The sequence below is a fragment of the Mytilus edulis genome, chromosome 1 (assembly GCF_963676685.1).
Source record: "Mytilus edulis chromosome 1, xbMytEdul2.2, whole genome shotgun sequence".
In the NCBI taxonomy this organism is placed as follows: Eukaryota; Metazoa; Mollusca; class Bivalvia; order Mytilida; family Mytilidae; genus Mytilus; species Mytilus edulis.
Window position 1 is genome coordinate 92429065 of NC_092344.1, and position 72089 is coordinate 92501153.

Here is a 72089-nt window from a genome sequence, read left to right on the forward strand (position 1 = left end):
TCGTAAACCTGTGTTGGTACAGTCAAACCTGTAGGTATAAAGGCCACCCTTAGCACCAGAAAAAACATGACCTTATAAAAGAGGTGACTTTTGATTTGAGGTTCAAAATACAGAAACAATACTACAGCAGGAAAAGCAGAAGGTGACCTGCCAAGACAGGTTTTCTCTTAAAAGAGGTGACCTTTATAACAGATTTCACTGTATTTTAATATGATATTTATTCAGAGCACACTCGGTCTTCCTATTTGCTAACAAAATGAGAAATCCCCATAATGTTTTGAAAAAAAGATAGATAAAAAAGAACGAAGTCAAAGACGAATTCTTTTTCAAATGAGTACAAGAAAAAGTCGAATTGCCCACAATAAGTTTGAAATGCCTGTTGGAATACAAATTCACCAATGTAGAAACCAGTTTCTGATTAAAAAAAAATATATAAAAAAACAAATTATCAAAAATTCATTAAGGTAAAAATTTGGTTGAGTGAGTTTCAAAAAAGGCAATAGTAGTATACCGGTGTTCAAAAGTCAGAAATCGATTGAAAGAAAACAAATCCGAGTTAAAAATTAAACTAAAACCGATTGTAACACATCAACTATAAGAGGAAAACAAAGGAACAACAGGAACACTGGAATGCAACAAAAAAACAAACGCCAAAAAGACATAGAAAAGAACAACTGCCATAATCCTGACTTGGTACAGGACATTTTAAGAATTTCCCACGGGGATTACCAACATGTACATTTTTGTCATTGCATATAGTGAATATTGAGTTCAGCTCAAATTAAACCCTTGATTTTACATAGATGAAGACACTAATAACTATTCTACGATCGAGTTCAACGTTTGGTGTTCATACCATATCTTCATTTGTTGGCTTAATAAGATTGTTTAATTGAATAACAATTGAAAGCTGGATTTATTCTCTTTGTAATCAATAAAAATGGTATTAAATGAATACAAAAAAACTGAATATGCGATCTGTTGATATTAAGATTATTCCCGATTCGGGACATTATTTATTTTGATTAAACACTTTATACACTTTAAAGTATAATGTAGTCAACAAATCAGAAATCATAATAAAACTGACCCAATAAAATCTATCACAGTTGATAATTCATTATTACAATTTGATTGATAATTTATTTGATAACCGCCGCTTACAGACTTGGCTTGCGAAACAGAAATAACGATATTTTTAAATCAGTGCCTATGGACTTTCTTTTGGACAAGCATAAAACAACACTGTTGGACTTTTTGAAATCAAGTTTTCTGCTTTGTCGTTATTTTCTCCAATATTATGCACTTTTGTCTCGATTAGCACATGTGGCCTAGATCACTGATAATGCTCGACACTAAATAAATATCTCTTGCTTTATCTGCTCTGTTTACTAATTCATTGTATCATGAATAATTTGAATTACTTGGGATTGGATGTGTGGAAATTAAAGGCTCTTTTATGTAGCCAGTGTCTTGTTGCTGCACACACAAATTAACTGATTCTGTAACACTATCATTATCAAAGTGTGAAGGTGAAATTTGACAATTTTCTAAAATATCCCTCTCTCTTTGATTTGATAATTTTTCATCTTTTCTGTCTTCCATAGATAAGTCAATCGTATTGTGAGGCGAATACATACACTCTTCTGAACAGTCACTTGTGTCTTGTGTGTGATCAATGTTTGAATCAGCAGCAAACGATTCCGGTGATGTATGTTGAGGATCCGAATAATTACTTGTGCCATGTATTACCAACTTTCCATTCGGATTTAACGTTTCCAAATCTCCGGCAGAATAACAATTCACATTCAAACAGCTACTTGGTTCTGATCGGTGCCTATGTAAACAATTATGTTCTAATAAAATGTCCTCAACAACGTATGAGTCTATATCCGAAGTGGAAAATGCACATTGTTTCGTAGGTAATAACGACAAGTTATCACATACATCAGTTTGCAGAGAAGACGTTGTTACATTTGAACAATTATGTGCATCTTTTAAAGAGGGATATTCTAAAATTGTCTCCGATACGCCTGAATTCCCTTTTGTTAGTAAGATACGATGAGATGCTGGAGGATAGACTGGTTGAATTTGCTGTGCATCCACGTATGATTCTATTGACTTATCTGAAGTTGCTTGGGAACACAAGGTTTCACCAGAAGCACCAAATGAGGTAGAAGCTGACATATTAGCTTCGGGTGTGTCTTTCTGAGTAACCTGTAAATACAATGACTTTGATATGGTGGTCGGGTACGTAGTGGATGAGTCACTCAATAGTGATCCTTGTACCTGATTACAAGATATAAATCCATTAAAGACAACATCAGAAATGAGTGGCACACCAGAGAAACCATTATCGCCATGACGCACTCGTCCCTGTATAAAAAAAAAATGAAATAAATGGAAGAAAATTTAAATATTATAAATTTATATTTTGAAATTCTCTGTTTTATCATTCACAATGCTATTATCTTATTGTTACTTTATTCTGTAATGTTTTTATCCAGATACATGTAAGTTATTCTACTGTTTGGAAACACTTTTCTGTAAAAACTGTTACACATATACTATTAGAAACAAAACAAAGAGAAAACAATGTATTTTATCTCAGAGAGGTATAGTTTTTACAATAATCTAGTACAGAGTATGGTTCCCAAATGTGTTGACGATACATGTTAAAGTTACAAGGTTCGATGCTTATAAAACGTAAACACTAATCATATGGTTGTATTATAAATGCTAATGGTTTTAACCACTGTCAAAACTGAAATTCGGTAATAAAGGAATATATGTATATTCAGATTATAATTTTTATGGTCTATTTCATTGTCATAATAAAATAAACAATAAACAATATTTTAAAATATATCTCATTACGGAAACGTATATATATTTAATGCAACGTAGATGGCTTACATTCAACATTACACGGTTGTTGCTTGACACAACAGTGGTAGTTTCTATATCTGTTAGACCTTTACTCCATCGTCTATATTTTATGCACAGAATTCTACAAAAAACGCAAGCAATTGTATGAATGCAGCATTTTTTTTATGGTTTTGTAGACAGGATAATGAGTACAGACAATCACTTTTGTGTATGATGTATAGTCAAATTGTAGTATTAATAAGTTATCACAACAGAAACTAGAGGTGAGTTTTGCACTGATCTGCAAACAATGTAACAAGTCATTGAAAAAGAAAAGACACAAAGACAAAACTAATTGACTTACTTTCAAATACATAATTAGTTAAACTAGAAATGGGTTTTAACACTCACGATACCATTTTATTTAAATTACAACCAACGCATAAAGTATATTGAATGACTTTTCTATTTAAAAAAGTTTGAAACAGAAGTCTAGGTAGTTTTAATAGGGAGTCGGAAGAAAAGAGATAGTGAATATTTCAATGCTTTAAAATACCCTTTCATGAACTATAATCAAAATAAAATGATAATTACCGTGCTTACAAAAGTAATGTATAGATTGATATAAATCTTCGATCGATTTATATGCCTTTAGACGTATTGAAATTACAAGTCTACCATATATTTTTAGTGGGAAATTTAGTGACAATATTATCACTCTTCAAGTCTTGCAAACACTGAGAAGTGCAAATTCAAGAAAAGAAACGGTACTAATTTTGCGCGTCTGTTTGTTTAGTGAGTATTTCTTGAAGAATACGCTTTAATGAACAAATGCACCGTTTTTGAAATATACCAATTAATTCGTCTCGGACCTATTGCTAGGGCCGAAAAGATCTTGCGTTGATATGTGCGACTTTGTTGCGTATTGAAGGCCTAATTGTAATTTTGCCATGAAGAACAGTGATAAAAAGGGACAAAAGATACCAGAGGGACAGTCAAACTCATAAATCGAAAATAAACTGACAACGCCATGGCTTAAAATTAAAAGGACAAACAGACAAACAATAGTACACATGACACAACATAGAAAACTAAAGAATAAACAACACGAACCGCACCAAAAACTAGGGGTGATCTCAGATTATACAAATTCACTGTAACATATACACCGTATGCAGGTGCTGCTGGAATGTTGCTACTTAGAAATGAAAAGTTCACAATTGGAAAGCTGAAATCATCTCTTTTGTCGTAAAGTTTTGTTTTCAATCGACCCTCATTGTCAATTTCTAGATGTAAGTCAAGATATGAGGCCGACTTAACTGTATCTGTTGTATCCTTTTTCTCTAGTTCAATGGGATAGATGCGTTCGACATAGTCACCAAATTTTCAATTATTTAGTGAAAGAACATCATCTATATAGCGGAAAGTAGAGTTAAAGGATATTACTAACTTCTTGACTTTCTTCCTAAGAAGTTCCTGTATGAAGTCAGCCTCATAATAATAAAGAAACAAGTCGGCAAGAAGAGGGGCACAATTCGTTCCCATTGGAATGCCGATAGTCTGTTGAAAAACACGTCCTCCGAACGTAACAAATATGTTGTCAATCAAGAAACCAAGCATCTTGATAATGTCAGTTTCGGAGAATTTTTTGTTTGAATCAGAGTGATCCATCACAAAGTAGGATTTATCCCTTCCTAAGACAAGATACTTGTAACTTGGTTGGCCATTCTTTTTAATGAAACAAAGCAATACCAACTCTTTCAATTTGTCTTTAAGAATTGGTTTTTGACCACTACGTTTAGATATTATCGCAAAGAACTAATACATCCTACAACCGAGTATTACATCAAATCCTTGGCTATTATGTATTTAACGCTTATACATGTACTTGTTTTATCCTACTATACTTCGTTCTTGATTTTACCTTTTGACACTTTTTTTTCGAGCTTCACCAATGAGTCTTTTAGAGACAGACGCAAAGCGCGTCTGGTGTACAACATTGAAGTCTTGGTATCCATGATACGTTTATTTACAATCACTTGACCGTTGCTACTGATTTTGTAGGTTTACCATCCGAGGTTACCACCTTTCAATTCATTACTACCTTTTTTGCTGACACGGATGTATCATTGATATAATCAGACTTATAAATAGACTGTTTACAAAACTTTGAATTTCGAAAAACGTTAACATTGTAACGAACTGATACTTACATTACAGCAATAGGACAGCATAACACAGCAACGGACACACTTACAATGTAGAACGCAGTTAAGTTCCTTTTCGTTATATACGCTGTTTCTGAAGAAAGTGGAGAAATTGGATAGGCATAAATTGTATGTATTTTTTTTTTTTTTTTTTTTTTTTAAATTAAACCAATTTTATTGCATCTTTGCTGTTAACTATTTACTCAATCTACAGTTTCAATTAAGTATCCCTTACATTATTTATTGAATATCTAGGGGAAATATATTCAATAAAGTATATCTATAAAGTAAGTTATATTTATTAAATACATTAGAACAATTCTACATAGTACAATTCTATACCGGAATACGGTACGTTTCTTAATCTAAACTGATTTGAAATTTTATTAAAGCTTCACTGAACCGTGAAATTGATGATGATCTTTAATACTGATAGCATGACTTTTAAGCCGACAATAGAATTCAGAAATTCTTTTGTTAATTTACTCCGTTGAATGATTATATATGTATCAAAACTCAGCACAATATCAATGAATTTTATTTTAGGAAACTTTTAAGATATTTCTTTCCTTCAATTTTTGCTTATTTAATTGGCATAAACAATATAATAATACAATATTGGATCGCTTAACTTCAGAAACACTCTCGCTCAAAAAAGAGAGGAAAAAGATACCAAAGGGACATTCAAACACATAAGTCGAACATAAACTGAAAACACCTTGACTAAAAAAAGAAATCAGCAAACAGACAAACAACAGTATACAATACACAACATAAAAAAAAACTAAAAGCTGAGCAACACGAACCCCACCAAAAACTGGTATAGACACTCATTCGTACTACCGACAAAAGTAAATATATAAAAAAAATATCGAAAAATAATTAAATGGTACTTTGGCAGGTCATTATTCGAAAAATCGAGAGTATGATAACTTGTCGTATTTCCATTAAACGTATAACGTATTGATGAATTTAAAAAAAATCATCTGCATCAATAGCACACGTTCATTAAAAGTATCTAGTTTAAACATATTTTATTGTTCAAAACAAATGGATTAGACACAAGTTTTTCAACTTAGTTCCGTCTTCTCCATAATATACATGCATATACATTATATTTATATAGCACATTACATAAATTTGTATTTTTCTAATAAGCATGAAGGCATGAAAAATAATTAAATAAATCACAACTATTGTTATTATAATATTTATACACAAAAAATAATAGAAACGGCTCAATGGATATCAAACGTTCTTATTTTGAGTAATCAAACACACCCAAACGATCGATCTAAAGGGAAACACCAACTGTTACTAGTGTGTTTATCAATGACTTTCTATAATATTTACCTGTATAAGTTGTAAAAGTAACATGCAATATTGTGAATATATATAATTGTGATACGGACATTAAATTCTGACTTTAAAAATGCGGATAAAGGGATGACAAGAACATAGATGTAATGTAAGTATCGTTTTTGTATTAACTTCAATAATTGAAATCCATTGAGGCGAAACATTATGTTAACCGTTATGAACAACAAATCGATCATTCGAACAATGCATAGTCTGTACTGTAGACTAGTAAATAAAACAATAACCAGCAAGGTTGTTATCAGAGTGAGAAACGTTGAGTTTCTTTTATATATTTATGTACAGCAGAAAATATTACAAAATTGTCTTTTGTATCTAAGTTGTCATTACCAAACAATAACAAATCAATTGTAACAGGAATGTCTATGTGGGTCAGTTCCATAAGCATAACATTTCTTTGCGATGCAAATTTATTACAATATAATAAATAGTGTTCAACACTTTCACTAGTGTACCCACATGCACAATATACATCATGTACTAAATTGGCCTTGTTTAAATCTGCGCTAAGTGCACTGCACTTGTTGCGTAGCCTTGCATGTAATATAGATAGCAGTCTATCTCCATAAAAATAGTACCTAGGAGGTTTTACATTATGAAAATACAGTTGTTGCAATTGTAACTTGAAGGAAGAGAAAGTAGGAATTTGACGAATATTCAAATCTAATTCATTCCACAATGTAATAGAAGATGGAAAAAAAGACTGTTGATAAACTGATAGACGATTCAATGGTATATTAATGTTATGTCTATTTCGCAGGTTATAATTATTAGTATCTGATACATACGGAGGAACCAATACTTGTAAATAATCCGGTGTTTGGTTATTTACAATTTTATAAAACATGGTCAGTTTTTTAACTTCCCTTCTGACACTTAATTTCTCCCATCCCGTCTCTCTATAAATAGAGTTGATACTAGCATAACATGGTAAGCCGGTAACTATACGTGCAGCTTCAATCTGAATCTTTTCTAACCTTTCGGAATTAATTTGCCCACAGTTGTCCCAGACTTCAGATGAATATTCCAAAATAGGACGAATAAAAATCATATAAATCTTTTCAAGATATTCCCTTTTTAGTCTAAATTTTAGTTTCCTCAGTACATTTACTTGTTTTGACGTCTTCTCTATCAGTTTATCAACATGTTTATTCCATTTACAGTCACTACTAAAAATAATACCTAAATGTTTATGTGTATCTACAGGAGCTATTGAGACTCCACCAAAATCAAAAGTAAGGACGTTCTGCATATTCCTAGTATTAAAAATCATGATATCTGTTTTATTAGGATTAAATTTTAGCATCCACTTTTCAGACCAATTTTGCAAATTATCTAAATCAATATTTATTAAAGTGCTGAGACTTGTAACATCGGGTGCAGTATGGCCAATAGATGTGTCATCAGCAAAAAGTCTACTGAACCCACTTAGATCATCTGCAATGTCATTTATGTAAATCAAAAATAATAATGGACCAAGTACCGACCCCTGGGGCACACCAGCTCTTAAACAGCCCAATGTGGATAGTGAATCTTTCATAACCACTCTTTGTGACCGTCCCGATAAGTAACTTTTCAACCAACATAATAAATCCCCTTTAATGCCATATTTTTCGAGCTTATATAAAAGACCTTTGATCCAAACTGTATCAAAAGCTTTACTTATGTCCACAAATGTTATACTAGTAAGTTGTTTGTCGTTTAGTGACTTTATAATATGGTTATACAACTCAATCAATTGATGGGTAGTAGAATATCCAGGAATGAATCCTGATTGAAACTTGTATAATAGCTTATGTGAAAGCAAATGATTAAAAATATTTTTAAAAACTATTTTTTCCAGAAGTTTGCTAACACAAGATAATAAAGAGACAGGTCTATAATTTGAGGGCAAAGATTTATCACCACTTTTAAATAATGAAATAACATGTGCAATTTTCCACTGGTTTGGGAATATTTTATCCCGTAATGACCTATTGAATAATAAACATAATGGTTTTGAAATTTGATTTCTGACAGCAAGTAACATTCTGTTGCTTATAATATCAGGCCCCACCGCTTTATCAACATCAAGTGTGGAAATCATATCGTGCACGTCTTGTTCACTAACTACAATCGATGACAGGAAATCAGCACAACGATCGTTAAAGGCCGGTAAATCCTTATCTGGATTCTCCAAATTAGCTATAGAACAGAAATATTTATTCAAAATTTCAGACTTTTCAGAGCTCTCATATGCCAAATTATAATTTTGATTCGGATCCTTCAAAGGTGGTACGTCACGAACAGGCCTGTCGCTTTTAATGTGCATATTAATAATCTTCCAATACTGTTTCGGATTCGCTTGTTTGATTTCATCTAAATTTTCATTTAAACTGGCGTAAAAGTGTTTTTTAGCCTGTTTTTTCATGTTATTTACTTTGTTTCGCTGTTGTTTAAACTTAAGTTCAGCGAAAGATGTTTTCAAGCGTAGAAATACTTTACGAAATCTGTCGCGCTTGCGCATTTCACGACGCAAGTTAGAATTATACCAAATTTTGTCATCACATCGCACTACAACTTCTCGTGTAGGTATACACTCTGATGCTATGTCAAGGAGTGAATTAGTGAAATTAGTGCAAGCAACATTCATGTTATCTGCGTCAGAAATCAAATGCTCCCAATTGGTCCTTGATACCTTTTGATTCATGAGGTCAAAATCCCCATTTTTATAATCCCAAATCTTCCGCTTATAAGTACGACTACTTGTAAATCCGCAATTAATTGTGACATATGTTCCATCGTGATCACTGATCTTTCTATCAATAGGTACCGTGTCTTTATCGACAACAGGTATCGAATCTGTCACTAAAATAGGATCAAGCAACGAAGTGTTACCTGTACGTGTATCAAAGTGCGTCGGCTTATCTATAATGTTAATGAGGCCGTTAATGAAAACAATATCTCTTATATTTGACGATATATCTGACATGAAATTTTTGTTCAGATCACCCAAACAAATTATACTATTATTTTCATCTAAGGCCCTTTTCAACATCATATCAAAATATTGCCAGAAACAAACTGAAGACTGTCGCTCTGATCTATAATTAATATTAATCAGTATTGATCGAAGTTTCGTTTTTAATTCGAACCACATACTTTCAACTTCATCATGTTCTAAATCAACACGACGAACAATATTAATTAAACTTTTATAATACATAATTATGCCCCCGCCGTTGGCATTCCGGTCTTTTCGAACTGGTGTCTCAAAACCAAATAATGATATATCGAAATCAGTAACGTTAACATCTAAATGTGATTCGGTAAAAAATACTATATCGAAATCTTCAATTATGTCAGTAATATAATTCAGTTTGTTTCTTAAGCTTCTAATATTACCGTGGAAAATTGACAATGTTTTTTCGGGCGGGTCTGGTGTGCCTCCTGGACCAGGATTACTTTCTATATCGCCACATATTAACAATAAGCTATATAACAACATATAAAATGATACAATATCAGAATATGATTTGTATTTACTTAGTATCCACAACTTACATTTCTCCAAATTTACAAATATTTCAAAAAGTACATCATTAAAACTAACAGTATGTTTAATAACTGTTTTTACACAACCAGAGCTCAGTTTGCAATAAAACAGTCCTATTGATATTCTGTGTGCAACAATATCACTACCCATTGTCGAATACAAAGTATTCAAATATTAAAAAATAGGACCGTTTTAATACATTTAAAGAATACAAACAATAGCACTTCGAATGATCAAAATTGAGTTTTTCAACGGCATTACATGCTGTAGCAATTATGTACAAATTGAGGTATAACAACGTAAAAGTTGAACACATTGAAAAAAAAGGGGGGTGGTGATTGCGAAATTGAACGAGAGAAGTTTATAATAATCTGATAAATATCATTTCTATTGACGAGATAAACAAAAGTTATATATGTATTACTGATGTTCAGATACAAAGAACAAAAACAAAAATTATTGTATTTTCAACTACTAGTATCGATAAATGAATAAGAGGCGGAGTCTAATTAGGTTTGATATTAAGGCCATATGTTATTTACTACTAATCACGCTAGAGTAAGCATGACACTTGAATGTTATTTAAACAACACAAAATAATTTGTATATAGGTTTTGAAACTGAGAACTCTACTCATACATTTACCACAGTATTTACACACTCAACAGTGTTTGTAAACAGAACCACGTGCTATGTCATATAATAACAATAACAAAACACAGGATAATACAGTTCAAAACGGCAAGAAAAATAATAATAGACACATTCGTATGAATTTGCTAAATACAACCCAATATTATACGTAATTTATCAGTACAAGAATATTAAACTTGGTGCAAACGGAATGTCTAATCCTCATCTTGGCTATCACCCTCAAGGACTTCCCCACCGAGTTTATATATGTCTTGTCTAGATTTTATCTTTTTCGGGCTGGATACATCAGTTTTCTTAACAAGTATTGTGCCGTCATGTGTCCAGAATGAATGTATCTTGTCTTTGGTACGCAGAGTATTTAGTCTGTTTATCAGATCATATCTGTGTTTAGTTAGGTTCTCAGCTATAAAAATCTTGTCGGGGTTGTTTTTAAGTTGCTTCTTATTGCTGAAGACCATGTTACGCTGACGATAAGAAAGGAATCTTACGATGATGGAGATCTTTCCGTCTTTCATTTCACCAATGGGATGGGATCGACCTATGTCGAAAATATTCAGTTTGACTTTGAGCTTTTTGTTACAAATACGTAAAACAAGATCATCTGTATCAATTGGTGTTATGACTGCACCGTTATTATCGGTTGGTACAGGAACATTATGGAACCTTAAACTTGTTCTCCTGGAATATTGCTCTTGTTCCTCTATTCTAGATTCTACCTTAACTAGCTTGGATTTTAAGGATTTTATTTCGTCGCTTTGTTTTTTCATTTCTGCCTCTTGCAGTATCAGAGCATCTTTGTTTTAGGTAATAGTGTCAATATATGGTTGGATTCTGTCATCAACAATTTCTATTATTTTGGGCTTCACTTGATCCATGATTTTTTCTGCTATCATAGGAATTATTGTATTGATGAATGCTTGGTTGTTTAATGTAGCACAAACCACTTCTGATAGTTTAAATACTGTTTCATTTTCTATGGATTTTGCAAGAATGTGTTCAACAAGTGGAATATGATTATCATCATGACTTGGGGATGTTTCCAAGTCTTTTAGCTTGGCTTGTTTTTCGACCTGTTGCGAAGAAGGAGAAGATAAGTCAGGACTACTAGCTGGTTGATCACGTTTAGCTCTAGACTTAGGTGTTGTGTTGATAAATTTATCTAACTTTGATTGTTTATCTTTGTTTACTAGGTCGGCCATGTTGCTCATTACTAAATCAACTCACTTTGATTGATGTTCAATATCTTCAAATACACACTTCCAGAAGTTGTTGATGACGGAATTCAGCATACAGATATCTCATATAATAAATGTTCAATTCAATTCATTAATAATTTGACAAGAAATACTTCATAATATAGATTTTCTCTCGTTTTTCGCTGCTCTGAAAATTTTCAAACCTCCATACTCAAGGGCACATAACTCTTCTGTGATCCAAAAGTATCTGCAGATGTTAATTGCTTATCTAAAAAGGTCAGGTACTAAACAGACAAAACAACCAAGAGCGAAAACAATCAAAATGGAAAGAATCCCAAATATTTAAGACCAGATAAATTGACCACATTTGCTGTATCATTCATCAAACTTTCCAAAGTCACACCAAAAACCATGTGTCAAAGCCAATATGTGTAAAAGCATGTTGTAACTGATACAAGTGTGAACGTTGGATTTATAACAACTCATATGAGATACCAGGTTTGAAATTTGGAACTCGAGACGCGCATTTTGTACTAGTGACACTGAAGTATAGCTGGAGAGCAAAATCAAATACAAAGTTGAAGAGCATGATACACAGAAACATTCAACATTTGATATAAAGAAAGTTATTAAAAATGAACATATCTATGGTGATTTATGTCAACACAAAAGTGCTGCCTTTTGAGCTCTGATATCCATTACTTGAGTTTTCAATTGTTCATCAGTATAATTTGAGTTTTTGATTTTGCCATTTGATTAGGGACTTTCCTTTTTTAAGTTTCCTCGGAGTTCAGTATTTTTGTGATTTTACTTTTTTTAAAAGGAAAAAATCGTATAAATGATTTATACCCTCTTTACTATGATATATATGAAGCAGGGATTCGTTCAATTGTAGAATTATCATTACATTGATAGACTTTGTTCGTAATAGCCCGAAATTTCTTTAGATGGCACCTAATGTTTATTAATACACATACATGTTGTTATCGATAAGCAGTTAGCAAAGATCTCCGCTCAGAATGGTTCTATGTGAGGTCCTGAACTTGAAGCTTTTGCTTCTTTTTGAAGGCTTTTGAAAGGCTTATAAACCTTATTAACAGTTAGAGGCGCTTATCCCTTGCTGTGGATTTATTCCAGTAAGAGTATGTACAAGTTGTCTTAAATTAATACACCATACAACTTTTCGGAACAATGTAGAGTTATCAAGCAGATATTAAATGTAAGTACTATTTTAACATAGGATTAATTAAATTGAAAATAGAAATGGAGAATGTGTCAAACAGGCATCAACAGAAATAGGCAAAAGCCACCAAGGGGTCTTAATACAAAGAAAATTCCACTCCCAGAAGTGGACTTCAGCTGGCCCCTTTACAAAAGCGTGTACCATTTCAGTGAAAATGGACGTCAAACTAAACTTCGACAAATGCAAATGAACAAAAAAAAAAAAAAACCCCACAAGACTAAAAAAGGCCAGAGACTCCTGAATTAAAGTTTGTCGATATTATTTCTGTCAAAAAAGATTCAGGAAACGAGAAAAGAAATATATATGAATTACGGTTGGTATGGAATGGATAACTAATGGTTTTATATATTTTTTTCTGAAATCACAAAACAAGTCTGACTTTTTGAAAAAAAAAGCCATCAAATTACATCTATAACAATAAACAGACTGAATCTTTTATATCAGCAAATACTGACCTTCATTTATATAACATCTCTTATGTGGAACACCCTTTCCGTGAACTGTATAAGGCGTGATGATTATACAAATGTTCATCAGTGATAGTCTCAATGATGTTTTGGTACCGTCTAATAACGTGGTTGTAAAATCTGAAGAAGAAAATAATCATTCCTTGTATGTTCTGCCTTTTCAAACAGAACTTTGGAAGTTATTTTATTTGTATTCTACAAATTTGTTTTCGAATAATATATTTTTAAACAGTCCCGCTTCTAAAAAACAAGACTGAAAAACACCTACACACAAAAAAAACCCCATTCTTTCAACTCTACTTTTTTTTTAGCTTTCCCCTACTTCATTCAAAAAATGATATTTGACATACTTGCACAAGATCCGTCTTCACATGCTGTTACTTCATAGGATTTTACTAAATTCTTGACTTCTGGTAAATTACACTTTTCAAAGTACCAATAAACTTCAAGCTGTTTCAGAGTCAAAATGGGACGAAATACAACATCTAAATTCAAATTCCAACCTGTAAAATAAGATAAAAGCTATATGACAAAGGGAATGTTGGATGCTAATACGCATGTATACGTACTCATTATACTTTCCAAGCTTACCAATAATAATAATATAACAATTTTCCTTTCTTTTTTATATGAATGTCTCATGTCTGCAAACAAGGAGACGCCTACTATGCCGGCGCACCTGTTTTTGTATTTTTGGAGTTCATGTATTTCTCTCAGTTAATATTTGCAACCTTGATGTATTTTCTTAATCGATATATAATATTTGAACGTCAGTAATACAGTGGTACCTATATTTACACCAAAATAAACTATGTTTAGTTTGATGGCGTGAACATTCAATTAAACAATTAGAATTAAAAAGTTTTCATTAGATATTGAATTTGACTTTAAACACTTGAAGTGAAAGTGTTTTTGATAAAACATTGCATAGAACAGATGAAAATAATTTTCAACAATGACTGGAATCAATGTCAAAACTTTGATTATAGACTACAATACAATATACACTGGAAAATTGTTTGTTGATTTACTTACTGTTGCCAATAAAAACACAATCTGACCATATAAATCCAGACGTTTGGTTTAAATAATGATGTGATATTCCTATTAGATACTGCACAGACTGATTGATGGCTGGAATATAGATTGTTGGATAGGTCGTATTGAATTCTATCGTTTGTGGTGACGTCTATAAAGTATATGAATTACAATTTATTTGGATGAAGAAAGTGAAAAAAATAAATATTTATGAGGACAATAAAGGGTAGATACTTATATACAATCCAACTGGAGGAATTGCATATACAACATGAAAGTAGCAGTTCAAACGGTATACATGTTAATTAGTCATATCACATGTAAATTGTAATTTGAGAGCCTCTTAACTAGATACTTGAAAATCAGACCTATCTTAATCCCGCTGCAATTGTTTGCACCTGTCTAAGTCAGGAATCTGATGTTCAGTAGTTGTCGTTTGTTGATGTGGTTCATAAGTGCTTTACGTTAATCGTTTTTTTTTAATATAGATTTGATAGTTGTTTTTCCTGTTTGGTTGGTTATCCTGTATAGTTGGGTTTACACTAGTAATGTTTTGGGCCGTTTATAGGTTGCTGTTCGGTGTGAGCCGATGCTCCGTGTTGAAGACCGTACCTTAACCTGTAATGGTTTACTTTTATAAATTGTGACTTGGATAGATAGTTGTCTCATTGGCACTTCCTATATCTATCTATTTAAATCCATAACTTACTCTTTTTTTTTAAATTTTCGTTACCAATTATTTACTCCAGAAATATGGCATTTGTTTGGCGGCCAGTTTTTATGGACTTCCCAATATTGAATTAGACTTGTAATTCGGTATTTTTGTAACACTTTTTTATATTTCAACAGAGGAGATATTCTGTGTAAAACCGACATTAACATATTTCTCAACATTTATCCTACAAAAATTATGGTTTTGGTTTGTATGTGCCGACACAATTGATATATATGTTAGGTTCATTACAAATGGTTTTGATTATATTCTGAAATCAGCCGAATTCGTTCAAATACTGCAAGTTTACAATGACATAACTTTTAAAACGGAAAATGTTCATCTAGGATGAACCTTTGTAAGCAAATTTAAAGCATCTATATTATTAAACGAGAAGACCTCATTGTGTGTGTCGCTTCTCCTCCTTTCCCAATAAATTAATCATTATGCCTCTGTGTTTTGTAGGTACCATGCATATTCGCATTGTCATCCATTGTTATGATTATTTAGATTGGGTGTTTTGGGAGAAAAGCAAAGAAAAAAGCGTTCGGATACATATATATTGTTTTCGTCATTATACTTTCAAGTCCCTCCTAAGACTTCTGATTTTAAAATTTAAAGAGGTGGTAAAGAGTTATTATCGTGCAACGTGTTTAGCCACTTTTTATTTTACGTGCAGCCGTTAAAAAAGGTTCGTTATTCACCGTGTTTCGTGAAATCGATAAAATGATCAACGTGCAAGAAATGTTTAATTGTTCGTTCATCGTAAAATGGCAATTTAATTTCGTGTTCTTCCTGGCAGATACCCCCTTGACTACCCTCTTTTAACATTAATTTTCATAATTACTCGGGGCTATTCTGTATGTATACTATAATTATAATCCTATAATATATAGATTCTCTATATAATATCGCAGTGATCGACGTGGAGAAGAAACTTGGTATTGATAGTTCATAGCAAATACACTTTATTTATATTATTTGTATGTTCATTGTTCATTGTTTACAAAAACGCGAAAATCATGGAATTTAAAAATTAGAAAAAAGGGAGAGCTAGATCTCAAAATAATTTTCCTGTTTCCATGTTTTATTCGGATGTGTCTACTTTTGTGTTTCAAATGTCTGGTTATGTAAATGTATTTCAGTTGTTTCCTGTAATTAGTTAATACTTCAGCTTTATCATGTACATCTTTTGTATATTCATTTTATTAAATTTACTGTTTGCAAAAGTATAAATTACTCTAAATTATAGGGATTTTCTGGTAACTTAACAGAAAACCCTTGCCGTTTTTGGCACAACCTTTTTGATCTTTTGGTCCTCGATGCTGTTCAACTTTGTACTCGTTTCGGCTTTCAAACTTTTGTATCTGTGCGTCACACATAGGTCTTGTGTGGACAAAATACACTTCTGGCGTATTAAAATTTTGAACTTGTTGCCTTTTGTTGGCTGTTGTTCGTGTGATTCTTTGTCAATTGTGTTCTCCAATTTATTTATATGGTAGTCCTGTGTTGTCATTTTGATGTTATATTTCATATGGCCATAAAAGTGCGAGGTTTGGCATGCCACAAAACCAGGTTCAACCCACCATTTTTTCCTTTAAAAATGCCCTGTACCAAGTCAGGAATATGGTCATGGTTATATTATAGTTCGTTTCTGTGTGTATTACATTATAACGTTGTGTCGTTTGTTTTCTCTTATTTTTGAGTGTAAATTCACATTGCGATAAGACGTGTCACGGTACTTGTCTATCCCAAATTCATGTATTTGGTTTTGATGTTATATATATTATTCTCGTGAGATTTTGTCTATGTGTGTTACATTTTAGTGTTATGTCGTTGTTCTCCTCTTATATTTAATGCGTTTCCCTCGGTTTTAGTTTGTTATCCCGATTTTGTTTTTTGTCCATGGATTTATGAGTTTTGAACAGCGGTATACTACTGTTGCCTTTATTTATGACTCAGTTTGATACCTTTTCTAAGATTCTCCAGACATATTTTTTTTTACAAAAAGTCATCCTACAACAGTTTACATACTTTCAACCAAGCTCTTAATACCCGCGATATCGCGGATGTGTTCGAGTAATTTTTATTTAAAAGAAAATAAATGACAAACTCCCTAAAACTTTTTTTGGATTTAAGTTAAAAGGACACAAATAGTGTATTCACTTAAGGGCATACGATACAGCTACAGGGGAGGTAATGACGTTGCTAACGTTAATTGATATTTTCGCGACGTCAAACTATGACTAATCAGGAAAAGATTCAGTTTTCGACTGATTTTTATCATTTGAACTTATTTAACTTGAAAACGAATTCATGAACTCCTCTTTCTTAAAATGCCATTTGGTTTGATTACGCGAGAAGATTATGTGTGCCAATTTTCATGAAAACGTAAATAGTAGTTGTTTTTTTTTAAAATTTGATAGATATACAGCAAAAAATGATGTTTTTTCTACATTCATGAACATTTGATAAATATGAGTTATTTCTGAATAAAATATGTATACATTTTTAGGATACTTATAAAATACAGAAATAACAAATTAAATCTCTATGGTCGGGTTGTTGTCTCTTTGACACATTCCCCATTTCCATTTTCAATTTTATTTAACCAAAAACAATTTTTTAAAACAAAAAAAAAGGTATGTCTTTTTTTCAAAAGGGAAAATACGGCCACTAATCCGAATTTTGAGCAAATATACAAAATTTCGACCTCATTTTATTGAAAAAGTAGTCATGAAGGTATATTTTTTTATTACACATTTGATTCAATCAGGTAAAAAATAGTCTATATGGAAATTTTTAACAAAATGTAAATACGGGATCAAAACTTATCGTATGCTCTTAATATAATAGCAGTAAAAAAAGTTGTCACGAAACAGAAACAGTGCTGACCAGAGCCTTGCATTTGGCAGTTAGTAAGTCATATTGTGTCAAATTTCTATACTATTATTGTCTATTTCAGGGTTTACTAGTCTTTTGCAATGTATGATGAAAGAGAACGTCGCCTGACAAGATCTAAAACTTAATAAATTGTATGAGATACTAATCAATTGCATTAAGAGGTTATTTATAATGTCTATACAATATATTAAATAGACTCAGACATAAATTAGTTTATTTGAACGAGGGGAATTAAAAAACTAATTAAATTTATTACATTGCTTTACCAAAAAATCCAACATTCCAGGATTTAAAAATCTTATGTGTTGAAAAAAGACACGGATGCAAACAAAAACTATAATATCATTAAAAGTCTGGACTTTCTTATCAATACCATATAAGGTTATATGATCGGTATTTGATCTAAAAAAATATTTTGTTATTATAGTGAGTATTGATCGACTGACGTTTTGCAGTAATCAGGTCGAATTCATACAAAATCATCTCAAAGACAAAACGATATAGTATCGTGCCAAATCTTTAACTTTTGGGTATTAAATTGATAGTGTCCTGTAATCCAATGATCAAATATTATCTCATATGTCATAGCGAACTTGAATTAAAGAAACATTCGAAACTAGAAAATATTTTTATCTGGCTCATTTTTTTAATAATTTAAAACTGATAAAGAATTGCTAGATTTGTGAGTAATTCGATTTTCCTGTTGTTGCTTACCATTTGTAGTAGTAAGGGGCATACTGTTTGATATTTTGGACTAAACCAAACTCCATTGAAAATTCAAAAAAAGAGTTAGCCCATAACAAAAAAGTTAGACTTAGTAATGGGAACAAAAAGTGAACTACTGTAATTTTTCTTATTTGGTACACACTTTTTTCCGAAGAAAATGGTAGGTTAGACCTAGTTTTTTTAACGTTCCACTTATATGAAAGTTGTTTATAGTGCAGTAATATTGACAACATTGGGTGAGCAACCTAAACAAACAAAACATGTCTTTTATCTATATCTATGAAAAGTTTATAGTTATAATTATATAATATTACCTTGCAGACCAAACTAAATGCCTGTTCACACCAAAATAAAGAGTATTTCACACCATGTTTATGGGTTAAGGGTAACCATGAGATGTCATACATTTGGTTACCAACTTCGACCATCACAGCGTTGTGTATTAAATCTGAAAAAAAAGAAGTTATAAATCCGTGTATAAGATTTTTTTTTTAATCTACATGACAGAAAGAAAGCATTGATAATTATTAATTTGAATTCCACGCTCATCAAAATGAAATTAGAAAATCATGCGATCGTTCAAATATTTCCAAAATTGCATTTCAAAAAGCAAAATAACAAAAATATCGAAAAATAAATTCAAAAACCCAAACATATAAAATGAATGGAAAAGAACCTCCTAACAGGTATTTCCTCATGGAGAAAATGGTGAATTAAACCTGGTTTTATATCTAGCTTAACGTCTTATTTGTATGATAGGCGCGTAACCATTTTATTGACAAAAATATTTGAGCAAACAAAACAGGCTTATAGGTAAGAATGTCAGAAATGTGAGTACTGCAGTCAACACTGTGTTATCATCTTAATCTCTTTACAAAACGGCGTGTATAAACTCTAAAGACAAATAATAAGCAAAAATGAAACAAACGAAAAAAAATGACAAGAACACAATGATGGGATTATAAATACCGAGCCACGCAAAAGGGGTATTACAAAAATTGACCAAACAGTAAAGGATAGAATCATACAAAGTCAAATAAAAAGAACACTTTAACACATAATTAACAACGTCAGTACCTATAACCTATACTTCAAGACCATCATGTATTATGAGTGAATTTGATACTGAATGTTATTTAACTAAGTACCTTCCGATGAACTTCGGTTTCGTAATTCATTCATATAAGAATTATTTATACCTCCTTTGCCTACCAATAATCTAGAATTTTGTTGCGACAATCCCATTTCGTTTTTTGACCATACCAAAATAGCAAGTTGAAAAGTATCACTTGTTTTAAAACTGACAAAAGCTTCCTCTGTTTCTTTACTTTCGATTAAACTATCATTCGCAAATATTTCAACTTTGAATAAAATGTTTTCTCCATTCCAGTTTTCGTCATTCAATGGCTGCAAAAATGAAATAAAATAGTAGAATGTGAACGCAATAAAGTTAAGATAAACAGAAGGTTTGGATCCATTAAAACGTTTAATCCCGCTGCAAATGTTTGCACCTGTCCTAAGTCAGGAATCTGATGTACAGTAGTTGTCGTTTGTTTATGTAATATATACGTGTTTCTCGTTTCTCGTTTTGTTTATATAGATTAGACCGTTGGTTTTCCCGTTTGAATGGTTTTACACTAGTAATTTTGGGGCCCTTTATAGCTTGTTGTTCGGTGTGAGCTAAGGCTCCGTGTTGAAGGCCGTACTTTAACCTATAATTGTTTACTTTTTAAATTGTTATTTGTATGGAGAGTTGTCTCATTGGCACTCACACCACATCTTCCTATATCTATGAACAATAAACACTTTTAAATATCAGTAGTTCTTATGCTGAACAGTATCCGAAAATTGAATTATGAGGTTCCTGACTCGCTCAGTAAGTTCCTGTTAAGTACCAGAAAAAAACACGATGTTTAATTTGTCTTTCACATTTGTAATAACGATATCAGAAATCGACTTCAAACCCGTTTGAAATATTGCTAGATCCCTAATTTCTTGATTTATATTGTTTGTAAATTTGATTAAGAACTTTCCGTTTTTAAATTTTACTCGGAGTTCAGTATTTTTGTGAATTTACTTTTTTCTTATTTTTTTTGTTTGAGAGATGAAAACTTTTCAAGGTGCACAATTTATCCTCGCATATAAATGTATATCTCTCAGATAAGGAAAAGCAACTAAAACTGTAGTAATCTCATTCTGTGCTTTCGAAAACCATCTTACAGGCATACATATGATAATATCATATAAAACTGATTATTTAAATATACCATCCAGTATACTGTTATGGTTCGTTCGCTTGACGACATATTAGTTCGAACGGAATTATATCCATCATAAATCAATGGTGGTGTAGATGGCACTATAAGAAAAATAAATAATGTTTTTAAAAGTTCTCGTTTATATCCACGTTAAACGATTATATTATAAACAAACAATTCTAATATTTAAAAAAAAAATAATAGAAATACAATAAAATAATTTAAGTTCATCATTATTTGAAAATGAATACTTTGTAAATAGTTCACAACTTTCGAAAAAAAAAATAGAAAAAGAGATAATTCATAGTGTCCTGTAGCCGTCAATAAATTATACAACATAATTACATTTCGTTTCCACGTGTACAACTACACAGACAGATGTACGGCGACATTATTAAAAACAGGAACATGATATTGTTGTAAAGAGTTGAAGAATTAACGACAAAATTCACTGACCGCTTTAACAATCCATTTTGGATCAATTCAATCGTTATAAATCTTGTCTAAGTTATTTGGGATAAATTATGCATTGTTTATTTCAAAGATTATATGTATTTTTTATATACGTATGGATTTACTTTATCAGTCCAACTTATATTAAGTTTCTAATACAGTTAAAAAATTTATATTTTGTAAATCATTTTTTATACAGACAATAAAATTTCCGATTTCCTATAGAAATGATAGATGATTTATGTAAAGCATTAACCTACCTACCATCTTTAGATGTCGTCAGGTAGGTATAAACCCCCTCACTCCAGAAGCCATTAACCAGAGGCTTACTGTAAATAACCATACCATACTCTGTATACTTAGATAGTCTGTTTATAGTGATGCTGATATTATTTGAAGAACATATAACGCCATATCCATTCGTTTTATAATTAGAACGTCCGTTTATAGTGAAGTAAGTATGGTTTGAAGAACAGATAATGACATATTCATTTGCAAAACATTGACTCGGTGAATATGTTACATTACATGTTATCTGGAAAAGAAAGTAAAACCGCTAAACATTTTAATTAATTAATTACACAAATTAATATTCCTTTCTTATTATGAAAATGCATACATAATTACGCGCTATTTTGATTCAAATTAATTTGATTATGATATTTGGATGCGCAAATTTTCAACAAATGTTTACATTCATATTTTGATTGAATTGAAATCCGCTACATTGCTTTGATTTTTCAAAACATATCAAGCAAAATTGTTAAAAGTATGAAGTGCCAAAAGCTACTTATTGCAAATAACATACCTCGTTATTTAATTTCGTGTGAAATGCTGACATATCATTTTTACACTCGTTCAGTTGAATGATAACGTTTGATATTGTCAGTGTTTTTGTTCTTTTATAGATATACCGGTACCTTGGAGTTCGGTATTTTTGTTATACTTACTTATAAACCAAGAAACATCTTATTCTAATTTAAAATGCACAATAATTACAAAAGATATTATACAGTTTGTAAGAGTTGGTATTGTTTTGTTAAAAAAAAAGAATGGCCAACGTAGATATAAGTATCTTGTCATAGGGAGGGATAAATCCTACTTTGTAAAGGATCACTCTGATTCAAACAAAAAATTCTCTGAAACTGACATTATCAAGATGCTTGATTTTTTGCTTGACAACATATTTGATACGTTCGGAAGACGTGTTTTTCAACAGACTTTCGGCATTCCAATGGGAACCAATTGTCCCCCTCTTCTTGTCGATTTTTTTCTTTATTATTATGAGGCTGACTTCATACAGGAACTTCTTAGGAGAAAGATAAGAAGTTAGCAATATCCTTTACCTCTACTTTCCGCTATATAGATGACGTTCTTTCACTAAATAATTCAAAATTTGGTCAAAATGTTGAACGCATCTATCCCATCGGACTAGAGATAAAGACAACAACAGATACAGTTAAGTGGGCCCCATATTATGACTTACATCTAGAAATTGACAATGAGGGTCAGTTGAAAACAAAACTTTACAACAATAGATGATTTCAGCTTTCCAATTGTGAACTTTCCATTTCTAAGAAGCAACATTCCAGCAGCACCTGCATACGGGGTATATATCTCCCAATTGATACGATATTCCCGTGCTTGCATTTCCTATCATGATTTTCTTGATAGAGGGTTGCTGCTTACAAGGAAACTATTAAACCAAAAGTTCCAAATGGTGAAGTTGAAATCATCCCTTTGTAAATTTTACGGACGCCATCACGAGTTGGTTGACCGTTTTGAAATAACCGTTTCACAAAATGATATCGGATATGTTCCTTAAGTCGTAACTACAATCTCCTTCCCTTTCATGAATGTGACCTACCGAATTATACTATTTACCGTATTTTTATAACATAAACAACACGACGGGTGCCACATGTGGAGCAGGATCTGCTTACCCTTCCGGAGCACCTGAGATCACCCCTAGTTTTTGGTGGGGTTCGTGTTGCTTATTCATTAGTTTTCTATGTTGTGTCATGTGTTCTATTGTTTGTCTGTTTGTCTTCTTTCGTTTTTAGTCAGGCGTTGTCAGTTTATTTTCTATTTATGAGTTTGACTGTCCCTCTAGTATCTTTCGTCCCTCTTTTGTCATAATTTTATAATGTGTAGATAGAATAATATTAAGATGTGTCTTCCCAATGCGATTTTTAATGTTGACAGAAACTGCCGAAGTTTTCTAACATAAGGCAAATCTCACTAAAATACATTGGTTATATTAAAAAGACGGACATAAATGAAAAAAATATCAAATATAACTTACCCTTGCTGCTAAGTTTCCACTCCTCATAATATGGACTTGAAATGACTTATTATAATATATTCTGTTATTAGGCCATTGCACAGTTGCAGACGTTGAGTTAACAGCACGAACATCAATTTGACGAATTGGACTAGGTTTAACTGAAATATAATAAGACGCAGAACAATAACATAAATAACGGGATATTAACATTTAGCTAAAGATCTCGAATCACTGCACACACCTGCCTATACATGCGTGAGATAAATTACCGACAGTTATAAAAGGACTTACGAACTTATATTATTATTATTATGTTAGCCACAATCTGGTTATATTTTCCTCAACAATGAAATGACCGTGTGCGATTTATCAATATACCCTTTTCTTGCTACGAACAAAAAGGCGAGTTCCACTGGTATAACTAGAACTGCATACCCTCCTAAATTCACCTAGACTTTTGTTTTTAAAGCAGTTCATGTAGCTTTGCTTTATATAAAAGTTCTGCGTTTTGTGCAATTTGGTGGTGGACTGTCCTTTCTATCGACAACATCTGAAGTTTTGTTTTATGGTTCTATCTGTCTTTCTGTTTTTCTTATATTTTTTTTAAATTAACCTAATGTTTTATCATAACAAAACTGACATATATGAAACGTAACGGGAAAAATTCCAACGAATACATAATTTCCCGAATTAAATCCTTTTATTGGTCCATCTATGTTTTCCATTGATGGTTACTCGATTATTGGAATTTTATTAAAGAAATATTTCCTCATGAATTCATCTACATTTTCTTGTTCGAGTTTGTTAGAGTTGATACACATTTGACCTTATTCTGACAATTATCTCGGAAACTGTAATACAATTGAAATCTGTCATGTTCAGTTATTAATGTCTATCTGTAGTTTTGGTTAGATCTGCTATGCCTGGAAGTCTCAATTTCCGATAGTATATAAAAAATGGCTTTAAATGCGACACCTTTCTGCGGGTTTTGTTTTTATAACCATCATATTTGTTCAATAAGAGATCGTATAGTTACCATTTTTTTAATTTAAATTTTAATTATATTATCATGTTTGTTTCAGCGTTAAATAAAAAGAATATGATTATGATTAAACACATTTTGGTAAATACTATTCCTTTTATTTAAGGTCATAAAATTAACCAACCTAGACTTTGAATATCAACTAGAACGCAGTGAGGTTTGTTGCTCTGATATATCTCGATGCACACGTTGTATTTTCTGTCCATGTCTATGTCTTTGTCAATAATCCATTTACAGGATTTATTCCCTAAATCTGGACAATCGTTCCGAACTGATGAACCCAAAAAGTGCCTTAAAAATGTTCGACATATTAGTTTACATGATTTACAAAATATATGAACACACATGACTTGAAAAACCGAAACGAATACGTGCGCCTTAAATATGGTGCGGTTAATGAATTCAAAATTACATAACATGAAGTTCAAATTTACTCAATTTCTTTAAAAGCTGTTGCAAAAGTCTACAATTTATTCTGAGATAAGTTTTTAAATATCTATAATTTTTTAAGATTATATCAAATATCAGTGTGATATTCTGTTTAACAGTTCAAAGTGTGAAACAAAAAAAATAAAATGAACATGACGCAAGTTGTTTATCGAACCACATGTTTAATCGCCTTTAAGACAATTTTTATCCTTTACTTTTTTTTTTTCAGTAATGATGAAAAGTATTAAAGAAATAAAGAGAAACTATACACAGTTAATATGATCAACAAACTTACAATTATAAATAATACACTTTACAACAAAAAAGTAAATTCCTTAGAACATAATTATATTAATAAATAATAATAATAAAAAAATAATCAAATGTTAAGATGTACATTTTTCAAGATACAAGTAACTGTGCAACTGTACATATCGCCGATTGCATTTTCCGAGACATAAAAACGAAGCTGTCATCAGACTGGATTATCTCGAACTAAAATCAGCCGACAGTTCTGCTTTGAAAAAAAACATAATTTCACGTCTTTGGTAGATATTAAAAAAAACTGGAAATCATGATCGCTCAATAGTGGTGAGGAGTGCCTGACCTTTCAAGCCGAACAGTCATTTGTAAAACAACTGCTGCTGGTATCCAAGATTATTAGAGATGGTCATCCATACAGGTTGTAACATGTCCAACCTGTATGAGAACAAAAAAAATTGGCGAAGATGATCTTATGATAGACAAGTTTTGATTCAGGTACCCAGTCATGATCGTGATTTTTGGTATCATACATTGCAGGTCTGGCCTGAGGAAATATTAATGGACTGTGTGATTGAAGAAACTGCGTGTACATGCTACGAAATCATACCAAAATGGTAGGAATTATAATTAAAAACAATAACTCCAATTAGACTGACAATTTTCTCGTTTGAATTGTTTTACATTGTCATATCGGGGCCTTTTATAGCTGACTATGCAGTATGGGCTTTGCTTATTGTTGAAGGCCGTACGGTGACCTATAGTTGTTAATGTTTGTGTCGTTTTGGTCTCTTGTGGACAGTTGTCTCATTGGCAATCATACCACATCTTCTTTTTTTTATATATATATTGAATTATTCGGAGATCTCGTTTGTCATGCTGATCATTTTTGTTATTTACAGTATCTATTTTTCTGCTATGTTTCTAGATAGTAGGCACAAACCAAAAATATTGGTAAATAAAAAAAATGATAAAATAATGGTAATTTGCAATGGCAATTACTCCTTAGATAGTTGTCTTATATATTTGATGTAAAAAAAAATTACTTACCTGAATATTTATACCGAGGCCCTCATCTTGTGTTAAATTAACCTACCATTTTACTGTGACGTTTGAACTGTAAAGATTGGTATTATAATCCCAACTGCAAAGGACGTATTCCTCCCAGTCATATGTAAAACAGGAAAAATTATGGATTGCAGTATCATTTCCTGTCAATGATATTTACATGTACTAGTAATGTACTAAATATTCACATCAACGTGCTCGTGTTAAAAAATACTTAACATGCATAGTACACAAATTAAGAAATAATTGTTTCAAGCTATACTTTATTGTAGTTTTAACATGGGTAGGCATCATATTCGTGATTATTTTTGCCCGAGCGATAGTGAAGCCTAAAATAACACGAATATAATGCCTACCCCTGTTACAACTACAATAAAGTATAGCTTGCATCAGTTATTTCGGTTCTGAGTAGGACCATTAATGTAATTTCTATGTCCGATGTGTTTAAGTATAAAGCGATTGTATAGGCTCTTCCGTGAACCTCCTTTTTTTGTTTTGGGAAAAAGCAAACGACTCGCAATGTGATTTTTCAGAGGGAGAAGTTTTGAACAGCCAGCATGAACGGTTGTCATATCTAGGTCAAATATGTCAATTTCAAATAGCAGACCAAGACAGCCATAATTGAAGAATTAGTAACAACATGTGCATCATTTATGAGTTTGGAAATGTTTTAAGTTAATTAAATATATTAAATGCATACCAATTTGATTAAATTCATTATTCTGCTGTATTCAATATACGCATGTGTAAACACATTTTATTGGATTTAGAGCATGGGTTTATTCACAAAGCGAAAAAAGTACGTCATATTAGAATCAGCAGTAAAGCCCAAAGTTTCATCAATTTATATTAATACAACCATCCAACTTAACACACAAGAAACGGTGTTAAATAAAGGCAACAGTAGTATATCGCTGTCAATAATCGATTCAGAATAAAAACCAAATTCGGGTTACAAACTAAAACCGAGGGAAACACATCAACTATAAAAGGAAAACAACGAAACAACAAAACACGGAAGTGTGTAAAAAACTCCAAAAACGACAATGCAATATACATAGAACGAACCATCAAAAAACCCCTGCTACATTCCTGACTTGGTACAGAAAATTGAAAGAAAAAATGGTGGATTGAACCTGGTTCTGTTGCTGCCTACGTGCTTTAAACAGTCACAAGATAATAAAACAAAAGTTATATTCAAATGACGGCGGATTTGTCCATAAAATTGTTAGTAAGATATCAGTTGTGATGATAATGGAATTAAAAGATTTGTTATTAAAGCAAATATATAGGATATATATAACACCTTTTAAAACATATTTCATTAATTAAATACATCAATTATTATAACATGGTGCTATTAACAAAATAAAAAAAAACCCATTATCAGGTATGAATGACTAACATTAAACTTTTCATTATCTAATTGTCCAAAAGTGTTTTATGTCAATATCTCACCAACCTGCACTAGCATCAAAGTCATTTCCAAGTACTATATTACAAAATAAACTAATCGTAGTTAGACAATAGTACAGGATACCTTCCATTCCATCTGCCTTTTAAAACGTCCATTCAAAGTCAACAACACTGCATAGCTTAAATCTATAAAAAATATTTTTGTAAAACATTCTTTGTGAATAACTTTTTTTGTGGCATTTGAATATAGTATAGTTTTTGATTCTACTTAATTTTGTTTCTCAACATCAACAATGACATTTTGACTGTAAAAATGTAACAATGTTATACAGATATTCAAGCTAATTAAAAGGCGTCGTTTTATAATTTGATATTGAGAATAATATAATGTTTATGATATAATTTCACCTGGTTCAACCCACCATTTTTTCTTAAAATGGTCTGTACTTATTCAGGAAAATGGTAGTTGGTATTTTATAGTTCGTTTCTGTGTGGGCTGCATTGTCGTTTTTTTTTCTTTCACTTCAGTGTTTCTGTTTGTTTTCCTCTTATAGTTGATGTGTTTCCCTAGAAATTAGTTTGTAACCCGGATTTGTTTTTCTCTATCGATTTATGACTTTTGAGCAGCGGCATACTACGGTTACCTAAATTTGAATTCAAAAGTAAAATCACAAAAAATACTGAACTCAGAGTAAAATTTCAAACGGAAAGTCCCTGATCAAATGGCAAATTCAAAAGCTCAAACCCGTCAAACAAATGAATAACAACTGTCATATTCATGACTTGGTACAGGCAATACCGTATGATTATTCTGCATTATAAAATACATTGATAAATGTGAAACACATCAATGTTTAAATCATTGGATCTAATAATTTTGCTACAGGCTTATGGTGTTCGTTTTTTTTTTATCATATGGAATACATTATGTGGGTGTTAATTTTAAGCGTGAATACCGTTAATCTGACAAATTATGTATATGCCCAGTGAGAACGAATTAAAACATAAAATCTTGAAGAGAGGATATTCTTTTGAATTAACGTAATTCTGAAAAACATCAATGTGCTTTGTTATTGAACAAGTTTCTTTTAAAGCAATTATTTCGAAACCAATTTTGAAAGCATATAATTGCAAAATTACTGTGATTGAAAACAAAATACAAAAAGTACTGTAAACAGTGTTTAGTAATTTTAAAAGACTGGCCTCGATTAACAGACATTTATCTACAATAATTGATACAAGTTTCACAGTTTTTTAGACTGGTAATTACATACACTAGACTTTTGTGTCGTTGAGTAATTTAAAAAGTTATAATAAAAAGAATAAAAAAGATTAATATTTAACACATTACAAAATGTACGGAACAACAACAATCAATTTAAGGTATATACGAGCAGTTGTAAAGATTTGGTCATCCAAAAATATACTAGGTTTTGTATAATGCAAGTATTATGTGCAGTTTAATCAAGATTATTTCCTCGTGCTAAAAATATCCGGCCATGATTGTAAAGTAAATTATCATATAGATCAATTAGACCTTCAATGAAACAAAAGTAACTACAAAAAATCACTTACAAGGTCATGTTACATTGAAATGTATGCAGACTATTTAATTTGTTTAGATATGTTTCAAACAAAACAAATTGACAGTACAATTAATTTCGCTTTATAGGTCAGGTTACAATGAAAAATGTCTTAGGTATGCGGAGTAGATTATTTTACCTAATCGCCAAGATCAGTTTCTGAAATATGTCATTGTTTTTTAAAGTGGCACTAGCTGTCAAATTCATGGTCACCGATTTGACTCAAATTCTCATATTCGATTTATAACAATGTAAAACATTTATCCAAACTACAAAAGTCCAAAAGAAACAGTTTATAAAGCATGGGGTAGCTAATATGTAGGTTCTTTTCGTGTGGATTTTAGTCCAGACGCCATCTAATTAACTATCAATTTGGCCTCAGATGACTATATAAGCGATGTAAACATAAATAAAGATATGAATAGATTAAATTAACATGTGCATTTGGATTTTTATAGGTCTGTTTGATTTTATTTTATAGATTCAACATATATGTTTCTCTTTGTTTTTAACCGTATAAGAATGATTTTATATGGATCGAATAAGTAATCAAATGGTTTACCGTAGTTTCACCTTCATTGTTGACATTCTTTTTCTTTAAAAATAACCAGTACACGTACAATGCATGCGTTGTTAATCTCTAGCTAGGGGTTAAACTGAAGTTCACATGAATACGGATTTAATGAGGTCGACTGATTCACTTGCAAGTGAATTAGAAAATATCAATGTTTCTTCGCTTAATTTGACAAAATTGAACTATTTTTGCTGCTAAAAGAGATTTATTATTTCAGTATTTCACTTTCATTATTGTTTTAACAAAATAAATCTTACCTTAGATTTTTTATATATCTCGAAGCTAGTACCCCTTTAATGCTCGGTATATTTTTGATAGAATTTCTTCAACCCTAAACAGTATATTATGTAGACCTTGAATTTGTAGTAAATGCCTTACATTTATAGCATTTGTTATAAAATGCTAAAGAACTATTGGATAATTTTAAATCTCGGTCTGTTTCTGAAATTAATTCTAACATAACTTTTTTTTTAACCCTGCACCCCACCATTCCCCATTTGAAATTAAAATTGTTTTGAATATACATTGAACGATTATATTTCTTCCTATGTGACGTTTACATTGTCTGACGCCGAACACGCTAAACAATTAACTTTGTTTTTAATTTGATAGATGATTTGTGTGCTTTTTTGTGAATGTTTGTTTGTTTTGAGATTGTAACTCAGTGATGACTGCTGCAACCATATTTTGACTATTTTACCGATTATGTCTGTTTTGTTCACGCATCGTTGTAAAAATAAGGGAATTTGATGCGACTGTCATATAAGTGAGAGGTTTAGCGCAATAAAACCAGGTTCAATCCACCATTTTCTACATTTGAAAATCTCGTTTTGAATTTTCTTTGGAGTTCAGTATTTTTGTGATTTTAATCTTTATTTTTTAAACCTTTTTCTAATAATGAAAGAATAATATAACACAATATCAATTTGATGCTTCTTAAAGGGGCACTAGCTGTCAAATTCATGGTCACTGATTTGACTCAAATTCTCATATTTGATTTATAACAATGTTACACATTTATCCAAACTATCAAAAGTCTAAAATGAATAGTTTACAGAGCATGGGGTAGACATGTAGCGATGTAAACATAAATAAAGATATGAATAGATTAAACTAACACGTACAATTGGATTTTTATAGGTCTGTTTGATTTTATTTTATAGATTAAAAATAGATGTTTCTCATTGTTTTTAACCATATAAGAATGATTTGATGTGCATCGAATTAGTAATCAAATGATTTACAGTAGTTTCACTTTCATTGTTGACATTCTTTTTCTTTAAATAACCAGTACACGTACAATGCATGCGTTGCCAATCTCTAGCTAGGGGTTAAATTGAAGTTCACATGAATTACGGAGGTCGACTCATTCACTTGCAAGTGAATTAGTAATTATCAATGTTTCTTAGCGTAATTTGACAAAATTGAAATTTTTTGGCTGCAAAAAGTGAATTGTTATTTCACTATTTCACTTTCATTATTGATTGAACAAAAAAAATCAAACTTTAGATTTTTTATATATCTCGTAGCTAGTGCCCCTTTAAGCACCAACTTTCGTATGGGAAACTTTGAAAACCAAGGCTTATTAGAACTATATTTATATGACCAAAATAAATATCTAATCCATCTACGGTCAGCTTTTATCAACAAATTTCAATTTTGAAAAGGTATATAATAAATCGTGTACAAATTTCCAAGAAATCGACAATTTTTTTCCAACTCTCTTTTAAGATGCAACGAATATTATGTTTAAAACTCAGATAAATTCGTTTTTGAATTCGAGTTTTCTAAAGAAAAAATATATTGTGTTACCTATAAAACCAAACATTTTCTACATTATCAAATGAATGTACCAAGGAAAATGACAGTTGTTATTCAATTTTTTTTATGTGTTTGAGCTTTTGATTTTGCCATTTTATTAGGGAATTTCCGTTTTTAATTTTTCTCGGATTTCGGTATTCTTGTCATTTTACTTTTTAATGGTATACACTGCATAATTCTTTTTATTTAGTTTTGTAACTTTGACATTGAATCTAGATTTCCAATAATTTCTTTGCACATTCCCCATTTCCATTCTCAATTTTATTCCAATAATGTCAATAAGAGTGGACGAATATTGTTCAACCGTGTCTGTCCCAAGGAACAAAAATTGCAAGATTATTATAGCAAGATGGAACAGTTTATGAATTGAAAATAAAGTCATCAAAGATACCAGGATTTTAGTTGTTTGCGCCAAACGCGTGCTTCGTCTACAAAAGACACATCAGTGACGCTCGAATAAAAACATTTTAAAGGCCAAATAAAGTACGAAGTTGAGCATTTACGACCAAACATTCCAAAAAAAATTGGCCAAATACAGCTAAGATAATCTATTCCTGAGGTAGAGAAGCAATCTACATTATTTAAAATCCCTTTTAGACGATCTGAGTAAGTGAATAAATATGAGCTTAATAACGAGAATCTGAACACGTTTTGAGAATAATACTAAGACAAATTATTCTACATATTTCCTCGTTCGAGTATTATGTGGCCATTGATTAGCTATGCATACTTTCTGATATTTTATTTTCGAATGCAATAAAGTTGTCCAGTTGTTGCTCGAAAAAAAGTCGAGATAGCACTATCAATGAGGTGATTGCTTTTAAAATTTACATAGATACTATTTGAATATCAATTGGTCCCTTTGTAAAAGCTGACGACAAAGAACGGTGACACTAGAAGACATGTAAATAAAGCTCTATAGAAATAAGAAAAAAAGTAATTAAGCAAGCTAACATTAGAATGAGAGAGATCATTAGGGTTGTAGAGGACTGTTTGATTACTGGCTAAAAACTCAAAAGACAATATTAGTAAATTTAATAATTATACTTATTACGGTGATATTTTCTTTTTAACTATTTTCACACACTAAAATATCCTAATCAATTTCAGTAAAGATACATATAACAACATTGACTGTATAGTTTAAGAAAGTCCTTTTGTACACTTCCAAAAAAAAACCGCAACAACAATTTGTGAATTTTCAAAAATATGATTGAGACATTGAAACATAGTCATGTTAAAATGTTGAATGACAGATAATTGAATTCATACTCCTTATAGTGGTTACTGATTAGACGTGGCCTTTCGAGTTAGCGTGTGAAATGTGGCAGAAGGAAGGCGTATTGGAATAATTAGGAATGTTGCACGTGCGAATCATGTCTGTTGGTTGAATGGGTATAAAAGACACCCAAATGCTTAATTGAATTTAATCATTAAATTATTCTCAAACATACTTAAAGATGCAAAGACTAGACACAGATACTCGGAATTCCGTACTCTGTCATCTTCATGCCAGTGATTTACAGAATGCAATCGCTAGACTTTATAAAGTAAAGAAACGGAAGGCCGCACATAACAGTGCTCCTCTGGTTGTCATATAAACAGATTTGATCCCAAAAGAGTTGTCCGTCGGAAGGACACGATAAATGGCTGACCCGTGTTAAAGAGAGAGCCTTATCTCTTGAACGTTCAAGACACCCTTGTAGATTTCGAAAAAGAGCAGGCTAATGCCGCTTCAAGGCAGCACTCGCATTTGCAAAGTGGAAAGAGAATAATATAAGTTGCAAAAGTTGTTTCCCGATCCACTATAAATAAATATGTTTAAATTAAGAGTTTTTATGTGATTCGGATAAAAGCATGCTCAGTTGCATTCAGCGCCGCAAGATTTACAAGAACTGAAGCAGGATCATGCACCAGATGTGAGAGAGTTCTGCAAATTGTTATTCGATTTATCGAGTTTTTGAAGAGACGAGTCTGTGCTGTGTTACATACTTTAAGTGGTCACAATATAAATTGACCTTAAAGGGAGATCACCTGAACGTTGAGGTATTTTGACGAGGTTAATTCTCATAAATTTTAAAGTCTGAACAACCACTGTGACAAATTTCAGTAAAATATAATGCTTAATTCTGTATGTAAGATGATGCTTTTTTTAACATGTTGCGGTTTTTTTTGGGAGAGTATGCTGTGTCATATAAACTGGTTAAGTGTCAAAATTGATATTTATTGAGAAATGATGAAATGTTCCTTTTTCTCATTGCAAATTGTGATACAGTTTTTAGTACCTTTTCAAGAACGAGCTGTGAGTTTCGACTACGATTTAAATTGAATATGACTGTCAGTTGTTCTGTCGATGTCTGGTGGTTTTATCCTGAATACTCGGGCGTCATGATTCATAATATATATAAAAGTGGCACCAACAATCAATTATCAATTAACATATAAATACCTTACATTGTTGCATCTAAACAGAAAAGGACAAAAGAGAATGAGTAACTTACAAAACGATCAAAGTTTATTCGGATGAGAAAATTGAAAACAACTTCCTCATTTTGATAATTATATTATCTTAATCATTACTGATTCGTATGTCTATTTAACTGAGAGTGATTGCTTGTCAAATTTCTACGTTTAATTAAAAAAACTTGATAGTCTGTATAGAATTTTAAAGTAAAGAGAAAAATACACTCCTTATACGTTAAGACTTAGATAATTGCTTCGAAATTTTAGAATTATAACCTTGAATACATTTTCTGTGCTTAAGACATCAAAAATGAGACTTAATCAACAAACAGCCCTAACGGATTAATAAGAAAATCGTAAATCTGTATTCACTGATTCTTTTCCTGTATTTTAGATACAAAAACTGTACAAAAAGCATATACAATGACATAACTGGGTATTCTAGAGGTCAAACTATCAGACTTTGGAAGATTCTTACAACTGGTTTATTTTTCCTGGGTCAAATAATACCTTCATATATATATATATATATATTTGATAAATGTTTTATCTTAATCAGGGGTATCTACCTACTCTGGTTTCCTAAATATTTCGTGAAATAATTTGCTGTGTTAAGAATAACACCGATTCCAGTAGCATACACAACGAAGAAGAAACTGTCCAAATGGAGGAGTTTTATCAACAACATACTTACAGAACTTGAAGAATAAATATACTAACATGCAAATAAACTCATTATAGATACCAGGATTAAATTTTGTATTTACGCCATAGGCACGTTTCGTCTACGAAAGACTCATCAGTGACGCTCGGATCCAAAAAAGTTAAAAAGTTCAAATAAAGAACGAAGTTTAAGAGCATTGAGGATCAAAATTCTTAAAAGTTTTGCAAAATACAGCTAAGGTTATTAATTTTCCATTTCATACTAATTAGGGGCCACTTCTTGAGTTTTAAATTGTAACACTTATGCAAAACCACCATTCATAAAGATAAATAAGTTCAAAACACATTGAATTTCTTTTTTCGATATACTGATGACCTTCTTTCTTGAAAAGAATATGTTAAAGGGTTCGCATACCTTTAAATACCTTAAATACCTTAAATATCCATGCGAACTTGGAAACAAAAAGACAGCTTCTGAGATTAATTCTGATGGACAAATGAAAAAAAAGGCAACAGTAGTATACCGCTGTTCGAACGTCATAAATCGATTAAGAATCCGGTTTACAAACTAAAACTGAGGTAAACACATCAACTATAAGAGGAAAACAACGACATAACAGAAACACTGAAGTGCAACAAAAAATCAAAACAACAATGCAGCACACACAGAAACGAAATTTAAGATGACAACTGCCATTTTCCTGACTTTGTACAGGACATTTGAAGAAAAAATGGTAGGTTGAACCTGGTTTTGCACCTAGCTAAACCCCACGCTTTAATGGCAATGCTAAATATAACACTAAAATGACAACTTTACATGACAGGATTACAATACAAATAAATGCAAGAACATTCAGGACAGAGAAATACACAAATAAAAATTACATTAGGACATTTCGACATGCTAAAAGGCGTAAATACAAAATTTTATCCTGGTATCTATGATGAGTTTATTTACAACCACTGGATCGATGTCACTGCTGGTCTAGTTTTAATTTCTAGAGGGTATCACCAGCCGATAAGTCAGGACTTCATTTTTTTTGTTTCAATTCATGTTCTAAGCAACAGCTTGGATAAAAGACATTCAAGGATTACCAAAATTGAACAATGAAATAGATTTCAGCAATTTGATTATCTTCCCCACAACAGTTCTTTTATAAAAGCAATAGAGTAAAATTTGCAAACAGTGTTAATAAGTTTGGAGTTGATTTAGAAAGAACTTTGATCTTTTTATTCAATACAAATATGCAATGAAATTCAATAAGCAATTAAGAAAGCTGTCAACGAATAAAGTTGACCTAGTTCAACTTTGGGTGCATTTCAATGTTGACAAATACTATAAGCTTTAAAACACTCTTCTAACAGATTATGAACGTATAGAATTTAAAGAAAAGAGAAAAATATCATGCTCATATTTTAAAACTGAAGCAATAGTGTATCGATGTTTTAGAATTTTAATTTTTACTTCATTTCCTGTGCTTAAGTCATCACAAATAAACATTATCTACGAACAGTCCTTAATGAACACCTCATAAAATTGTTAATCTGTATTCTCTGATTTTTTGTCCTATATATATTTGATACCAAACCTGCACCATAAACATATATCATGACAAAACTGGGTATCCTAGAGGTTACACTATCACCCTATGGAAGATTCTTTCAACTGTTAATTTTTTTTACTGTAGTCAAATAATATCTTCAAATATACTCTAAGTCCATCGTAAATAAATCGGCCAAAACATATTAAATATTGATTGTCGTGTTACTTTAGGCTAGCCGTTGTTGGAAAGTTTTAATAGTTATATTGAAACGAATAATTCACTTACATGAGAATTATTTCCAACCTACGCAAATATTTTTAAATATTGTTTGATTTAAAATGGAGAAAACAAAACAAAAATATGCCAATTTCAATTCATATTTAAAAAATACTTACAAAAATATTTAGGTTAATTCCACTCCTATATTTGAAATGTGTATAACGCTTTTAAAATGAAAATTCTCACTATGAAAAATGTTTTGTAAAGGTTTGACATTTCGATTAAAAAAAAATAACAACTACTATATTCGAATTAAAGGCCAAGTTTCACCCCCTCTAGGTCAATAGTAATTATAGAGTATAATTACGCTTAAATATTTTAATAAAGATATGACGTGTTATGTTAAATTTAAAGTGAAATAATATTAACAGGAAAAAGAAAACTTGTGAAATCCCATATCATTGCGTAGGCTAACTCTTCGAAATACATATGCAATAGTCTTTCTATGAACCCCGATTGATTCTGCGAACTATGTGCATTTTTCAAACGCACTTATATACACGATGAAAACAACGAAAAATATGTCAACTGCACGTTGCTGTTTATTAGTCTGAGCGCCGAAATGTACATTTTAATTTATTTCAAAGCATATATGGTCTATATGTTAAATTAAGTTTAAATTGTTTAACTGAATCCTAAAGACCTTAAAAATATTACAAAAAGAAGGATTAAAATAATATTTAAATATGTAACGGTTCAAGGTAGAATCGTATCATTTGCCTTATTAACAGATAAGACTTATTCTTACTGCGTACTTAAGTTCATTCGATATATATATTATACCAGAGTTAAATATCCCAGGTATCCATACAGGTCTATTTGTTAACCTGAATTTGTTACGTTGAAATCCGGGTCATTCATTATAATTAGGGATGTCAAAAGATCTGAAGTCTAATACTCGGATACTTGGTCATGACACTCTAGTACTCGGATGAGTCTTAAACGTCTATTGATAAGTTTATATTTCAGGTGGTATGCAGTGGTTTTTTTTTTATTGCCTTTCATTAACATATTAACGAAAGACAAACGTACTACAAACATATATTGATCTTCTCTTTTTTGTGTCAATTAAACAATGAATTACCGACCATCGTCTTTACAAATAACCTATTATAATAGCAATTGTGTACGTGTTCATGAACCAAATCCCAATAAAATCAAAAATATTTGTAGATAAAGGCCGACAAAGAAGACAAAATATGTATCATCTGTTTCTGAGGAGTTGGTATTTTTTTTATAATACGACTGTCCATTAATTTGTCAACAACAATATTGAACTTCAAAATACTTGTGCTTTTTCGTGTTGCTCGGTCTTACTTTTTTTTGTGTTTTGTTTTATCGTTTGTCTGATTTTCTTTTTGTTTTAACCAAGACGTTGTCAGTATATTTTCGACTTTTGGGTTTGAATGTCGCTCTCGTACTTTCGCCTATCTTTTATGAATTGTAAATTCAACAATTATAGGTAAGTTTCAAATACAGAGTAATTAAATTAATTTAAATGTACATCTCATAACAATCACGTTTACATAGAACAAACAAAAGTAAGTTTTTACGTCTTGTGATGAGTGAATTATTAATCCATGAAAGTGTTGATTGGTGTACAAACACCGTTAAAAATGTCACTGATCAGTTACGTAGAGTTCATCGCAGGTTACTTTGACAATTTCAAACTGTTTGACTTTTTTATTTTTGTTACACGTAGTGCACATGGAAACATTCCCTCGGCAGGAAATATAAAAATTGTCTCATTGGCACTCATGCCATCCTTATCTTCATATCTATATCTTTTAATATAATTATATACATGTATAACTTAAACTCAAATAAGTAACAGATGCTGTTCAGTTTTATTTTCCTTGGAGGACACAATTTGATAAAAGAGGGACGAAAGATACCAAAAGGACAGTCAAACTCATAAATCTAAAACAAACTCACAACGCCATGGCTAAAAATGAAAAAGACAAACAGAAAAACAATAGAACACATGACACAACATAGAAAACTAAAGGATAAACAACACGAACCCCACCAAAAACTAGGGGTGATCTCAGGTGCTCCGGAAGGGTAAGCAGATCCTGCTCCACATGTGGCACCCGTCGTGTTGCTTATGTGATTACAAATCCGGTAAATAGTCTAATTCGGTAGGTCACATTCATGAAAGGGAAGGGGATTGTAGTTACGACGTAAGGAACATATCCGATATCATTTGTGAAACGGTTATTCCATAACGGTTAACCAACTCGTGATGGCGTCCGTGAAATTTACGAAGGGATGATTTCAACTTCACCATTTGGAACTCTTGGTTTAATAGCTTCCGTGTGAGCAGAAACCCTCTATCAAGAAAATCATGATAGGAAATGCAAGCACGGGAATATCGTATCAATTGGGAGATATATACCCCGTATGCAGGTGCTGCTGGAATGTTGCTACTTAGAAATGGAAAGTTCACAATTGGAAAGCTGAAATCATCTCTTGTGTCGTAAAGTTTTGTTTTCAAACGACCCTCATTGTCAATTTCTAGATGTAAGTCAAGATATGAAGCCGAATTAACTGTATCTGTAGTATCCTTTATCTCCAATTCGATGGGATAGATGCGTTCCACATAGTCACCAAATTTTGAATTGTTTAGTGAAAGAACGTCATCTATATAGCGGAAAGTAGAGTTAAAGGATATTGCTAACTTCTTATGTTTCTTCCTAAGAAGTTCCTGCATGAAGTCAGCCTCATAATAATAAAGAAACAAGTCGGCAAGTAGAGGGGCACAGTTTGTTCCCATAGGGATGCCGACAGTCTGTTGAAAAACATGTCCTCCGAACGTTACAAATATGTTGTCAATCAAGAAATCAAGCATCTTGATAATATCGGTTTCAGAGAATTTTTTGTTTGAATCAGAGTGATTCTTTACAAAGTATGATTTATCCCTCCCTAAGACAAGATACTTGTATCTACGTTGGCCATTCTTTTTTATGAAGCAAAGTAATACCAACTCTTTCAATTTGTCTTTTAGTTTGGAATGTGGAATACTTGTGTAAAGAGTAGAAAAGTAAAATGTTTTAATACTGTTACAAGATGAAAGACAATTAGATTGTATGTACTCTAAAAGATCTTTGGAATTTTTAAGTATCCACATCTGATTCACGCCACCCCTAGAATAGGCAGTTTCACAATAACATTCACTACGAAAACTTGTTCTGCAGATGGACCATATTCATAACTGTTGCTGTAAAATACTGTCCACTTAGGAGACAATATTTAATGGCAATGGACATTATTTATTTTCTATTGCCTTCTTCTCTGACATAATAAATATAGTAAAGTTCTTAATATTTCACACTAACTAAAGTGATTTCACACTTCCTTCTTATTGTTATTCTTTCATAGTCATTATCATTTGTTGGGAATTTCTTAGAACTTAAATTTCTCTATATTCACTTCCATCCATTATTTATTTGTTTACATTTGTATATTGATCAATTTCTCATTAATCCTTCATATTTTAATTAAATATCAAGTATAATAAAACTTTGTAATGACCTTTGTATTACTTCCCTTTGAGGACACAATTTAATAGCAATTATTATGAAAAATTTTCCTGTGAGTGGACAGTATTTCATATTGTTAAAAGTAAAAAATCTGTCCTTTTGAGGGACACCATTCCATGGTAATGGACATTTTTAAATACCAAATTTCAATGAAAAAGTGTCCACGTGGACACTTTTTCACAGGACACTATTATGTCTTACAGTACAATTTAAACAAATAGTATCATCAGGATAAATATGTTTATGTTGTTAATTATTAATTTACTAGTATTACGAAGGGAATATTTCAACGGAACTAAAGTGAGTGAAAATGTAGGAGAAATATCTCAAGATGTATATCAGGTATCCGAGTACTTAAACTGTACTCGAGTACTCGGCCTTCATTGCCATCCCTTATTATAATATCAATTTGATTCGGCTTTAAATTGGACATAGGCTCATATTCACTGTCTCTGTCACCTTCGATTGGTGGCTCATTGGATATAAAGCACTTATATAAAATATGAGCTAATATCCCCTCTGAAGATCTAAAACATTTATTGTGAAACTGTACAATTACTTTTGATTTAAAGACGCTATTTGTAAGTATTTCTCATAGACTTGAATATCATCTTAAATCATGTATAATTTGCACGAAAGTGACAGCTTAGATTAATATTATTTCAACAAAAAAGCACGTCAAAAATGGTTTCAATCTTAAACAATTTCTCTTTAGATACTATTGACAAGTTTTTATAGAAATACTAGTATTGCAGAATGTATTCTGGTGACGAATCCATCAAATGAAAAATGTCACATCGATACAAAAGTATTTCATTAAGGTACATCTAAAAAAGTATTAACAAAATACCGAACTCAAATGCAAATTTTTAAGTGTGAAGTCTGTTCAACCTGGCAAGCGCTTTGCTATATAATTTACGGAACAACTACAAAGCAGCCCTCATTTTTCTGGGTTGGTACGACATATAACGAAGTAAACAAACTCATTACAGATACCAGGATCGAAATTTTGTAATTGTGACAGACGCGCATCTCGTCTACAAAAGATTAAAGAGTTCATAACTAGCTTTAACTCAAAACAGCTGTTTATAGTTCCGTTATAGTGCCTACATTGTGTGACCAACCCAAAAAGAAAAAAAAGGTTAACATGAATAAAAATGTGATACAACAGCTAAAACATACCACTTTCTTAAATATCAAAACAAAAATAAAATTAAAACAAAAAATGACACAAACAAAAGTTAAATAAAAAAAAAAAAGAAAAGACCTTAAACAAATGGCGAAACAAAAGTTTATACACATCACATGCATAAATAACAACTGTAGTATTCCTGACTTGGTACAGGCATTTTGTTAGGTACAAAATAGTAGATTGCATCGGGTTTAATAGCTATTTAAACCTCTCACTTTTGTGACAGTAGTATGAAGTTATATTATAACGGCAACGATTTGTGTACAAATCAAACAAACATAAAAGTAAAGATGCCAACAACAACAAAAAACCCACCTAAACAAGGAACGCCAAAGGCCAAAAATCTTGGATGCACATTAACAGAACAAAACAATAGACATTCGAATAAATGGAAACTACAATGTAAATGGAATGAGAAACAGCTTCAGCAACAACTAGAATATATAACTAAATATCCTGTATAAATCTGAATTTGTTAAGCAAAAGGACGAGACAATCTTATTCAAAACCCATTCTCATTATTTTGTTTAAACACCAATGCGTTTGAGTATAAGCTACAAGCCCTTGCATATTATATGAGTTAAGAAATGTATACACCATACGCGGTGCCAGATTGTACATTGCTGCTAAGGTGAGAAACATTTATAATTGCGAAATTTAAATCTTCTGTTTCGTCATAGGCCTTTGTATGACTGGAGACATATTTCTTAATATTCTTAATGTTCTTAAAATAAGATACAGAAATCAGTTTTTATGATTTATTTAATCATAGGTTCAAGAGGATTTAATAAACGGACCCAATCAGAAACGTTTTGATTGAATGAAGAAAACAATATACTTGTATGTGAAATTAAAAGATCTAGCTCGGCAAGAAGAGGGGTACACTATTGGTACCCATAGGAATATCGACCACTTGCTGAAAAATGTTATCTCCTATTTAATTCTAGGCTAAAACAAATGTTATCAATTTCTGGCAATATACTTCAACATGTTTTAGCCTTAGGTTCAGTTCTAATGAAATATGCCAAATTGTATCCCAGAGCAATGAATTTGATTTTTATGGTAATCTTTTTATGAAGAAATGCTATGTTGGTTATATTTCTTTTAGACAGTTTTTAAATCTATCATGTAGTATGTTACTTTAAAGCTTGTAACACTCAAAGTTCTCTAGAGGTTTTAAAGATCACATGTGATTAATGATACTATGCTAGTAAACAGTATCATAGTAATTCTGTAATCCCCTTTCACTCCTGGCAAACCTTTAAAGCTTGTAACAATCAAATTTCTCTAGAGGTGTTAAAGATCACATGTGATTAATGATACTCTGCTAGTAAACAGTATCATAGTAATTCTGTAATCCCCTTTCACTCCTGACAAAACGTTATATTGTTAGAGGATGCAGATGAGCCAGGGTATATCATTCATTGTACGGAGTTGACCGAAGTTTAGGTATCCAATCGAACATGGTACGTACTCATCAAATTAGTTGTTGTATAACAAAAATACCTAACTCTAAGAAAAATTCAAAATTTATTTAGAACAATTCTAATTATTCACAGAAAAACAGAAAATATTTATGACTATTCGTATCAAGCAGTTTCTATTTAAGATTAATTGATTCATCAATGCACGCCGATGAAAAACAGCACATATAATCACGTGATAACGCCTATCGTGTGTTGGAACAACCTTTGAGGCCAAATGATTGTAAAGTCAAATATATAAAATATTGGACAAGAAAACAATGTGTTTAAAGGAAAATAGAAACAAACCCCGTCTGTCTTAGGAAGGTATCTTATATGTTTCAGTACAATTGCATATGTTCTTGTCTGCAAAGTTAGTGAAACTTAAACATTTCAGTCCTGCCCGTTCCATTGCATTTGCTACTGTGGTGATGATTTCCTTTTGAACTTTCAGATTTCTTGCAGGTATTCACGTCCGATATCATCAATGCAAGAGCTAATGGACAAATTAAGATGTTGTTTTTTTTTATGAATTATCATCTTTTTAACGCAATGTCGACAAGTAAATAGTGTAGCCTTAAAAATTATCTTAAAGAAAATTTGTTCATTGAAAAAATAATATTTTATAAAAATAAACCATTGTAAAGAGCGTTCACCTGCTGAAACGCCTGGCTCCAACTAATAGAATGATTTTATAAATTAATTTTTACGTAATAAAAAATATCTACCCAATCCATGCTACCTCAGAGTAAGATTTGTCTGTTCTTTTTCAAAATTATTATTAATAATATTATACGTTTATAGAAGGATTCAAAATATCAACTTTATGTACTTGTCTCGATTTTGCTGATGTACTATGAACTTATTTACTATTATTAATATATGTGTAGTTCTATCCAATAAACACATTACAAAAAATTTTTTTTAACGCAGTATTGTAATATGTGATTTTTAATCTATTGTATGACGAGTTGACATCCTTGAAAATTCGAAATATGGAATAAAATTGAGAATGGAAATGGGGAATGTGCCAAAGAGACAACAACCCGACCACAGAGCAGACAACAGCAGAAGGTCACCAACAGGTCTTCAATGCAACGAGAAATTCTCGCACCCGGAGGCGTCCTTCAGCTGGCCCCTAAACAAATATATACTGGTTCAGTGATAATGAACACCATACTAAACTCCAAATTGTACACAATAAACTAAAAGTTAAAATGATACAAGACTAACAAAGGCCAGAGGCTCCTGACTTGGGACAGGCGCAAAAATGCGGCGGGGTTAAACATGTTTGTGAGATCTCAACCCTCCCCCTATATCTCTAGCCAATGCAGAAAAGTAAACGCATAACAATACGCACATTGAAATTCAGTTCAAGAGAAGTCCGAGTCTGATGTCAGAAGATGTAACCAAAGAAAACAAACAAAATGACAATAATACATAAATAACATCAGACTACTAGCAGTTAACTGACATGCCAGCTCCGGACCTCAATTAAACTGATTGAAAAATTATGTCTATATCATATGAATATCAGGCACAATCCTCCCCGTGAGGGTTTTAGTATCATACCATCATAACATATATGAGAAGAACATAACCCGTGTCATGCCAACAAAGACCCTATAAGTGAACTAATATTAACGCCAAAATATGCAATCTTTAATGACCTGACAACAGTATCGTAATTATATCCCTTCTTAATAAGTCTATTTAAAGGTTTTGTTAGCTTCTGAGGTGAATACTGACATTTGTGTGCTTTATAAAGAATATTTCCATAAAATATTGGATATGAAATACCTGAACGTATAAGAAGTCTGCATGTTGAGCTATATTTACGAATGATGTCCTTATACCGATGATAAAATTTAGTAAATGTTTTGACCAGTTTGTGATATCGAAAACCCTGGTGTAATAATTTTTCAGTAATACATAAATTTCTCTCGTTAAAATCTAAAACATTGTAACATACACGAGCGAATCGTACAAGTTGAGATATATAAACTCCGTAAGAAGGTGACAAGGGAACGTCACCATCTAAAAATGGATAATTAACGATAGGAAATGAGAAATCATCTCTTTTATCATAAATTTTAGTATTAAGCTTTCCGTTTATATCAAGATCGAGGAAAGGGCAGTGGTCATTGTTAGTATTAGCTTTATTTAAAGTAAGTTCAACAGGATAAATTTCTTTAATATACATACTGAAGTCGTCATTATTGAGAGCTAAAATATCATCCAAATATCTAAAAGTATTATTAAACTTGTGTATTAGATGTTGTTTCGATGGGTCTTTGCTGATTTTTGTCATAAATTGTAACTCATAGCAATACAAAAACAGGTCCGCAATAAGTGGTGCACAGTTAGTCCCCATTGGAATTCCGATAACCTGACGATATACGGAATCTCCAAAGCGGACAAAAATGTTATCTAGTAAAAATTCAAGAGCAGATATAGTATCAAAGCATGTCCAATTGACATAGTTTTTTTGTTTATTGCTACTAAAAAATTACGTAAAAGAGTTTGAACATATATATTCACATTCTGACTTTTTAAATGCCCATTCAATTAGGTGTGTGATTTTTTTCTTAATGAGAATGTGAGGCAATGTGGTATATAGGGTAGAAAAATCAAAACTTTGAACAGATTCAAAATCACCAATATAAGCATGCAATTTATTAAGTACTTCCAACGAGTTTTTGACACTCCAAAAGTAATTAATTCCACTATTTTCGAAGGCTTTATTTGAACAATTTATTATCAGGTTTTTGATTGTACAAAGTGTACTAGTAAGAAGAATAGATAATTTAGTAGTGGAACAATGGCTTGAAGACGAAATAAATCTATATTTGTAAGGTGTTTTGTGTAGTTTCGGAAGCCAATGCATAGTTGGGACTTTCATTGTTTTTGGTTCTGCTTGTAAAGCGGAAGCTAAAAGTTTATGTTTGTTACAGATGTCGTTTTCTGAAAATGGAGTCAGTTGGAATGTTGGTGAATTGGTGATTTCTTTTTGTAGAACCTCAATGTAAAATTTACGTCAAACAATAATAATATTATTAGCAGCTTTATCGGCCGGGACAAAGACAAATTCCTTGGCTAGTTCTTTTAGTTTATGTTTGATACGAGAAATAGGTTTATTGTGATTATTTTTAAGATTAAAATGTTCTTTAAATTGTTGAATACGTATATCAACAATGTTTATTACTGAATTAAAAAAAGAGTCCAAAGATTTTTTGTCAGCTTTTTAGCAGGTGTATTTTCACTGATATTAATATCTTTACACAATTGGCTATAATTAAATACAAATTTCCAGGTAGATTTCTTGTAAATATAACAAATAAGAGGGAGCTCAGTATTATCAAAATATCCAGGAATTTGTTCTTTAACAGAATGGTTGTAAAAAATACCAGCAATATTAACAAAATCAAAACCTTTATTGACATACTTTATTTTAATAAAATGTTTTTTTATGATCTTCAGGACGATCAATTTTAGGAAACAGTTTAGAATAACAATATGTCATTATAATTTGAAATTGTGTTGCAATCCTCTAAAATTTTATTTAACTTATTAATCGGTAATGAACAGAGCTTTGTTAAGAGATAATGTCTGCCGTTGTTTTTTGAAATAGAAATTAGGTCCGAAATATTGGTATGATTTGTCCTAAATTTTCTTTGATTGCGATTTTTTCTACGACCATGAGAGCGATTTTTTCGAACAGTTTTAGAAACAATATCCAAAATGTTAACAGAATTGGTTCTTGATATATTGCCAATTCCCATGATATTATCATTGAAACCGAGAGGGTAGACTGTCTGTAATTTTGTAATCCAATTTAATTCAATTATTTTCCGTGATCGTACAAACTTTGAATGAGATTCACCAGGCTGCTTATTTACTACTTCCTAAGGTTGAACTGTTAAATATTTAATAGGATGATTGTGCTTCTTCAGGTGCTGATAAATGATACTTTTGAATTTATTTTAAAACGATACAGATGTTCTTGAGTGCGTTTAGATAAATACCGTCCAGTTTCACCTACGTACTGAATAACGCATCCCAGTTTGTTTCATGTGAGTAAATAAATAAGACTGTTTGTTTTTCAAGTTATATCAGTTTCAAATTTTAAAGAAAATGTGCGACCATTAAATGTGGACCTTACCGTATTGTTGGTGGAAAGACGGGGACATGTAAGTCATTTTTTGGCATGACACTTATCGATAGAAGGGTAACCACGATTTGTATTGTTAAAAATATTAGCGATGGTTGTATTTTTAGATAAGCTATTTTGAAGATTGAGACGTGTAGATACCCTTTGAACGAGTTTAGTATTAAATATTTTTCCATTTCTAAGCTTCATATTTGTTTTTTGTTTGTGAATTATATTAGGAAGGAGCAAAGACTGGTGTCCAGAATATGAACCAGCATACAATGAATTAAGTTATCTAAAAATGATAAATCTGTTCGGCTAAAGATGTCAAACGCTATCCGTATTAATTACCCCGAAAAGATAGGGTATATCAGGGTAGCGACTGACGTCTGACTAAATAGTAGAAAGGGGCTGAATATTAAAGTACTACTTTTTGATAAATATTCCTGAAGTAATGAACTAGAGAAGTTCTCGCTCGGACACACACTCCATAATCTAGTATATTATAAGAGCATGAACCTAAAGCACGGGGATGCATAAGAAGAAAGAGTTTTGTGAAATTTGTTTTCATTTTGAATAAAGTTGTGAATAATGTGCAATTGGTGTAATCATTGAAGTACACGCAAGTTTGTCAAGTATGAATTTGATAGAAAGACTGAAGTTACATAAGAAAGGAAGAATTGTTGACCTGTACTGATTTTTCACGTTTCTGACATTGTCAATGTTCGTTATCTTTTTTGTTTTTGGCTCTGATGTTTAATACATTTGATAACAACATTACTATGAGTGTTAATGATCGAGATAGTACTCAGGTGTCTCAGTCACTTACAGTATTATTTGATTTAATTGAGGTTTCGGTTACGATTGCCAAAATTGCTAATAATTATCATAAATAAAAAAAAAGTAAAAATGGCTTTTGGGATGAATAAAATTGAACTCGGATTATGTTTGAAAAGTCGATTGGAGATCGGATAACAAAATAGAACCGTAAGTTTAAGTTCATGGTGACAAAGTTAAACATGTCATACAGGAAGTGTTTTTAAAGAAATCCTTTAACCAGTATGTCAAGTTAACCTATCCCTGAATAACTGAATACTTGTCAAATATATTTTAAACAAGAACTTGTGTTCTCACGAGCAAGTTGTTATTAAAACATCATCTATAAAAGGAGTGAATTACATACGTTTTATGTTCATTCTTTTTTAGTCTCTATATAAGACGAATCATCGAAAGTGTTAATGTGTTCTTAATGACTAATGTCAAGTTATAATTCGAGGCATAGTTCATTTAGGATTTGGCCTTGTTAGAAGAACATTTGATATTTTAATATGGCGAACTTTTTTATTGACATCACTTGATGTTCATGGATAAATACCTTCATTTCCTGACACCTCACAAGAGGTCAGACGAAACTCAACAATTACCATCTAGTGTTATGTATTAAATCATGTAAAATTTCCTTGACTAACAAACGTCACCCCCCACCTGTCATATAGTTACTGTTAAAAAACAAACTCATGTAATAGCGCGATTGTCATCGTTAATACTTATCGGTGTAAAATTTATTTATTCGATTAAAACTTATTTGATTCGATTGCCAATATTGATTCTTAGGTAACCATATCGCTGATTTGGTGTACCAAATTATAAATATGGTATCTTGGATAGGGTTATTATTCATTGAATCTATGTGTTATCATTTAAGTTTTGCCCAATTGTTAGCTTACTCATGCTTTATGAATTCTTTAATCTTCTTTATAGGTTTTCGTTTTAGCATAGAGCCGCTATTTAAATGAAACTTAAATATGTAGAACGTTTGTTCAAACTCTGATTCGAGGCACCATAACCCAAAATAAGATTACTCATCACATGAAAGCGATACGTTTTCTTTGTTTTCAAAACATCCTGCAAATATTATGGAGATGTTTGGTATAACATCATGAAATGAATAATACTAGATCTATCATGAAGTGAGTATTACTAGATCTATCATGAAGCGAGTAATACTAGATCTATAAATAGTGGTCAAAATGGGTTGTCATAGTCGTTGATTGTTTTGTACATAACTCAGACTGAAAGTTTTATCCTATGAATTGTTTTGTCATGACGTCTGCCTTTGACATCTATTGTTGAAGGCGTACGGTGGCCCTTAAATAATAACTTCTATGTCATTTTGTCTCTAGTGGTCATTTGTCTCATTGGCTATAATGCCACATGTTCTTATTTCTACATTGTGCGTTTGGCGAAACGGCCCCACACTAAACAAATTTTATCCTGCAATGTTTAACCTTGTCGCCGTCATACTTTAAGGAGTTGACATTCCATTAACGTCTGCCACAAAGACGACCTGAAAATTAACTGCTACATAAAAAAGTTAATCTAAATAAAGGCAACAGTAGTATACCGCTGTTAAAAAGTCATAAATCGATTGAGAGAAAAAAAAGGTTACAAGCGCAAACCGAGGAAAACAACGAAACAACAGAAACACTGAAGTGCAACTAAAACAAACGACAATGCAGCAAACGAACTATAAGATAGCAACTGCCATTTTCTAAATTTATCGTCAACATAGAAACATGAAGACAGTAAACTCCATTTTAAGCTGGTGTGATTGTATACGATTACAACACCATACGTGAGCAGATGTGAACCATTCAAATACTGACCCAAGAATCACTATTGGATATTATAATTGTCTACAAATATAGTCCATCATATGGAGTTTATTTCTGGTAAATTTTGTCGATGCACCCTCTTTAACCATATCATCATGCTTAATGTACAAAACAAAAAGGGAGGGAAAGAGGGGAATAGCACTGTAAAAAGTTTGATAGAGTCGTGAATCTTGGGCAAAAAAGTAATCTGGTTCAATCGAGGAGGATTAAAATGAAAAAATCAGAGCTGTCAATTTCAATAATGTTCTATATAACTTACGTCTATTGGTTTGTTAGTATCGTTGAACAAATCTTAAGACTATGTTTTTTTCTTTCATTGTCGATTATTTTCCTCAGTAGAAAAGAGTACGAATTATCTTCATGATTTTAATAATTAACCATACTTGTATGTGTTCAGTGGTATTACACTCCGCACCATCATTTTATGATATGTATATGGATGTTCAGCTGTGGTGTGTGATAAAATTTCTCTCCGGGACAATCTGTATCAATATGTCAGGACGTGTCAGTCCAACTTACTTACTTTTACATAAAATTGTGAAATAAAGGCAACAGTAGTATACCGCTGTTTGAAATTCATAAATCGATTGAGGAAAAAACAAATCCGGGTTACAAACTAAAACTGAGGGAAACATATCAAATATAAGAGGAGAACAACGACACAACAGAAACACAGCACTAAAATGTAAAAAGTTGAGTATGGACATATATTCGTAAATGGACTTTTTTTTAATAAACACGGAGTTGAAATAAATTGTTTAATTCAAAATACTTTACAACAAAACGTCTATACACAAATACAGAAAATATCGAATGGTAAACACTTGTGTTGAAACCCCACCTTAATCTTTAAAAAAAATCTCTCTCTTTAAAATAACACAATATATTTTTTTAAATTCTTTTGCTGAATCGTCGTTAGATGATCCGTAATGTATAAGATTTAGCAGTTGGATGTTTTTCTTATGTTCTTCAGGGTATGATTTTGTTGAATATATGAATTTAGTAGATGTTTCTACATTGTTACAATAAAAAGTATTTCATTTGTTGTTGGTAAATACCTTTAAATGGAAATGAAATTCACAATTGGTGAATTTATGATGGGGTAATCTCAATGATTTGTCATTTAATAGTGTGTACAATGCTTGTTGGAAATTACTATACTGACTGTCTGCAATTAAAGTTACATGTTAGTAAGTGTAAAAAATGCAATACGTTTGCATATGCACACAGAGCTTACATCAATGACATTGAATTAACTCACAATATTTTGACAATAGATCAGGACGAATACAAATGCATAGTGACATTAATTGTAGTAAATTTAAAACAATTTCAATCATGCCGACTGTAAATTAAAGAATAACCCACTTATTCTTCGTTGCTCTGATTATTCATTGTTAATTGTGACCTTGCTTGGTTCTAAACTATACCACCCATTTCCCAAAGACACCATTCAATTTATTGTAATTGGTTTCCCGTCTTTAAGAACTTTTAGACATTCTGTATGGAAATGTTGGAAAAATCATTCAATCTCCATATCTCTCAAATGATAACGTATTCTGCATTGGATCCAATCACAGAATATTGCGTGGATTATTGGACATCATTCCGTCCAGCGTAATTAGTGCAAAATAAATCCATAATTCTGCTGTCAGGTATTTAAAAGTGGTAACGCAGAATCGACGTTTTGAAGCAGATTGGAATTTCCTTTTGATGACGCCATACCAGAATCCCCGCGTGCGCTAGATGAAGTTTCCCCAGATGGTAAATGCATACTTGAATCTTTATTCAACAGCAGACAAAAATCTCCGGTTGAAGATGGAAGGTTACGGTATCTTTGAGTTAAGCTATCAGTATTTTGATTTGAATTATTCTAAAGAAAAATTAAAAAAAATCATAAATATGGATAAAGCATAAACAAATAAAAAATTGTTTTTCTGGTTTTTTTTTCTTTCTTGAAATTCATGGTAACCAAGTTCATATAAATTTCGTTCTAAAATATCAAAATTATACTGCTATATTGCAACGCTGTCCAGTTCTAAACACTACATGCCTACACTGTGGAAGTGTGTATGCATTTAAAATAAAACTGATATGCAATCACATGTTTTCGTTGAGTGTGTTCAGTTCCTTAGTTTAAAAAAGGGTAAGTAAACATTTGTGCCCATATATGTATTGAACGTAGGAGATATAATAATCCTTTGAACAAGTTAAAGTAGTCCACACCTTTGTGTTAATATATAAATAACACATGAAAAGCCAAGGTTGGCAATGCTTTTTCGAGGGGAACCACAATCTGCTCTATCATTTTCTCAGCTATGTGTTATCTAACTTATTGTTCTGAATATTCAATCATTTTTTTTCTTTTACAGATGAATTTTATTTAAAGTATTATCTATATAGTATTGTTATGATGATTGGTGTATCTTTTTTGTCTGTAGATAACTATATTTATGTTCAGATAAAATAAAATATTAAATATTTACGTTGATATGTGGTGTTTCTATTATGAATGGTCGTTTTATTGTCTTTATTGTCCTTCTAACTTTCCTGCAGAAGATAAAACAGGTTTAAAATTATAATATTCGCCTTCAACTAAATAGAAGAAATGTACCTTAAATGGATTTACATTCCATTTTTCTTTTCAAATTTTCATGTAGAGAAATTCCAATTTTCCTTTGAATATCAATCAAATCCCATTTTACACTAAAAATAAAATATATAAAATCTTCCACGAAAGATCCATGTTTTTACTTGCTTGCTTTTAAATTAATAAACACTATATTTCCGTTAATATTTTCTAATTCTATAACTAATGTGTACAGTTATGCTACGAATTTCTAACTCTTGCAAAACTGCTAGCATTAAACAAAAAAAATATATCTAAAATAAGATTCCGGTTGTACTAAGAAAACTAGGACAAATTATTTATTTTCACACATGCAAAACAAAATATGTTTTATATATGAACTTTTTTTTCCTCTGTAGCTATGTACTAGTTTATGAGAACAAAGTCAGTCATTCATTCATAAAACAGAAATATTTAGAAACAGAAAAAATATTTAAATGTGCACCTTATGATCAGCATGACTTTATCAAATGACAATACTAATACTGAAAATCCATGCTAAAGATAAGTCGCAGGAACGCGATGTCGCGGGTGAGTTTTATTAAAAAAGATATTTAGAAAAAAACATTAGTGAAAATCTGACATTTTCGTAACTGTTAAATTTCAACGATGCAAGTTCTACAACTCGAGAAAAATCGGAATGAAAAAATGTTCCCAGTTAAAAAAAAAAAGCAGGTTAATTCATTGCTTGTGATTTGTAGTTCACAAATCCTGAAGAATTCGATGAAAACGTAACGGGATAACACAACATATAAGAAACTTCTCTCATATTTTAATACTAAAGGTCCAATAACTCCTTGCCAGAAATCATGAAGATAAGTTTAATATTCTCAGTTCAAAATTTGTGTTAAAACTTTATGATAACCATTTGTCAATATGTTTAATTATATAATACAAAGAACATTTGGAGGTAGGATGGAGCCATTCGAAATCAAGTTATTACTATTTAATAATTTAAAAAAAAAACCAGGTGAATTCAATCTGGACACATAAATGCATAAAATTAATGTTTGAGGTCATTATATGATTATATGACGCAATAATAATGTTGAAATTGACGTGTTTGAAAAAAAAAAGAATATCAATCACAAAGTATCAAAATGAGTTCTACTAATTACATTACCTCACTATCATACAACATCCAAATATAGCTAAAAAGCAGAACACAGCTCCAACTGATAATAAAGCTGGTACTAATACCCCTGCAATAGACAAGTTTTATGTATACTTTATATCATTTCTGTTATTTACACTGTGATCTAATATAGATGCAATGTCATTAATCTACCAACTACTTCAGAGTTGAAGAGACATTAATATTCATCCTAATACCTGGTCTGTTTTAGAGGACAGCTGTGGTGAATGAAGCCGTTTGTTACCTGCAAAAGCTTCTCACAGTATCAGTGTACTAGGTAACTTTATTCGTACAATACCGCAAATGTATTAGTTCATACTTTCTACATTCTACTGTCACGGGACATATAAATAAAATTCTTTATCAAATAAGAAAATCTCATTAGTATTGTTGAAAAACAATAGTGTTGACAATCCGGGCATCTTAACTGAATTGATTTAATCTATGCAATTCTTGATTTAGGACCGAAGTGAAAATGTATGTTATACATGGTTGTGTGTATAATTGGTCATCTGTTGCATTAAATATGTTGCTCCCCAGAATAGTGTTCCTAACTGTATTTTGCAAAACCTTTTGAAACGTTGGGTCGTCGATGCACTTAAAATTTTTACTGAATTTGGCCTTTACATTTCATTCGAGAGTCACAGGTGAATATTTTTGACGAAACGCGCATTATGCGTAAACAACTATAAACCTGGTATATTTGATTATTTTTTTGTCTCCATTTTACATGTAAAAAATGACAGCAATACGTTGTATAGATAAAAACGAAACTTTGTAAGAGTAATTACTTGTATGATGCCATCATACAAGTTATTACTTGTACAAATATAATTGTACGAGTAATTCCCTGTACAGTTTTTGTTGAGAAAAAGATAATTACTTGTACAACTCGCTATCTTTTAGTTTTATTTATTTCTTCCTTCTATCTGCTTTTTAAGTAATAACTTCAGCAAACATGACACTTTGAGCATATTGGGTTGAACAACTAGGTGCCACTAAAATACGGACTACTGGTGCAAAGTGACAAAGTCATTGAAAGGAATAAATAAAATGAAACTCTTCTTCCAATTACTTTGATTCATTATTTTTTCAATGGAGGGAAATATTCAATTGTTCTCTGACAGTTGATTTTTAATTATAATTAATTATTTACTTGTTTTTTTTTTGTTTTTTTTTATGAAATTGCACAATTCTTAATCATTCAGACCAGTGTCAGTTGTTCTCATGAGTTCATGAAATCATCAAACTCTTTATGTCAGCGTTCTATATTTTTATGGACACGTGACTTTGAGGTGGAAGTGGTCTATCATACATAAATGAAAGTTCTAGCCAAAGAAGAAATTCCCTTCAACTAACATCATGCAGGATATGTGGAGCTCCAAAAAGTAAAAACAATGTCAGTGAGTTGGTAAGCCACTTCTGTCTTTTACGGGCGCAGTCCACAGAATTTGGTACAATGTTCCTGATAGTACATGATCAACATGGTATACCTGACAGTAACACCTTTGACTTTGACTTGACCACAAGCATTAAAGACTGTAGTAATGATATGAGGAGCGGCCTTTTTCAAAATATTCACACATATGAGTGAAAATCCGGATAATTTCTCAGCTTATATTGGCAAATTGTGTTTTTTTTAAATCCTTATAATTATTATTTGTAAGCCTCCATGGTCAATTTTAACTTCAGAGTGTGCTGTTCTAGTCAGAGGGTAAAGTTGATCAACTTTACAATAATAAATTATTTCGTCTCCTTTGCAAATGAGTTTATTAATTTAATTCCTGCTGCATTCAAAACATCATGATGCGACGAATGGCTTTGGGACGACTATGCATTAAAAAGGGCGAAGTCAGTAGTTACTGTCCCCTTTCGTATTTGAAACTCAAAACAGATAAACATTGGAATTAAAAGCTACAGTTACAATTTACTTATCTTATTTAACACTTACCTTATACTTCATGGTATTTATATGTTACATTTTATTAAAGTTACAGTGAGTTTAATCATTTGTTAACTAGACATCTCTTGATTTTATGATATGATCTGTATGGCACAGACAAATAAAGGAGGACTCGTCCAGGGTTGAAACACCATCGTTACTAGGTAATACAGGGTAATGGTATTGTCCAATAGTGGTATATCCCAATCATCCAAGGGTCTATAATCAGCCGTCAGCAGTCAGTCAGGGTCGGTGTTACGATCAGATCACACGTATAAATGATATAAATACCTGCTTATTGTATGTTCCAAACATTGGATTCACTTCTCAAGTCTTTCCAATAACTGAAACTTAGTAGAAGAATTATCTAAAGCTAAAAATGAGCTGCATCGAGAAAAGCGGAAGAGCTATAGAGCTAGATGAGCTTCGTTGATAAAGATAAAGATATAGGGGAAAGAGCAATAATGTTGCAAGCCGGTTGAGCTATCTATTTGAGATAGAAATATTGTGAGCCAGTAGAGCTACAGCCCTAGTGAGTATGTTGAGCTAGGAGCTACAGAGCTAGTGAGCAAGTGTATCTTGCTATTTATTTGACACATAGAGTCAGTAAGCCAGTTGGGCTGAATAATAATTGAGCTGGAAGAGATATATGAGCCAAGAGAGTTAAAGAGGAATTATAAACAAAAGAAAATATATACACAAGTCTCAGATCTCAGGAATCAACTCGGGTACGGACCCAGACACGTTACAATGCCATCTTAATAATTATTTTTGAAGTGCTGTCTTTTTAGAACTTAACTTGCCTCTCTTTACATTACTTAAAGTATCTCTTTCTCTTTCACTAGTGAATACTGAATTATTAGAAGATTTTACTTGATGTTTTCCATGTTTATCCTTTAAAACCCTACTAAACTGTACAAATTGGCTACCATATTTATCAAATAAAAATTTCAAAATGTTTCAAGTTTATACTGATGCACTTACAATGTATACTAAATCATTTGTTTAAAGGGAAAGTTTTGTTGTAGTCAGGAAATAGGCCAAGGTTAAATAATGATTTGTACAAGTTATTATCTTTTTCTAAATAAAAATTGGACAAGTAATTACTTGTACAATTGTATTTGTACAAGTAATAACTTGTATGATGGCATCATACAAGTAATATCCTGTACTAAATAATAACATACACACGACATATATCAATGTGTATCGCGAACTTTCAAGATGAAGAAATATATAGTATGTAAATTTACTTTTATTGCTAGATATTTGTATACATTCCTCTGTTGATGATCTTCTATCTGTATCCTTCCAATTTGGAAAAACTCTGACACACACATTATCTTTTGTTGTTTTAATGAAAGCATGCTCGGTTGTACCAGCCACTTTAACTTCTGTATAATCTAGGAAAAAGGTTTAAACGCAAGAAGTTAATACATAGATATAGGAAGATGAGACACTTCAGCATCCAAGTCACAAGTTATTTGTAAAAGTACAGGCAATGGTTGATTTCAAAGTATAAACCTTTTGAAATTGAAGAATAGTCATATTTGATTAATTCTATGAATAACCAGTCAATTTCGTAGAATTATGAAAGGTTGAAGAGTTATACAATATTACGGATGATGTCCCAACTTTAAAGATCAGAAGTAATATTCTAAATCATGGAGACTGAAACCGATAATATTCAAATGTCTGACTGTGCTACGTATTCATATAATATAAATCATTTGGATAAGATGATTAATAGTATTTGTAAGTTGAAATATAATTTTCTTATTTTCCTGTTGACCTTAGCAATAATGGTAAACAAAATTCATAATGCATTTGCTAGACAATATGTCAAAGTAACTAACATATGAATATTAACAATGAGTGCAAGTTCTTCAACTTTGTATTTATTTGGCTTTTTAACTATTTCGATCTGAGCGTCACTGATGAGTCTTATGTAGACGAAACGCGCGTCTGGCGTATAAAATTATAATCCTGGTACTTTTGATAACTATATAATTACCATCTTACGAACACTTTAATTTTGAATGTTTTAAATACAAGGATGAAAATGTATATCATATCAAACCAGAAAAATAATTGCCAAACAACAAAACATTGTTTCTTTCCTTTTGGTATAAAAATTAAAAAAAAGGACGACAAAAATGTCCCGTCTTTAGTGTGCTATAAACAGTTTCGTACTAAAAACTAGGGGTATTTCCCCAGTGAGATTTACATACTGATGGAATTCCCTGCTATTTATATACCACTAAATGAAAAAGTTGATTGTTTTTTATGTTCAATGTGAAAAACATATATTGAAGTTCAATTAAAATGCCACTTTTGTCAAGATTTAAAAAAAAAAATGTTTTTGTGACTTCCTACTATATGGGAGGCAACTCCATAAACAGCTGATTTTCACCTGTTGCAAAAAGCACTTTGATTTGTCAGGTAACATAGCTCCTTTCGGAGCAGGCGAACGTAGGCTGAAACTACATTTTCTTAAATCAGCCGGATAAGCTCTTCGAAATGCATATTATAAGAAATCTCAAATATATGCACAGGTTACCGATCCGTGTGTCCAAAGGTGGTCTGTTTTTAAGGTTTTTTAGGGGGGAAATGCCTAATTTCCAGCTGATAACTTGTACCAATTTGCATGTTTAAACAAGAGATGTTGGATTTTTTTTTTATTTATTCAGAAAGTTCATAGAATTATCTTTCCATTGATGTATAGATATCTATATATCAATGAATATCTGACTTCTGCATGATGGGTCAACTATTACATGCCCTGTTACAGAATGACGTCACGTAAAAAACTGTTGATTGCACCCTTAAAGGGACAAATATAAAATATAGTGATGTTTTAGCATAGAAATATGTTAGCGAATGGAGTAAAATAATTCCGAAAAACATTGTACGGCATGTATACATTAATTTAAAAGCATCGGTTTGGTATATTTAATGCAAATATTACAGATTTGTACATAGCAACCAGATATAAGAAAACCAGAGTCTGTGCGAATATTGAAGTTTTTTCAATTTTTGCGACGTCATGATATTTTTATTCAATCTCTCATATATTTGGAACCAAAAGTTGCATATGAAAAGTGTAGATTTTTTCTACTTTGACCTTTACTCCTGATCAGTGTAACATAAATTTTTATTCATTATAATATATATTTGGTACTTTTTGTAGTCAAAAAGGTACACATGCCATTCCTAAGAAAAACACTATTTCAATATTTTCTCAACTCAGCTATAACTTAGTTCATATAGTACTAGGGACAAAATATATTTAAAGTAACTTTATTCATGCCTATTTCATAGTTTTTATTCTATTTATTCAAAAGAAACCCAATTTTATGATTTATTTTCTTTGTAAAACTGATGAAAATGTGATACAGGAAATGTTTGGAATTTGCCAGTTTAACTGTTTGCCACTGGCCAATATGCCACTACTGCGCGACATAAAAAAAGAGCTGTAGCTTCACTATTCGTGGTCACAATCCTTAAAGTAAGACATCATTTTACTCGATATAGTGTACAGATTGAGAAAAGCTAGAAAATATAATATTTCGCATACAAAGTTTTGCCTTAAGGGTGCTATAAACAGTTTCGTACTAAAAACTAGGGGTATTTCCCCAGTGAGATTTACATACTGATGGAATTCCCTGCTATTTATATACCACTAAATGAAAAAGTTGATTGTTTTTTATGTTCAATGTGAAAAACATATATTGAAGTTCAATTAAAATGCCACTTTTGTCAAGATTTAAAAAAAAAAATGTTTTTGTGACTTTCTACTATATGGGAGGCAACTCCATAAACAGCTGATTTTCACCTGTTGCAAAAAGCACTTTGGTTTGTCAGGTAACATAGCTCCTTTCGGAGCAGGCGAACGTAGGCTGAAACTACATTTTCTTAAATCAGCCGGATAAGCTCTTCGAAATGCATATTATAAGAAATCTCAAAAATATGCACAGGTTACCGATCTGTGTGTCCAAAGGTTTTTTAGGGGGAAAATGCCTAATTTCCAGCTGATAACTTGTACCAATTTGCATGTTTAAACAAGAGATGTTGGATTTTTTTTTATTTATTCAGAAAGTTCATAGAATTATCTTTCCATTGATGTATAGATATCTATATATCAATGAATATCTGACTTCTGCATGATGGGTCAACTATTACATGCCCTGTTACAGAATGACGTCACGTAAAAAACTGTTGATTGCACCCTTATACTGTATCACTTTATAGAACCCTTAAATATAAGAAGAAAATATAGTCTGGTCGTAAAGATGTACGACATCATTCTTTCAACAGTAAGAGATAGCCTTCAGAAATAATATGATCACGTATATTTTCGAAATAAGAGGTTTTTTACTCCAAAAAAATATTACCTATGCTGAATTTGTTAAACAAAGAATTTGTGGTTATTGTCTGTTGTTTTGATTTTTGTCTTAGTTCAATCTAATCGTGAGACTTGAACATCGATATACTACTTTTGTCTAAATGATCGTTCTGACGATCCTTATTTATTTAGTACTGATACCAACCTTCACATCCTTTTCCTTCACAAAACTGAATATTATAAAAATCGATCAACTGTTTGACCTTTTCGAAATTACACTTTGGTAATCGCCATTTTACAAGGACGCCATCTTCTTTTGGATACAGTGTAACTTTTAACTGCAAATTAAATTCTGAAATGAAAAAAAAATAATATAATAATATTTATGGTAATGATGTCTCTTCAATGATGCTCAATTATCCATAAAAGCGCTTCGGACGCAAGAAATTTTTAAACTTGTTGTTTTTAATTTTTTTGTTTTTAATTTTTTTGTTTTTTTTTTTTTAAATCTTTTTTACAAAATAAAATCGAGAATTGAATGCGTTCATAACGACTTATTAACTTTTTTCCCTTCTATAACGCTATGCATTTTCTGAATAGTTGTACTATATTACATTTATATATATTATACTTCACGTTAAAATGCAAGAATTTTATTGGCCCATACGATTGAGACAATTTACTCTATCCCATATGACTGAGCGGATGACATGTTTTTAATGTCATCCTCTCGCGCAGACCGATCAAAATTCGATAATTTAAAGGACAATAATTGAATCTACAGACAATGCTCAAGTTCCACGTTTTGGCTCAGAAATTATTCATAGGCTCAATTTTTTTTATTATTAAAAAACACCTAACTTCACTTATGTTGATTTTTTAAACGTTGTTATGTACGTGACGTCATAGGAAAATACTTTAAATTCAAAATTCAACAGCAAAAGACAATTATGATAGGACATTCAGTATAATAAATTAAATAACAAATAGCTGAGAGATTGATAGAACAGATCGAAAAAAGCATTGTCAACCTTGGCTTCGCCGCTTTACTATTTTGACCTGAGCGTCACTGATAAGTATTATTTTGACGAAACACGCGTCTGGCGTATCAATTTAAAAGTCTGGTACCTTTGATAACTATAAGCATGTCGAAATGTTTTATTGTATTGTTTATTTGTGCATATCTCTGTCCTGAATGTTCATTTATTTGTACTGTAGTCCTGACATGTAATGTTGTCATTTTAATGCTATATTTAACATTGCCATAAAAGCGCGAGATTTGGCTAGCCACAAAACCATGTTCATCCCACCATTTTTTCTTGAAATGACTTGAAAGTCAGGAAAATGGCAGGTGTTATCTTGTAGTTCGTTTCTCTGTGTGTTGCATTGTCGTTTGTTTTTTTGTTACACTTCAGTGTTTCTGTTGTTTCGTTGTTTTCCCTTATACCTTACAGCGGGATATGTTCGTGGGGTGTAAATTTTCGCTTATTTTCGCCGTTTTTGGCACAACTTTTTTGATCTTTTGGTCCTTGATGCTGTTCGACTTTGTGCTTGTTTCGGCTTTCAAACTTTTGTATCTGGGCGTCACTAGTAGATCTTGTGTGGACAAAATGCACTTCTGGCGTATTAAAATTATGAAATTGTTGCCTTTTGTTGGCTGTTGTTCGTGTGTTTCTTTGTCAATTGTGTTCTCCAATTTATTTATATTGTAGTCCTGTGGTGTTGAGTTGTCATTTTAATGTTATATTTCACAGAGGGAGGTTTGGCATACCACAAAACCAAGTTCAACCCACCATTGTTTCCTTTAAAAATGTCCTGTACCAAGTCAGGAATATGGCAATTGTTATATTATAGTTCGTTTCTGTGTGTGTTATATTTTAACGTTGCGTCGTTTGTTTTCTCTTATTTTTTAGTGTAAATTCACATTGCGATAAGACGTGTCACGGTACTTGTCTATCCCAAATTAATGTATTTGGTTTTGATGTTATATTTGTTATTCTCATGGGATTTTGTCTGATGCTTGGTCCGTTTCTGTGTGTGTTATATTGTAGTGTTGTGTCGTTGTTCTCCTCTTATATTTAATGCGTTTCCCTCAGTTTTAGTTTGTTACCCCGATTTTGTTTTTTGTCCATGGATTTATGAGTTTGAACAGCGGTATACTACTGGTGCCTTTATTGAACAAAATCGCCAAATTAAATTCCGAAAAATTTAAAAGTGTACATGCAAAGGTATTGATAAAAGTTTTGAATCCGCCAAAACTAAAACGGGCAAAATATTTCGTTTACCTTATTCAAGGAAAATCGCAAAATTTTACACCCGCGAAAATAACCCGCTATACGGTAGTTGGTGTGTTTACCTCAGTTTTAGTTTGTAACCCGGATTTGTTTTCTCTCAATGGATTTATGACTTTCAAACAGCGATATACTACTGTTGTCTTTACTTGACCATGTTTTCTCGGGGTTACAATCTGCTCTATCACCCTCTCAGCTATGAAACGTAATAACCTTCACTGTTCTTAACAAACAAACAAGTTTTATAGTTATTGTATATCATGACTTTCAATTTATTTTCTCTAATTTCTTTTTAACATTGCTAACTGACGATATGTCCTTTTTTTTTTATCTTTCATACCTTTTGGTCTTGGCCCTATCTTATATTGGATTTCAAGAAAGACTTAACGCACATTGAAATCATAACTAATACCTAGGGGGTCGGTACGATACTGATGGACTTTCAGTAAATTAGGGTTCCATCCTACCAGTAGCTAGTGCTTTGGTAATTGCAGCACAATTTAATTCATATATCTAGCTATAAATATTAAGTTAACTAATTATGTAATTGTACTAACTCTACGGTTGGCACTGCACTGTCACGTTACCCTAGTGTGGTATTTTATGTTTGGCTAATAATTGCTTTATTTGTTCCGTGTATAGTTTCTTTCAGTATGCAGTTGATTACATATTTCAACTGTTTATGATTTGAACTTGTCGAGTAATCCCCTTGATGTCTTACCTTTATTAACATCGATAAAACAGTCTGACCATTTAAAGCCTGAAGACATATTGTTCCTTGACGTATACGATACACCAAATAAATATGTGGAGGAATTTGTAAGGGGTCCTGGTAAGGCAGAATAACTATGTCCATCTGCTGAGCTTATTTCTATAGAATTCGGAGTATCCTACAAAACAATAAAGGTTAATGAGTTCCTATTCAGAATTTTCATTGATATAACGAGCTTGTTCCTTTTGCTAAATTTTTTATATTTGTATAACTCGTTCAATATGATCATGTCCGCAGTGACGTTTAAGATTCTTAATATGTTTTGATTTTCAAATACTTCATTCGTGAGCATCACTGAAGACACTTTTGTCGAAATGCGCATCTGGTACAGTAAACCTGGTACCGTTAATGTTATTACTATGTATTGTCGGTTAATTTTAACATGTAGTCATGCTTTTTATACATGCAGCTTAGGGCGTCCTTCTTATTTAATCCGTTAGAGTTGTTTAAATTGATACATTAGTTTTGGAGAACATGGTTTGTCTATTACTTTAGAATGGGTTTTTACAAGCTTTCTGTAACTTCAGGTACTCTTAGATTTGTATTTTGTGTCTTTTTGTCTGTACATTAGTTATGAGTACCATATACCAATCTGATAAAGTAATGCCAATTAAACTCATAATTTTGTACGTCAATCTATCATGTGGTCTTTTAACCCGCCCATCTTTTATTTGTCTAGACAAAAGACATATCAAAGATCCAGCCTTATACTAGTTATTACCCATGTCAAAAGGCTGTAATTGTCAATGGTTGTTGTCTGTAATAATTGTTTATGGTATTTGCGATTGTTTCAGGTGTTGAAATTCTGTTGATTGTTTTCATCAAATCGGTTAACCTATACTGAAGAAACTGTTGAAATGCGATGACCGCAAGTTAGGTTTTGCTCATTGTCGAAGGCCTTACTGTGACCTGTAGTTGTTTATATCCTGGTGTCACGATGATAAATGTATCGAAGACAATGATAACCTTCTTTCTATATTAACAGTGATATAAGACCATAAAAACATCTCTAGCAGGGTGTTGAGGAATAAAGACTAAAGTCGAAACTACACAAGTTTTAATATCACCATCAAGAAACTGTCTGTGTCTCAACAAATCACAACTATTATGATTTCATGGTCTTAGATCTAAAAAATTTACAAGTTTCAAACATCGGAATACTAGTATTACCACTTTCTTATTTGACTCACCTGATCTACTTCCTTTTTTAGTTTACCAATCCTATCACTTTTCGTTAATTACCTTGATTTGTCTCATGAATTGACTAATGAAATCTTAACATTGATAAAATACTTGTGTCTGAATTTAAAAGGACATTTGTTATGCCAAAACTGAGATCTTCAAACAGATCAACTCCTTCCTTCATCACACCTAAACTTAGATCGGCTCTACATTTTAGGCATTTGCGATTGTTTCAGGTGTTGAAATTCTGTTGATTGTTTTCATCAAATCGGTTAACCTATACTGAAGAAACTGTTGAAATGCGATGACCGCAAGTTAAAATTTGGTATTCAATACTGTTCGTCCACCTGACGGTTATCATATTTTCTCACCCTCTTTCCCTAATTTGAACTATGTATTTAATTAATCTTTCTTTCGTAGAGACATTATCACTAGCAGGTTACGTTTCTTCTAAATAGTTTTTATTATTGGAACTTCCGACTCGTTTGTTAGTAAATGTGCGACTCCATATCCAATGAATGAAGAAAACAGTTTTAGAGATTCCAGTGCAGATAAAGGGTTTGTATACTCATTGTGTCATAAATGTGTAAAGATAAGTGGGTTTTTTTTCTTCATTTTCTTCAACATATAAAGTAGTTCGTAGATTTAAATGGATTGTTCGTCGGTACCTGACATTACTGTTAACTTTTTATTTAGTTTGTCAAACGTACATAAACCTAAATATATATTATATTTTAGAGCTGTATAACATAAGATAAACTATAAACCTTGCATATATCCCAGAAAGCCTGTTCACACCAAAATAAAGTGTACGATGAAATATCTATTGTCTCTGCAGACTTCCAATACAACTTTATTTGTGATTCCATGTCTTTGACAGCAACTAATTCTTCAACAAATGCAATATCTACAACAGAGTAATTGTTCTATGTTAATTAAAATGTTTGTGTTAAAATTGCCTTTTTTTTATTTGAAGAAAATAAAAAGAGAAAATGGAATAAAAGTTTTGGCTGATACTGACAAAAAACTTAACTCATATCATCTTGTAAATAACCAAACGTATTGAAATGAAAACATTAATAGAAGAGGTCAATTCAAAAAGACAGGACAAAAAGTCAATAATCAATCAAGTAAGATTCGGACTCAGAAAAGTGTATTCTAGATTTAATCAACTATAGCTCAAGTAAAAGAAAATGTATCTTTAATGTAATGTGAAGCGCAATCTCAGACTATTATACTAAACTTATATTCATTAATCAACATATCTATGTTTGAACTAATTTGCATTGTCGTTTGTCTCAGTCGTTTGTATGTTTATGCTGAAATTCAGTGTTTCTGTTGTTTCGTTGCTTTCCTCTTACAGTTGATGTGTTTCCCTGGGTTTTAGTTTTTAACCCGGATTTGTTTTCTCTCAATCGATTTATGACTTTTGAACAGCGATATTCTACTGTTGCTTTATATTTACCTTTATATGATGGTATTTGAACAGACTCCAAGGTGGAATTTCCGATTTCGTTGTATGAGTAAAGGAACGCTTGATACTTCACTGTAGTATCGACGTTAAATGTAGAGTAAAACTTTCCACTACTGTGGAGTAAAGTTATCCCGTTTGTTGACATGAAATATACGCCATATTGTATTGTATCGCCATTCCACCTGGACTTTTCAATTTGCTGTAAGAAGTTTAAACAAAATGGTTGTTATGAATGTAATACTTTTGTTTTATGTAAAAAGTAAAATTACAAAAATACTGAACTCCGATGAAAATTCAAAACGGAAAGTCCTTCATCAAACGGCAAAATCAAAAGCTCAAACTCATCAAACAAATGGACAGCAACTGTCATATGCCTAGCTTGGTGCAGGCATTTTCTTTAAATAGAAAATGGTGGATTAAATGCAAACAGACAGATAACTATATCTCTATACAAAGCAGTTAAGGAGTATATGCAAGTTATCTTATTTTCAACTCTATAAAATATACCGTAAAGACTAAATACAGTATATGTATTTTCTGAAGAACATTTTTTCAATCATTTACCTTCCAGAAGATCGTGACATCGGCTGATGAATTCTTCGATGGTTGTATCCAGGAATATCCTCCAATATGTGTACTTGGTGGAGATTCTGGAACTAGTCACAAGACATATGTGAATATATTAACAAAGAATACTATAAATGAACAAGTTATGATAATATCAGGAATTATGAGTATTTGATTTTAAATATCTTCCTCCCTGTATTTATTAACATACTGTTATTGTTTACAGCAAAATTAATGAAATGATATTTTTGTTCTACACAGAAACAACTGTTGTCGGATTATTTATTTCTACTCTTTTTAATACAGTTTTTTACATGATTTTTGTCACTTTTTGATACAACTATGAGTCTATGATTTTTGTTACTGAAAATCCGAAAGACTCAATATATTTCAGTGCATGTAATAAAAGTATACCTGTTTTGTTAGTTCTGACTGTTGTCTTGACTTTTTTACTCCAACGCCCCTTTCTTTCAGGTTTACATGTCACCTGTATTTCGTATCTCGTGTATGGTTTTAGATGACATATTTCACTGCGGACTTCGCCTTTTTCGGAGCAAAGGGTGAGTATCTAAAATAATTAGAAGGTTTAATGATGTTACTATATGTTCTTACTATATATTTAAGGGCAGCAATTATAATAAAAATAAGCTCATTCTATCTTTGCATTTGACGCATTTTCTGTCTATTCATCAATGAATTTGCCTCGAAGCATATTTTTTGTTTTAATGTGAGTATAATTACATCGCGAGATTAGTTTTAGCAAATACTAAGTGTTTGGCTAAGAAAATATGTTTTTTTCGAGAAGTAAAAACTGAAAATAAGTAACAAATCATTTTCACACAAATTGATGTTTATGACTTACGAAATATTGTTTAAAATTTTAACTCATTTCTATCACTTTTAAAAATAATGATAATGTTTAAAAACCGCATTTGGTGCGTTTCTTTTGGGTTTTTTTTAGCATAAAAAAAAACTTGGAACAACGGTTCGCTTAAAACAATTTCGACGACGAACTTTCAAAATTTGTTTATACAATTATATGAAGCCAAATTCTTGCAAAGTAAAATAATAATATAAAGTTTATATTTTATAGAAAAAAGAAATTGGTATATTGACAATACGAAAGCTATCCAACTGAAATGGATTAAAGCAATTATGGGTCAACAAGAAGTTGATATTTCCAGACATGGTTAAATCATATGTTAATTCAGTTTTAGTCCAAAATATGCATGAATATTTTTGAGCTTTAACAATAATCAATCACTTAAGAAATCATACACAAACTAAAAAAAAATCTGTTATGTTTAAAAGTGCTAATTAGCAATTAATAGTTATCTTTCAAAATCATACTGATGTAACACTAGTATTAAAAATCAGTGATTTAGCTATCTCGAAAAAGTCTGCTCTTTTAATTTTGTCATTTGATAAATAATTTTCCGTTTTGAATTTTCCCTGGAGTTCGGTAGTTTTGCTATATACTTTTCCCCACTTTTATGAACGTAGAAGAAAGCAGTAAGTACCTTGGTTTGCAGTGCTCTTTCCGGCTTGTATATAACCTTAAAAGTCTTATTGTGCACATGATCTGAATGTTTCCATTCAAGTAACACGCATGACCAATTTTTCGCCATTGCAAACAGTCTATTAACAGGATCTGGGTATACTACGAACAGAAGAAAGAATCATTTTGCAATTCATTTGTAGAAATATAAAGTAACTCTTATAACAAATAATAATAAAAGATCAAAAATTCTGTCTGATATGATGATTATGATAATTGTCATTAAAACCACATTATAAAAAATTCTTCATTTCTCACACGTAATTATGTCATTTAGCAGTATTTGTAACATTGCCATATAAGCGGGAGGTTTGACTAGCCAGAAAATCAGTTTAAACCCATCATTTTCCCTTTAAATGTCTTGCACCAGATCATAAATACGGTAGTAGTTATCAAATAGTCCGTTCCTGTATATATAAAAAAAGAAGATGTGGTATGATTGCCAATGAGACAACTATCCACAAAAGACCAAAATGACACAGACATTAACAACTATAGGTCACCATACGGCCTTCAACAATGAGAAAAGCCCATACCGCATAGTCAGCTATAATAGGCCCCGATAAGACAATGTAAAACAATTCAAACGAGAAAACTAACGGCCTTATTTATGTAAAAAAATGAACCAAAAACAAATATGTAACACATAAACATGAATAATGTGGCGGGGTTAAACATGTTAGCGGGATCCCAACCCTCCCCCTAACCTGGGACAGTGGTATAACAGTACAACATAAGAACGAACTATAAAAATCAGTTGAAAAAGGCTTAACTCACCAGATGGACAAAAATACAAGTAGACGTGGCCGGGTACTTATACATCCCGACACAAAAAGACGCAATGAACAGATCTGAGAGTACTCGCAGCTAGTTCAAAGCCACTAACAACTAATAAAAAATCATGCATCTAAGACTAAACAAACAATCCGTACACATCCAACATCCAATGGATTTAGCGTAAAGACGTCATAAACAGCCAGAGAAAAACATGACCTTGTGCAATGCCAAGTTACAGGTATCGACAGATTGTAGATCCATAAATATATATATGTATATTACATACTAGTAATATTTAGTTAGCTTTTAATTTACTGATAACAAAATCAATATTTATACCAATAAAAACAATATTCAATGATCTTACTACAGTGTTGAATAGGTAACCTTTTAGAATAAGTTTATTTAAAAGAGCGACAAGTTTACATGGATCATATTTAAATTTTCGGGCACGGTTAACAACATTTCCGTAAAAATGAGGATGTGCTGTGTTGGTTTTTGTTTTTGTTGCAATTCAGTGTTTCTGCTGTTACGTTGTTTTTCTCTTTCATGTGTTTCTCTCGGTTTTGGTTCGTGACCCGTATTTGTTTTCGTTTGATCAATTTATGACTATTGAACAACGGTACATGACTGTTGCCTTTATTTTTCTGTTGTTCCGACGTTTCATCTTATAAAGGATGTGTTTCCCTCGGTTTTAGTGTGTAACACGAATTTGTTTTCGCTTAATCGATTTATGATTATTGAACAACGGTATACTACTCTTGCATTTATTTATTCATATCCATACATAAAGAAGCAAAGTTGCCACTCATTGTGGAGGACAAACTTTTTCAATATTAACAACAATATAAATATGAACGTGTGTGTCAATTGAGAAGAGTGTATGATAGGATTTGAACCTTACAAAAGAAGTCCTCTTTACAACACAGAGAGTGTTGCTTATTCAGGCAACAAATGTATAAATCCTTACCCGACTCATTCCATCTTACGAGGAAGAAGTTGTGTAAGTTATTGTTAATAGTGACGCTGATGTTATGTTTTCTCTCTATGTCAATATTATGGTCATTTATGCTCCATTCACATGATGTATTGTTGGTAAGTTCAGGGCAATAGTACCACTTTGGAAATGGAACTATGGGTTGCCTGAAAGAATCCGAAAATAAATTATTGACTCTATACATAATATTTGAAAATATTTTCTGAATAAATCGCCATCTGGTGGTCAAATGGATAAAAGTATAAATAGCAAATAAAACACGAAAATGTTATGGTAATACATGATAATTCGAACTGTACAGTGACAATTCATGCTAAGGAATTCTCGACTTTACAACACAACTTGGTTATATCGAAAATCGAAATTTCAATGTCGTAGGAAACAATAAGAAAAACACAAAATATATATCGAATAAAAAAATGTTACTTTGCTATTCCAGTCTTGTCAAAGATCAAAGAGAAGTTTACATGAAGAAGTTTTAATCTAAGAATATAAAATTTCAATATGAATATATTGATATCTATTAAAATATGTCTTTTTAATTATGTCAGTGCTGAAACATGATTTATATGTTTCTGGTGACTAGTTGTGTCATTTGCTATCGCACCAGTAAACATTACTTTAATACGTTCCCATTTCCATCCGTTTCAAACAATAATGGTTTCCAATTGAATTCGCATTCTGCACAAGCATCAATATACGAAGTTAGTTTATCAAAAGTCAGTTACAGTATACTCAAGTCCAGTTATTTTGGACAAACCAAACAAACATAGAAGTAAAAATAACCGCACTGTTATTAACACCAAAAAAAAAAAGATAATAGGTATAAAGTAATATTACCAATAAACCTTGACAGTCTTTATGTCAATACTATCTGTAATATTCCATGTACAGATAACTCTCTCCCAGTTGTACACAACGCAGGAAAAATCTTTAACGTAGCTCACATTATTATCTGAAATAAAATTAAAAGAATAAAAACGAATGTAAATAAAAGCTGCAATATGTAACAAAACCTGTTGAACTGGTTGACTGTCGTGAGCAAATCTTCAAGGTGGATATTATTATCATGGTGTATTTTTTGGTTTTCAAAATTGTGGTATTGTCCTAAATTCAAATATCACACGGCGAAGCTGAAGAAGAAAACCGGTCTTGGCTATGTTGTTGAAACCTAAAAGGTGCTACAAACGTTGATGTTTATATTATTATTATCATTATTATTACTTTCTTACTCATATATGTTACAATTGTCATCAGGAATATCTATATGTGTGTTTTGACCATTTTTTCATTTGGTACAAAAATAAACATTTTGATATAATGTAGAATAGTTATCAAATGTACCAGGATTATAATTTAGTACGCCAGACGCGCGTTTCGTCTACATAAGACTCATCAGTGACGCTCATATCAAAATATTTATAAAGCCAAACAATTACAAAGTTGAAGAGCATTGAGGATTCAAAATTCCAAAAAGTTCTGCCAAATACGGCTAAGGAAATCTATGCCTGAAATAAGAAAATCTATACCTTGAATGTGCGTGAAAACCAATCCTAATGCTCCAAGTACAACAGCTGAATGATACCATGACCACTGTATCATAGTATTTCCAGTTACTGCAAGAATAAGATTTAATGTTAAGTAAAAGCTCTAAAAATGCCGCAAAATTGATTGTTTGGTATTAAACGCCACTTCCAACACACTAGTGTGCTATTTCGTGGCGGTCAGTTTTAATTAGTAAGGAAAGCTGGGGTTCCAGAAAAAAAAGACCTTCAGTAGGAAAACTAATAAGTCTAGTCAATTACAATTAGAGTCAAGCTTCGTGCGGGATTCGGACTCACAGCCTCAATACAGTATTTCGACTACTTACACTTAGTAACGTCAATTACATAGTTACGCCATAACTCTTGATTTTAAACAACAAAGTAACGTTTAGTTGTCATACAGACAACATTAAATATGTGTGCCCTTTCAAAAGAAATTCAAGGCATGATAATTTGTTTAAGTGATTGGGTTTTTAAAAAATACGTTTAAAGAATGATTGCAAAATGAGTGCAATGTTTATGATTTTGTCATTCGTTTGATTTGTTTTGTTATGTGGTTTTTATCTGCCAAATGGTTAATAGAGAATTGGTAAAATAATGGCATAAATATTCAAAACGTTCAAATATGGCTACTATTTTTTGTAAAATGACTTTGTAATACCATCCCCTAATTTCCACAGAGAATTGTCAAACCAATTTAACAATTAGTCAACCAAACATGTAACAATCTAATTATGCTAGGTAAACACTATAAATTTATTGAAAATGAAAGTTGATCTTGTTATT

At 31.6% G+C, this 72089-nt stretch overlaps 2 protein-coding genes across 3 annotated transcripts in view; both read right to left on the reverse strand.

The window, feature by feature from the left end:
- Positions 1-974: 974 nt before the first annotated feature.
- On the reverse strand, positions 975-37353 carry LOC139495353 (uncharacterized). 2 transcript variants are annotated; one of them, XM_071283658.1, is made up of 15 exons: positions 37185-37353; positions 28188-28327; positions 26754-26868; positions 25092-25258; positions 23944-24083; positions 21903-22173; positions 21195-21286; positions 20127-20334; positions 19242-19375; positions 14583-14736; positions 13898-14050; positions 13536-13667; positions 5082-5169; positions 2917-3010; positions 975-2376 (listed from the first exon to the last, which is right to left on the reverse strand). In XM_071283658.1, exons 2-15 carry the CDS (start codon positions 28270-28272, stop codon positions 1405-1407), a joined length of 2805 nt encoding a protein of 934 aa, XP_071139759.1. In that variant the 5' UTR covers positions 28273-28327; positions 37185-37353; the 3' UTR covers positions 975-1404. The 2 variants fall into 2 exon arrangements, with proteins under 2 accessions (XP_071139759.1, XP_071139768.1); XM_071283667.1 differs by lacking the exons at positions 25092-25258; positions 28188-28327; positions 37185-37353.
- Positions 37354-50834: 13481 nt separating this feature from the next.
- LOC139495377 (uncharacterized) overlaps positions 50835-72089 on the reverse strand; it is a 32754-nt gene continuing 11499 nt past the window's right edge. Inside the window, exons 3-16 of the mRNA XM_071283685.1 lie at positions 71289-71375; positions 70600-70714; positions 69733-69905; positions 67948-68087; positions 66842-66995; positions 66425-66516; positions 65852-66059; positions 65154-65293; positions 63154-63322; positions 60347-60493; positions 57050-57199; positions 53843-53921; positions 52577-52640; positions 50835-51963 (exon numbers count right to left, since the gene is read on the reverse strand). Coding sequence (XP_071139786.1) covers positions 51742-51963; positions 52577-52640; positions 53843-53921; positions 57050-57199; positions 60347-60493; positions 63154-63322; positions 65154-65293; positions 65852-66059; positions 66425-66516; positions 66842-66995; positions 67948-68087; positions 69733-69905; positions 70600-70714; positions 71289-71361 — 1926 coding nt within the window. The 5' untranslated portion in view covers positions 71362-71375 and the 3' untranslated portion in view covers positions 50835-51741. The remainder of the gene's footprint in view (positions 51964-52576; positions 52641-53842; positions 53922-57049; positions 57200-60346; positions 60494-63153; positions 63323-65153; positions 65294-65851; positions 66060-66424; positions 66517-66841; positions 66996-67947; positions 68088-69732; positions 69906-70599; positions 70715-71288; positions 71376-72089) is intronic.

What these genes read in the sequence shown, in the direction of transcription:
- LOC139495353 (XM_071283658.1), bottom strand. Translation starts at nt 28,272, where the DNA reads ATGGAAGGTATCCTGTACTATTGTCTAACTACGATTAGTTTATTTTGT. An exon ending in CCATAACAGTATACTGGATG is followed by an intron (nt 20,335 to 21,194) that starts GTATATTTAAAT and finishes TCATTTTTGCAG; the next exon opens with CCATTGAATGACGAAAACTG. An exon ending in ACAACCGTGTAATGTTGAAT is followed by an intron (nt 2,377 to 2,916) that starts GTAAGCCATCTA and finishes TTTTTTATACAG; the next exon opens with GGACGAGTGCGTCATGGCGA.